Source organism: Colius striatus, chromosome 3, assembly GCF_028858725.1.
Source record: "Colius striatus isolate bColStr4 chromosome 3, bColStr4.1.hap1, whole genome shotgun sequence".
Classification (NCBI taxonomy): domain Eukaryota; kingdom Metazoa; phylum Chordata; class Aves; order Coliiformes; family Coliidae; genus Colius; species Colius striatus.
Genome location: NC_084761.1, coordinates 60465097 through 60537185, shown reverse-complemented (window position 1 = coordinate 60537185; position 72089 = coordinate 60465097). Strand labels below are relative to the sequence as shown.

The following is a 72089-nucleotide window of genomic DNA, read 5'->3' as shown; positions in this document are numbered from 1 at the left end:
AAAGAATATTTATAATGTTCAAAGCATTCATTAATGTAGTAATTAATTGATATTGTAGGATATATTTAATTTAGACACTATTTAAATGACAGAAGATCACAGCATTTTATGCTCAATAGGTAAACTGTATTTCCAAGACAAACGTTTTTATAGACTCACTAATATAGATTATTATTCTCATTCTTTATTCTTCTATGTATACAAATATATTTACTTATTTATCTAGCTCCTTTTAATTGCAGCTTAAAACAACACAAACAGCTGTAAATACAAAGACGAGAACAGATCAAGCAGTGGAGTTAATTCTGAATCACAATCAACATCCCTGAAACAAGTTTTCCCCTGCCCCCCCCTCCCCTACTCATCCCCTTGATGTTGAATACTGGTTACAATTTCTGCAGGTGGCCAGAAAATGTATCACACCCTAAAATTTGCACATCTGCATCCCTGAAAGAAATTACAAACATGCTCACTGTCTTACTAATGTTCTTCCTTTGAGGAAAAAGGGTACTCTCCTGCAAGAGTGGTAGATACATCAAAGAGATTTTTTTTTTTTTTTTAAAAAAAAAAAGCTCTTGTCTGTTAACTTTGACTGTGTAAGAGCTCCAAACTTTAAAGAAAAATCCAACAAGCCATTTCCTCAAATAAAGGAGCTTTTAATTAATATACTCTTAGACACCATTAACTTATTGAGCAATGAATGTCACACCATAGACTTCTTTACACATCATAAAAGGAGTTAAACTTGTGAGTATCAGTATTTAACCTTAAAAAATTGTGCAAGACTGACATGGCCATAAAAACTCCGTTCATCACTAATAAGTCAGTTCCTTTATTTTAGTAGCACTAGCATAAATCTAAATTATAACAGTTACTGTATAGATTTACAGCGACGCAACTGAGATCAACACTTGGATTCATATGTTTTACTAAAAGGTTATTTCTAGGCATATTTAACCATACAGAACTAATGAGGCTGCAAACGAAGACTAAAGCTCTACTTATAATTTGTCTATATACTCAATACAGAACACCTGTGCACAAACAAGTCTATCTATAGCAGAACTAGTTTGAACCTTACATTTAAAGGCACATATTCACTAGAGAGAAAGGAAGTGCACAGTATAACAAGAACAGCAGTTTCACAATCCATCACCAAATTGGCTTTTGCTACTGTCTTTCTCTGTCTTTCTATGGTCAAGTGATTGCATGACAAAAAGATCTGTGGTTTCAAGAGCTCTGTGGAATAGAAGGTAGAGGACTCTGTAGCTCAGTTCCAGAATCAAAATGAAACAGTCGTATTGAACACAGATAGATCAATTAAATTGACACCATAAACTACAAAACAACTTTGAACACACACCAATCGATTGCAGAAATGCTGTTGTTTCATTTAGCTGGAAAAAAACCCAAACTGTGACTATTTGAGGGATTACTGCATTTCACTTATTGTGGACGGAGGAAAGGGGATAAAGAAGGGGAAGCAGACCAAAGTACTTTTTTTCTGCCTGTACTCTTTGGTAGGGAACTGGAGATGTCTTCCCTTGCTGATGGAGACAGATTATATGTCCTTGAAAAAGATGTTTATGTCTATAACTTATCTCACTGCCAGGCATTATACTGGAAAGCACTATAGGACATGTAGGCAGAACTTAAAAGGGATTTGCAAATTTGGTTTTAAGTGTTTTCAACTTAATAAAATCATGCTGGTGGGCCACTGGGATGGTCCTTCTACTATGAGTTTATTGTCCAACAACACTATTGCAACCAACAAACAGAAATAAAGATCACAATGAAGAATGTAACTGATTTTATTCTCTTGAAACACTTGTTAGATTGTGAGCTTGTTTTGATAGCATCTACTTTATCTTTTGTATCCACAAAGTGCATAAGGCAACAAAGCCTGGTGCATTTAACAGGACCTGACAACACTCCTGGAAACACAATGGTACACATAAATTATGATTTTTTAAATTTTTGTAACCAAATCAAAACTTCTCTGCACCCTGTTTAAAGTCATCTTGTCCAGAAGTTTCTCTACACATCTAGAAAAATCTCTGTAAACACAACTGTCACATGTGGAATGTCTCAGAGAACAGCAAGCATTAATTTCTTCCAAAGACATTTTTTTAAGAAAGATAAATGCCTTTTTTTTTTTTTTTGCTTTCAAGTTTACACATAGAATCATCGTATTTTTAACAGGTATAAGTCTCAGAGTACCACACTTCAGACTCAAAACACTGGATAAAATACCTTTTCCAAACGGCATTTTCCATCTTTCTTCCCAATTTTGTTTATATAGGAAAACAACTCTCAAACTCCTAGCCCTTCAGTGCTCTCCTCACCAAGCTGACACGCAGTCTTCCACACCAGATTCTCACAAGCTGCAAGGATTCCAGAGAGTCTCCAAGGAAAAACTTTAGAAGGAGGCCCTAGTTAAAATATTGGCAGCACATAAATTTGTCTTTTTAATGGCAACCACTTTACATTGTTTAGCACATTTAGCAGGATTTAAAGATGAATCTAATATAGTCACAAACTCAGGAAAACACTGTGAGGTTGGGGGAAAAAATGGTGAGAAATGAAATACATAGTCACTGCCAACAGGTCTTGAGCAAACACTTCATGAGCAGGTGAAAAAAAATCTAGTGACCATGAAGAGCTTGATGACAGCTCTGGGTCTGCTTCCCTAATTCAACTGTTTCCACTTATATTTGCTTCTGCATCTGTTATATATTTAGGAGTGTTTTTATTATTGAAGTAGGTAAGCCTGTGTTCAAAAGACAACTAAAAAAATTAGAAGTTAAAAAAGAAAATATTAAATGGTTCAGAGAAAAGTAAATTAACAAAGAACGCTCTTTGCAAACAAAGGCATCCACATTTTAATTTGGTCTATGTCATTTGCATGGAGACAAAATGAATACAACGGTTTCATTTTAAACTAAATCAAGGGAAAGTGATGCAAATAATTTCTTTCAGCAAGGACTGCCTAAGATGGATAACAGCAAATATACACACATGCCACATGCAAGTATCTATAATGCAACGTTCCTTAAGCAGCTTTACCCCATTTTCCCACTCTTTGAGATATTATTTAAAAATCACTTTATAATCTTACTTGGTTTCCTCTGTATTTATATGTTGACAGAGGTCCCAAATCAGGAAAGAAGGATTCAAGTGCATAGTGGCAGAGACACAAGTTAATTCCCCACAAAACGCATTTCCTGAATAGGAATTCTTTGGCTAAGGGTGATGAATTTATGCTTTTGTTTTCAAGCAATTTTTGGAAGGAAGAAGAAGAAAAAAATAACAGACCTATCTCAAAAGTACTTCTTCTCTTCTGTGTTATATGTATATGGTTTGGGACTTTTTTTTTAAATATATAACCTTATTTTAATACCTTAATTGCTGGTTAGGCTAACATGCAGCCTTGGGCTACATGGAAAAGTATTAAAATAAATATAACAATTTCCTTTGTCCTGCTGTATTGAATCCTGACAGGAACTGTGAAGGACTCCACAGTCCAATAAATCATAATTTCACATTAAAAAGGTTTAGAGGTGTTGCAGAACTGCTGAAACACTTGACCAGCTCCTCCCTCAAAAGAATACAAAGGAACACAACCATCTGTATTAAGGCATAGCTACATATGTTATCTTGTCTTTGGGTCAGCAAAGCCAGTTTAAGATTTTCCCATGTCTTTCCTCCCTGTTCCCAGACACTCCTTCCTTCCTCTGCTGGTCCTTGAAATAAGCCAATTATAGAAAACTCTTTAAAAAAAAATCTTTAGGGCATAGGTGATTTACACACCTCTCTCTATTGGGAATCACGGATGAAAACAAGTACCTACATGTAACTGAAAGGGAGATGTTTTTCTCTTTTAAAACATGCATGATGACGATGCTTATAAAGTAATCCAAAGGAAATTATCTGGGCCACAACGGCATAGAAACCATGGTCAATTCATCGAAGAGCTCACAGACAGTACACATTCTGCTTAATTTTCCCAAGACTGCTTACCTTATATGTATAACGTAATAACAAGTGAAAATTCTTATGAAGCAGGGAAAAAAAACCATACTCCTTAAGTGAACTATTCTATGGATTGGTGGTTAGGACAATTCCTGAAATTGGTGACACATATTTGCATTCCCATTGCTGAGGAAACTACTACATGTCCTAAGCTATAATACAGAGGGCAGGTCCTGCCACTGGAAGCAGATCAGTGCAGTATGTGGGCTCTGAGGACATCTATCAAAAAATTAGCATAAACAAGCTAGTTGGGTTTGGATATTGACCGGGTGAAAAGCTCCTCAGAACTGGTTAGGGCTGAACACAAACAGATGCACAATTCAGCGGAGCTTCGGACTATCTGAATTTTTTTGTTTCAATGATAGTTTTGACTTCTGGTGGCCTTTGGAAGTCAGCTTTATACTTCAACATCCTAATTCAAGTTGATACCAGCTTTCTTCAAATTTAGTTTAATAGCTCATTTGAATCCACTTGGTATTCTAATTTATAAAGCAACATCTTTGTTCATATCCCAAAAGGGAGATAAGACACATCAGATGACAGAATCTTAAAGGTTTGGAAGAGACCTCAAAAGATCCTCTAGCCCAACCCCCCTGCCAGAACAGGACCACCTAGAGTAGGTCACACAGGAATGAGTATACATATGAAATTCATTTGCTGCTAACTGCATGCTAGACTCACAAGAAGAACTAGATTTGTTTTAATTTTTTGTCACATATTTGGCAAATTCACAGATACCTCTGGAATGTTAAATCAATCAGATTTAACAAAAACAACTGTTTGTCAAGTACTGGGGCCGCAAGCAGCTAAAACATTTAAACTACTCATACATATTCAGTCTATGGGGGCAGATTGGGTCTAACTTAAATCCAAACATACAAAGTGTTCACCTCAGGGGACACTGAGTCCACATTACCAACCAGTTCACCTTAAAGATCTAGTCTTACAGGGCTGCAATGCTTACAGTTGTCTCTCCTTACAAAAATTGCCTTTCCTCTCATCACAAGACTTCACTTCTGCTGTAATATACTTTACAAAATCCATTCACTTTTAATTTCTCAGCAATTACTCTACCCAGTACATCTATACTTGCATGTTCCAATTCTTGGTCAAAAGAACAGCTAAAAGTCACAACAAAAAAAAAAAATCCTTACATTAATTACATCACCATGCACTCCAGTATTTGATATTTACACAAAATTTAGTGTGAAATCATCCATAAACATTATAAAGTAATCTTCAAATAGTACTACTGTGTGACAATTGCACATTAGGAAAAGAACAATAGGAAAAGGCTTATTAGGGGGGAAAAAAAAAATAATTGTGTCATGGTTTAGGCCCATCAGGGAACAAAAGACCACAACTAGCCTCAAGTACCAAAGAGGGTGAGAATTGCCAAAGGGCAGGGAGAGCTTAATTGCCTCATAAGGTTCAGGACAAAACAGACCAGGCTGCTCAGCTTGGGGAAGAAAACAGAAAATAATTGAATGCATCATCAACTAAAACATGACCTTAAAACCCCAAAACATAACCAAAATAAAACAACACCGAGTAGTACAACAATAAAGAGTACGACCAGCCCTTTAAGAACACCTTCTTGCCACACCTCCCCGGGCTCAGAGCCCTGATCCCGGCGTTTTTACCTCCTTCCCTCCTGAACGGTTCAGGGAGGCAGGGAGTGTGGGTTTCAGTCACTCTATTCCTGATAGCTTCTGCCATTTGTCCCTCCTCAGGACAGGTGGACTCCACACCAGTCCTCCCTGCAAGTCCATGGGGTACCTCACACAAACGGCAGCCCTGCAAGGGCTGCTCTGATGCACGTTTATCCCAAAGGCTGCAGCTCCTCTCTGCCTCTCGTGTGGGGCTGCTCTGCGGCACACAGGCTCTCCAGCACAGCCTGTGCCATAGCCGTCTCCCCCAAACAGTCCGTCACCCATCCGGGCTCACTCACATGGAGCTGCTGGTAACTCTCAGTCCTGCCATGGCCTTCCATGGGTTGCTGGGGTACAGCCTGCATTCCCACCACAGCTTGCAGAGGGGTCTCTGGTCCAGTGCTTTTCCTTCCTTCCTCATTCTGTAGGAGGCTGTAGGGTCCACGTGGTCGCCTCCATCTTGTATCATTCTTACACCTCCTGCCAGCACTTCAAATTCCTGTCCCTAAATAGTGATCACAGAGGCACCAGATTGGCCCAGCCAGGTTGGAGGTGGGTGTGAACCCAAGAGCCAGGGGATAGTCCAAAAACTCTTTATGGGGTCTTCACTGCAACCTGCTCCCCCTGTTAACAAGCAAAAGCTGCTCCTTGCTAAACCATGACAAACTGTGACCAAATACAGCTTTTCAACAGGTTTTGAATCACAGAATAGTAGGGGTTGGAAGGGACCTCTAGAGATCATCCAGTCCAATACCCCTGCTAAAGCAGCTTCATCTAGATCAGGTCACACAGGAACACATCCAGGCGGGTTTTGAAAATCTTCAGAGGAGACTCCACACTCTCCCTAGGCAGCCTGTGGCAGGGCTTCCTCACCCTCACTGTAAAACAGTTTTTCCTCACGGTCAAGTGGAACATCCTCCTGTGCTCTACCTTGTGACTGTTACACCTTGTCCTGTCACTGGGCATTACAGAAAAAAAAGACTTGCCTAATCACCTCATCATCCACCAATCACATATTTAGAAGTATTGATGTGGTCCCCTTCTCAGTCTTCTGCAGCCTAAAAAGCCCCAATGCTCCAGTCCTCTGATCATCTTGCTGGCCATCACCTTCACCAGACTTTCTCCAGAAGTTCCCCGTCCCTCTTGAGCTGGGGAGCCCAGAACTGGATGAGGCCAGTACAGGGCAGATCTGTACTCCAGATGAGGCCTCAACAGGGCAGAGTAGAGAGGGAGAAGAACCTCCCTTGACCTGCTGGCCACACTCTTCTTGATGCATCCCAGAATGTTATTGGCCTTCTTGACCATGAGGGCACAAGGCTGGCTCATGGTTAGTTTGCTGTCCACCAGAACTCCCAGGTCTCTCTCTGCAGAGCTGCTCTCCAGCAGGTCAATCCCCAGCCTGTACTGGTGCTTGAGGTTGTTTCTTCCCAGATGCAGGACTCTGCACTTGTCCTTGTTGAACCTCATGAGTTCTCTGAACCTCTCTGCTCAGTTCTCAAGCAGGTCAAGATCCCACTGAATGGCAGCACAGCCTTCTGGGGAATCAGCCAGTCCTCCCAGTTTGGTGTCATCAGCCAACTTGTTGAGGGTACACTCTATCCCCTCATCCAAGTCACTGATGTAGATGTTGAATCAAACTGGGCCCACAACTAATCCTTGTGGAACTCCACTGGCCACAGGCCTCCAACTCAACTCAGTGCCATTGACCACCACCTTCTGGATTTTGTCGTTCAGCCAGTTCTTGATCCACCTCACTGTCCACTCATCCAAGGCACACTGTCCGAGCTTTTTGTCAAAAGCCTTGCTGAAGTCATGGTAGATGACATCCACTGCTTTCTCCTTACCTACCCAACCAGTTATGCCATCATAGAAGGCTATTAGAATGGTCAAGCAGGATTTCTCCTCGGTGAATCTATGTTGACTCAAAGAGGGTAAAAATGAGCACTGAGGGTATTTTTAACAATACCTAAGGGCTTCCATGTTGCAAAGTGTATGTAACAATAAAAATATTTCTTCAGTGAATAAGATTTTAAATAAATAGCAGCTCTTTAAGCTGGAAGGAAAACTACTGTCACATCAGCTGCAAAGAAATAAGACTTCATAGTGCAAACCAGACTGAGTGGAAATGGATGGGAGACAACAAAATGTATAGATTAATCCTGGGGATTTATGCTGAAGAAAATACGACAGTATGGTCTATTTAGAGACAGATTTGTCAACCTTTGTCAGTTCCCTTCAATACTTCAAGACATTTGGTTTTCTCCAGAACATATTTTGGGAGGCAGACAAAAATAATGCATCATAATGTCATTATAAAATGAATGTAAAATCCAATACACAATTTTCATTTATTTTGCAGAGCAAAACTTTTTTTCTGTTAAAAATCACTACATAAAAGTTACAAAATCCACTTTTGCTGACAGTTTTAATAGAATTTGCTTGCCTCTTTTGTGAAACTATAATTGGTCACTCTCATTTTTATGTGCAAAACATTTAACACAACTGTAGAAATACTGGAAACACTTGTTGCTTTCAATTTTCTGGAGGTATTTTAAACAAGTATATCTCAAAATCTCGTTTCATAAAGAAAATAGCTCAGATAGAAGAGATTATGCCCTGACATATTTGTTTCTCATTGAGGAAGCAACCCATCTATCTTCGTTAAAATATCCAAAAACATAAGTAGACACGTCTAAATGGTGCTGTTATGATTAAATCATCCAAATTTTGCTGCATTAAAAGACTAGGATTATATTCCTAACAGATGTAGTGTTGGAATGGTTTTATAGTCTTCAGAGAAATTGTATAGTATGATTTATGACCCTAACTCAGGTGAAACAATAGCACTCCATTCAGTGTCAGTGATGAATGACAATTCCCGCTGATTGAAATTTACTAAAGAAAGCAAAAGATGGCATGATTGCCTTATTTTAAAGCTTGGAAAAGAAGTCTGGAGTGCTGAAACCTGCCAGAATTTACATAACTAGTGACTTTCTACTATCTGCTTTAACCAAGGGAATTACATAGTGTAGATTACGAGGCCTGAGGCCACACACAGTGTAATTTTCATCATCTCTGGATAAGGTTTTAAATATCAGTACAGATTTATGCAGATACAAATTTTCTGATTGATATAGTATTACTATACAAAATGTTTTAAAATCCTTGCAACTCGAAACCTTGATTTCCAGCACATTGAAACTGATTTTCTCTGTTGCAAGGAAAAAGCTAAGCAAAAAGTAACTTTCAATATGAATGTGTTAGTTCCATTCTTTGAGAAATAAATCAGTTTCCAAGTCTCTGAGTGGTGTACATAATCTGTGAGAATTTAAAATCTGCACATACTTATTCCAGTGAAATAGTTTTGAGGAGCACTTGAGATCCTCCTGAAAGAGAAGCAAACTATGTTCACTTTATTATCACGTCCCCCAAATGCCTTAACATTTAACTTTTTTTCCTTTTTGCAAAAGGAGAAAAAGTAATTTCCTTCATTAAAGACCAAATATTATTGTTGCACCCACACACCTCACCCGTCTTTTTTTTTATAACATTAGTATTTGTGGTTTTGAAGTTCTCGTCAGCATTGCATTAACTGTTGCTCTAACAAGTGTTAATGCAGTTCCTGTCTTTTCTCTAAAGAGCTGTAAAAACACAGTGCTTTCAGATTTTAGGTAAGGATATAAATCTTGGCTCCAGGTGTTTCTGAATCTCTTTCCATAATCTGAAATGAAACTAAGTCTTGTCCAAATCTAAATAAAGTTTGAATGCAGTATAGGTTTGTACTAAGTTAAACTATCTTAAGAATGAGTATGTAAAATAAACCAAAACTTACTGAGATATTTCCTCTATGGAAGGCATGTTAAATGAACTTTAAAACCAGATTTGAAAACTGAGCTGTAAAAGGGGTATGCAAAAGTGATAAACGAGGGCTGAACACCATTCAAATCACATATTTAGTTGTAAGAACTACAGTAAGTGAATAAAAATTCCCCCCAGAAGTAACAATTCCATTTAAATTACAAATTGCAGTTACTCTTTCAGTTTAAGTCAATAGCTGTTCTGTGGTTGCCATATATCAGAAAAGCATGATTATTGAGAGTATAAAACAGCTCAGTATAACAATATAAACAATGAACTTTTCAAACATTGGTCCTAAGTGCAAAACTTCTTCACTGCGAACCCTAAAATAAATCCTCTCATGCCTGTACTCACTAATCATGTTTCTATTTTCAATCAGGTTCTGAACGTCTCCCCTGCACTCACCCCTCCAGCCCTACTCACTAGAAAATCCTCCCTCATTATCTTGACTGATTGCTTCGATTAGCAGGCAACTCAGTCACTCACATTATGTTCTGTTTCAGTTCCAGGAAGGTAAAGGTTCAGTGATATACTTAGGTTTACTTAATTAGAAGGAAAGGCAATTTAAATGGTCTGTATACACAGTGCTGGTGTAGACTGAGTAACACTCACAGTGTTTGTATCAGCCAAGATTTTCCTTCATCTGAGATTGCTTTCATTATATATTTAGATAAATTTATTTCTCCTCATATTTACCTCAGAACAATAGATGGATAATGGAGATTTCCACTACAAATGCCAGGAGTTTGAAATTTGGGGTAAAGCAGTAAAACATCCACTATTAGTTAACTTTGTATTAGTTTTTACTTTGAGAAGTGACATTTCTTCCATTGCTTAAACTATCATTTTATTAACATGTGTGACTAAGATGATAAAACTTACATGTTACTAAACTTAGTTATTTTGCATCAGCAAATATAGAACTGCACCATCTACAGCAACAGACATGAAAAAGAAATTTGCCAGACACACAGTTACAAACTATTTTCTGAATATAAAAGAGACTTGCAGTTGCTCTTATATCATTGGAAGGTAAGCCAGCAAATGATAGCAAATTCTGAATAACAACCAAGTCTAAGAGGTCACTGTTAAAGTAAGGGTTGGCATATTTAGAGCTACTTGATCAATAGCAGAATACTGCAAAGCCCCTCAGCAAACAGCAGTACAATTCGTACATAGTTTAAATCTTTTGTAGCTTTCAAGTGTGAAAGCCATACAGAAAACCTAATTAAAATTACAGTAAAGTCAAAATCTGCATAAAATTCATAAAGGTTTGTAAAATACTTATAGAGTTTGCTAAAAATATATTTTTTTTAAAAAAAAAGCAAAGCTCAGACATGTCTTACGGTGTACCTCAGGTTTTCACCAGAAGTCATATTCACACATGCTAATAAGGGTCAAGATAACCTAAAACAATACCTGGAGATTTGAAAAAGGAATGTAAGGTTAAAGGCATTGAAAAAAAATGGTTAAAAAACCCCATCTATTCAGAGTCAGTCAACAATTCTTAGAATCATCTCTCCATCGGGGTTTCAGAACAAAAAGCATGGTCCTGCTAAAGTCAACTCACCTTCAAACATGGAAGAAACACCTTTGTGAATACACAATAAAATAATCCGGGAATGGCCAGGTATTACTCAGCATTATACAGGATTTTCCACAACTAACCACTGTCCACCTAAAAAACCTTCTACACCTTCTTAAGCAAGGTGACTGTTTTATGTAAGATGGCTAACTCTGATTATACTTTCATCAAGATTTCTAACTACAAAATTAGGAAATGAAAGGATTCTGGTTATATATACTCACTTTCCGAAAATACATAATACCAAAGGAGAGATTCACTCCTTAAGCAACTGGCAATTTGAACTGTTCTCAACAGTTTCTAGATAGTATTTGAAACAAAGAATCGGGGATCCTTACAAGAAGGTTACAAAGGAAAAAACAGGGCTTTTGCCATGTAAGAAGTCCATAAAAGTCAATTTTGAACAGTAAAATTAATATCAGTGTAAAAAAAAACCCAACAATCTGCATGTTTAGCAACAGCTTTAACTATTAGGTATTTATTTTTAAGCTTCTTAACAGTAATACCATTAAAAAAAAAAGAGGAGACAAAGACACTGTTTCCTGTGGGAATCATCCTTTTTTTTTTCCTACCAAAGACAATACTAAGCTTCAGGTTATTACTAGTAGAATTGTAGTAATTATAAGATGTTGTCATGCACTACAAACAATTGTTAATTGCCTTTTTTATGGGTTTTTTCCAAGTAATTAACTATCCTATCTCTATTCAACAGCAGTAGTTAAAGTCTGTACTGAAGTGACAATTATCCACTGTTCTGTCAAAAACAGTCTTTCACCTTCCTCCTTTTACCCCCATTAGTAAATACAATGTGAAATTTCAGTTTTTCTTAGCTCTCAACTTTTAGATCACTTTTATATCTGAGTACCTAAAAAAAAAAAAGTGAACAAACCCAGCCCTTTGACAAGAGGTTAGAATAGCAACTACACATATTTAAGTAAAGCAGAGAAAGACGTTGTAGTATTATGGCTAAATAATAGAATATGTACCATTTTAGAAAGGGAAGTGAGTTCTGCTGTCTTGCTACAGGACAGGAACATGGAAAGGTGATCGGAAAGTTTCATCTTATCTCAAATTATGACATAATTGATTTACAGTGAAATCTAGCACAGCAAGTTTGAGCACTTTTAAAGAAAGACACAATGCATTCAGATGCAAAGCATTTTAAGGATCTGAAGATAAATATCAAAGCAGCCTAATGAATAAAAGTTAAACAGACTGCATGAATTGTTGGACAGATTATTTCTATAAAATGATGTTGTCACAAATGTGACCTACCTATACATCAAAGAAGTGCTGAAGCCTCACGTAAGCAGAAGCAGTTTGGACCAGCTGTCCCTCACTATGGGTTTCTAGCTTAGCTAAGTTAGATCCTCATCTCTGATTGCAGACATTAACTTTATCTGGTTGCTTTTGCAAGAAAGGGATGAAATGATTGCCTTTGCTGACAAGAATCTTAACAGTAACTTGAATTGCAATAGTACCTGTTTCTCATAGGTCCTCTGATGCAATTTTAGCTATGTAAGTCAGTAGCTTTGAATCTTCCTCAATTTCATAAAGTCTCTGACAGGCAAGTTATGACAGTTCAGTACAAGACAGAGGCCCTCAGAAACCCAAAAGAGGAAAAAAATGTATAATGTTTTTCATGCTAAACAGACACCACGGTTAAGTGAGTTGAGTGGTCAGTTTAAAAGTATTTATCTTTTTAATGGGAGTTTAAATGTAAAATCATTACCCCTAAGGTAAAGTTGTTATTAAGTACCAGGCAATAAGTTATGTTATAACCACTGACAGTACGAAATTAAGTTCCCTTTGAAGGGCGCTGCACTCAGTTAAAGCTGCAGTTTCTGCAATTATGTGAGAGCTATGCCCATTCCTAAGAATCCATCAAGCTTATCTATATTGTCTTTTTGCACTTTGCCATGACAAATGTCCAATTTGCTTCACGTCATATAAACATTAGATATGCAATACTCTCAAAGGACTCAAAAGGAGAAGCAGAAGCCTTCTTCAGCATCTTCATTTCATTGGGATATTTAGGTGAGAATTTCTGTTTAATACTACACTTCCAGTATTCTCCATTAGGGATCACAGTTAATATAGCTAACATTCCAAAAAGAACCCAATGTTTGACCTAAGAAAGGGAGAAAGGAAGTGAAAAGATTTTTTTTTTCCCGGATAAATTAGGGGGAATAGGCAAAGAAATAGAAATTTATGGACATACAAAGCAGTTACTTGGAAAAGGTTCTGAAGATAACAGACATTCCTGAATTTTTTTATTTTTTTCCATTTTGATAAGCGTCAGACAATAAAAAGCTGAAGTAAACTTACAAGAAATCTGTTAGGACAAAGATTTAAAATATACTATCCCCTCCACAGATTCAATGTTCTGGAAGAAGTGATTAACTTGCAATATAAACAATCTTTGCTGATACTATCCAGGCTGTTAAAATTAGAAATAATGAAAACCAAATATTTAGTGAAAATAATTGAAAAGAATTGCTGACAAAGTTCAATGCTGTCAAACATAAAACTATAAGACAACTCTAACTTTGCACTGATGGGTTCCGAGTTGATTCTCCCTACCCAAAAAGGAGATACTGGATGCCCAGACAAGTCTAATAGACCTTTTTGAAAATCTCATTACATTTTGCCATGAAGAATCCAGGTCTCAAACAGAAAATAGAACATGGAAGATGAGAATATTACTTATACAGAATTCCACTTACCTCTTCAGATCTCACTGGAAATACTCATGCCAGTTTCTTACTCATCTGTTTATTTTCTGCAAGCATTGTTTACTGTCTATGTATTTTGTCTCTACTGTTTCTCTCCAGTCATACTAATATATACATAAATATACAAATGTAAAGTCAATATTTTACTAGTATGCTTAACTACAGCTTCCCTGGGATATTTCCCAGCTTTACCCTTTTCTAGACTGTCAGCTCTCTCATGGTTCACATTCTGCAAGAGCCTGCAAAAAGTACACAGTGCTTTCCCTTTTCTGAAAAATATCCAAAGTGATGTATAATCTCTTTTATTTGTTCTATTTCTTGTGGATTCACTGGAACACAGAATCCACCACAGTAACAGTTGTCTCTTTCTGGCATGCAAGGCATAAGAGAAAGTATTGAAAAGCAAAATACATATTAACATAAAAAATACACATTCATCTGATACAGTAATCAACAACATAAATAATTTCTTCCTTACCAAAGGAGATAAAAAGGGATCAGCTTCAGTGCAATGTTTTTCAAAGAAGACAATGTAAGGACTTAAAGTAGTAACAACAGCATCCTCATCAGAAAGCTCAGGCAGTGTGGCTTGGATGAGTGGACAGTGAGGTGGATCAAGAACTGGATGAATGACAGAGCCCAGAGGGTGGTGATCAATGGCACAGAGTTGAGTTGGAGGCCTGTTGCCAGTGGAGTTCCACAGGGATCGATTCTGGGGCCAGTCTTGTTCAACATCTTCATCAACGATTTGGATGAGGGGACAGGGTGTACCCTCAGGAAGTTTACTGATGACACCAAACTGGGAGGACTGACTGATTCCCCAGAAGGCTGTGCTGCCATTTAGCGGGATCTCGACCAGCTTCAGAGTTGGGCAGAGAGGAACCTCATACGATTCAACATGGACAAGTGCAGAGTCCTGCATCTGGGAAGGAACAACCCCATGCACCAGTACAGGCTGGGGGTCGAACTGCTGAAGAGCAGCTCTGCAGAGAGACCTGGGAGTCCTGATTGATAATAAGCTAAATATGAGCCAGCAATATGCCATTGTGGCCAAGAAGGCCAATGGCATTCTGGGATGCATCAAGAAGAGTGTGGCCAGCAGGTCAAGGGAGGTTCTTCTTCCCCTCTACTCTGCCCTGGTGAGGCCTCATCTAGAGTACTGTGTCCAGTTCTGGGCTCCTCAGCTCAAGAGGGACAGGGAACTTCTGGAAAGAGTCCAGCGCAGAGCGACCAAGATGATCAAGGGTGATCAACAAGATGATCAACATCTTTCATACTAGGAAAGACTGCAGGAGCTGGGGCTGTTCAGTCTGGAGGAGATTGAGGGGTGATCTTATTAACATTTATAAATATCTAAAGGGTGGGTGTCAGGAGATTGGGCCATGCCTCTTTTCTATAGTAGATAGTAACAGGACAAGGGGTAATGGGATGAAGATGGAACACAAAAAGTTCCACTTAAACATAAGAAAAAACTATTTCACTGCAAGAGTGAGGGAGCAGTGGCACAGGCTGCCCAGAGGGGTTGTGGAGTCTCCTTCCTTGGAGGTCTTCAAGAGCTGCCTGGACATGTTCCTATGCAACCTGATCTAGGTGAACCTGCATCTGCAGGGGTATTGGAAAGGTCCCTTCCAACCCTTACCACTCTATGATTCTAAGTGTGCTCAAAGCCATATTAGAATATGTCTGGAAAAAGTACTTCTGGCATCTCTTAAAGCCCTTGGTTTTTGGATTCTTTTTATTTCAAATAATCACAGAGTAAATTCCATCTATCCTAAAGTATGGGCAGTTTACCTTTTTCTTCTTTCATTTTCAACAACAGGAAATATGATGTGACAACTAGAAAGAAAAATTAGCTTTAGTACTGGTAGCAGAAACAATGAGCTCGTTCTTCTCTCTTCTTCCAGATACATACTCTAGTTATTAAATGCAAGCAGCACTCTCTGAAACAGAAAAGCACAGCTTCAATTTGTAAAGCAGCAAAACGCGAGCAGGTCGGGTATGAAGAAAGTATGAGAGAAGTATCGGGAGTAAAACTGTCAGCTACAAAAATGGTTCTAACTGAATTTAAGATACAGACTATGGAATATACCTGCTAATAAGAGCAGTGCTGGAACTAACTAGGCCTACCCACCATTATGTGCAATAACATATTCATCATTAATATCAGGAAAATCTTAGAGAGAGTAGATATGCATTTAGAGATGTGAGAAACGTAAAACGGCAATTTCTATAGTGATTTTAAGAAAATATTCTTGGGTATCTTGGAAGTTAGAAAAAAAAAATACAGTGATTCTATCTGCAACACAAGATCAGTGGGCACAAATAAGGGTCCACATGAAGTACAAGAAAGTAATATCAAATCAAATTTCTCTTTAAAAAAAATCCATAATTTTGAAATATTCTCTACACCACAGCTTTATCATTTTAAAGTTTAAGAAATTAAGCTTTTTCTTATAATCCATATAATTTAACACGTTTATCTGAAGTTCATATTTCTAGCTTAGTGTGATTTTTTTTTTATGCCGAAGGATTTATTTTGTCACTTTATTGGAAAAGTCTTTAGTCTTTAACCTTTTCCCAGATACAAAGGCCTTGATGCACTCAGACCATTGCTCCATTATTCAAAGCTGTTCTTATCTTCTCTATGACTTACAGAACTGCAGCTAATCTTTTTCCTGATAAGACAACATTGGCTACTGTTATCTGGAAAAAGTAGCAAATGTCAATCTTTTATGAAAAAAACATAGCTTAAAGACTAAACTGTTTACATTATAGTAGACAAGTCTGTCTACATTTACCAATAAACTACACTGAAATAGAACATGCTATAGGTTCTATTTGCAGTTAAGAGTCAACTTGTTATTTTGTGTAAAGGCTAACACTGGAGGAATAAAGAATGATCCTCTAGTAAATTATCTGACTAAATTAGCTGATTTTAAAGCATTATTTTTTTATGAACAGCCAGCTTACTTTACATGGAACAGGATATTATTACTTCCACGGTTCAGACTACAACTTCCATTCTTAATAGGAAAGTGCTGAGCCTATTTTACAATGGAAATCCTGAGTTAAGGTTAAGCTTAGCAAAACCTTGTTAGTTTTACAGTGTTCTGAAAGAACTTACAGGAAGCAAGGATTATTCCTTACATGACTTTACCATTTATGTTAAAAACTAATACTAAACAAGTTATGTTTTGAATATTTTGTTCATACATTTATTTTTCCCTTCAGTTCCCACACAGAAACATATAAGAATATACATATTATTGTGGGATATGTGAGATTTCACAATTACAGAACATGAACTACTAAGAACATTACTTACCCCTAGATCCCACATTCTGTTAATGATGTATATGCTGCTGTCCAAAATGTTAAGACTAGAGTAATCACAGTAGTCTGGTTATCAGCAAGCACACAGTTACAGCAACACAGATTGGCATGTGTTGGCCAACAGACTTCCTGGGTCTTGTAGCCTGTGCTGACCTCAACATCACAATCCTGGTAACAAGTCAGGGTCTCAGCTACTCAATTTACTGATAACTTAAGTATGCTTACATAGGTTGCAGTTACAATTTTGTTCAAATGGACTTAAAGACCAAAGATACTTGAGCTAGCTTAATGCTGCTGAGTACATCTAGGGTTTACGTGTCCATGTTAAAGCTCACGCAGGCAAACAACAAAAACAAACATTCAGTCCTTCTTCGCCCTCCCAGATATCAAATACATAACAGAAATAAGTACAGTTAGCATACCCAAGGGGACTCACTGTGAGAAAAATGCAGAGGCCACCACAGATCAAACAAAAAAGTTAAATGAGTAACCACAACAACTTAACTGAGGGGGATTTCTTTAAAGTTAGGTACATGCTAACACATGCTGCTGAGTGTCAGCACAGGTCTGAAAGGTCTGTTACCCAAAGCCTGAAAACTCTGACGTCTATGCAATTTTAAATAACCTGTCAATTTATCTCCTCTTATTTATGTGTCTGTGACAAGATTAACATACCAGCTGTTACATTCTGTCCTCACATTGACTAAAGGTCTATGAAACCATTTGCTGAAACAATATTACTGTCCTAGTACTGAAACAGTACATATAACCCATATAAATAATCTGCAGCACTTTAAAAGCCTGCAAGAAAATACAGAACAGACTTCCACGGTAGATAAGGTTAGAATAAAGTATACAAATAATGATATCTGATAGTGAGAAGACACACAGCAGGTTCACTGAGAAGCTGCAGCAACGTAGTTTGACTATCTGGTAAGCCAACCTAGTCCTGGTCCTGCTGCTTTTCTCAGAGAACTCCTGCAATTCCCACCTGGGTGCTTGGCTGGAATGGTTCCCTGTAGGGGCAAAACACTCAGTTTGAAGATGAAACATGAAAATCTGGAACAGGCCTTGAGGTGAGAAAAGTCTTCAGAGAGTGAGTAAAAGCTTGCAGTCAGCTGTAGGGAAAGGACTGGGATCTTTAAGCAGTAGGCATCTCTTCTATCAGTTCAACCACACAGTCACAAGCACCAAGATAAAGAATGGCTGGAACTCCTTTTGCTGTATTTCAGAGGTTTGAAAATAACTAACTTTCTGTACTAATCACTGGTTCAGCAGTAAGCTTCTTACTGTACCAGTGTTTGTTTTCATTAATCTGTTTATTTCTCCCTTTTCACACCATTACAGAATGAAACAGTTTAGAAAGCATTGGTATTGGAAAGTATGTAAAGATTATTGAAAGTGACTGAATGCTACCAATGCACTATAAAAAAGAGTTTTGTGTGCTTTATGAATCTAGGAACAATGACAGTATTTATTAATTCCTACATTTGCTATTACAATGTTTTATTATTACACAGCCATGTGGTCACAGCTGTCTTAAGACAGACATATACTGGAACATAAAACTCTGTCTGGCCAGCAATACCACAAAAAAACAAACAAACCAAAACCAATGATTCGGTTTTCCTTGTATTCAAGGTGATTGTAATAACTGTGATACTAGCCCTGACCTCACACATATCCTAAAACTTTACAGCACTCAAAAATCACACGAGCAGACCTAAAGAAGGCTGGGAACAGTCTCTCTGAGGAGGTACTACGCAAAGAGACTAGAGTACCAAAGTAGTCATTCACATCATAGAAGAGGCAAATTAACCTGTGCAGGCAATCTAATAACAAGAAAGTCCTTACTAGTGAAGAGATTTTTAGTGCTCAGAAAACCAAGGGTGATGTGCAACAATATCATAGCCTGTTACTGCCAAAGTGGACACCCACTCCAAGCTTATTTCTGAGTATCACTCAACTGCTTATTCCGAGATGCAATCAAATACAGCTAGAAAGCAAAAATTGACTTCATGCAGCAGAGAAAGTGAAACATCTGAGATCTCTGACACTCCACCCATGAGTCAGAGGGAACCCTGTCCCTGAAACAGTTGTCCCTATGGCTGGCAGTCAAGGAGGAAAAGCATACCAATAAAGAATTTAAATTAAAATTTCCAATAAATTTGTATTGAAATATTAGCCTAGATTAACATCAGCAATGAACACTGGACCATATATTTTTTCTGATAATCAAAAATCCCATTTCATCCCCCACAAGCCCTTGATACACCTCACCCATCATGCATGCATGGGACACTAATTTCTCTTTGATCTTAATGACTATGTTTTGAAGCATGAGATTTTGACATTTTTGTTTTAACAGAAAGTCAAAAGTGTTCCAATGAAAACTTGGAGAATGCAAAAGGAATTGCCCAAATCCTGGAAGTGCAACAACAACAAAGAGACTTTGAAGAGAAACACCAATTCAGATTCCAAGAGATACAGGCTCATTTTTTTTTTTCTCTCAAATACAAAACAGAATTATGTAAAATATTTTCATTTTTACAGCCCTTCTTAACACTGTCCCAGCTTCAGAGGGGTTTCTGGTGGAAAGTGATCTTCTGAGAAGTCTAGGAGTCTGAAGCACCTCCTTTCTTTTCACAGATCATCTTTGAAGATTAAGTTGTAATCATCACGTTGCCTTGGTCACAAAAAGAGCTATTCCATTGCATTATCAGTATGACTGCCAATATAGCTTATTTTCCTTCCTTACTTGAGCTGTTTTAATTTTAAATGGTTCTCAATATTAGTACACTTTTAATTAAATGCACGTTCTCTGTATTTCATGTTGTCTGATTGTCAGACATTACATTAGAACCTAAATTTTTCAGCATTATCTATGTCCTGCTGACATCTACTTTTGGTTCACCTTGAGTCATTTTGCTGCTTTCCTTGTAGTTTCATTTTTATCTCATTCAGAAGAATCTCTTGCTATGTGGACCTTATTTCAACAACAAGGAAAGACCTCTATATTCTGGGCATATATTTTTCAATGCCACAAACATCTCTACTAGGACATCAGTTTGTTCTTTACTCAAGAGAGCTTCCCTCCTTAAGCAAGAAGTGATTCATGAGTCATGATGACTTACCTAATTGGCTGATAAGGTGAAACTGTACCTGTACAGCAAAGCTCACAAGCCTTTCCAGAACATCTACAGATCATTATAGCTTCGTGAAGTTCTAGATTAATATTAGCATATATTTATGTCAGTCTTTTTTAAGTTGGGGGCAAGATCATCAGAAAGCTATCTTAAATTAAAAATCATAGCAAAATCATACCTGTATAGCCCATTGCCTTTCACTCAAGGCCAGTTGTGAAATCAGCTATGAAATAACCAAAGACATTAATCTCTTTCAGTGATCTCCCAATTACTAGAACAATTGCTTTCATTCCATGCTAAAAAAATGTAACAATTGTATCCTTTCCCTCTGTAAAGGTAAGAGGATATTTTATACTTGAGATAATTTTTGATCAGTGCATCAATCCAGTATTATGCAAGTCAAAGTCAGCTTCAAATAAAAAGTTTTAACAGCTTTTGTGATTGAATGTCATAATAAAATACTTAAAGCAATAAATTGTTTGCTGGTACATCTTTATGAAAAAAGCTACATGTAACAGAGATTATAGAAGTGTTCCAAAAGAGATGCATGAAAAACCTAGAGAAAACTTGAGTCACTGGTCCAAAATTGTTATATTGCAGCTTAAAAATGAACTTGATAAAGAATTCAGGCTAGCAATCTCCCATCATATCAGTATCAATTTTTCTCGTAGTTCACAAGAAAAGCACAACTGTTTTATCTGAAATTATCACAGCTGTCAACTACTTTTATAACTACAAGAAGCTGGAGCTTAAGTTACTACTAATACATAAGCTCAAGTAAGTTCATGAACTTACCCTTTGGTTCCTTCCATAGGTTGCAGCGGAATGGTTTCAATTAAGAGAACTCTTAAAACCAGACTACATATTTTTCCATTAGCTTTTTTACTAAGCAATTCTTAAAGTGGGCAAAAACAATGAATTGTACACATAATACCATCTGGAGTAAAACAAGGGGAATCAATGCTACAGTTGGAGAAAGCAGACATAGTTACTATAAATGACTTAGGCAAAAACACGGGGAGGTAAAGACACTAATAACAGATCATAAGTCAGTATGATAGGAAAGGTATAGAGCATTCAGCTTTATCACCTATGAAAAAAATGAACATGCACTGCTAAAAGTCACTGCAGAGTCTTCACGTGTATTAGAAATCACATTGATAGTAATGAAATGTTTTAAACTATGTTATTTATATTGTCTAGCTTATTACTTTACAGTTGAGAGAAGTATTTGTTTCATATTTTCACAATACAGTGTGATCACCAACATGGAGTATTATTTTAAATGCCTAACATACGCATACATGGTAACACAATACAAAAGCTTTCTAAACATACCTTCTAAGGATTGGTGTTGCATTTACCTGTACATTTTATGGTCATATTTTACACAATGGGAGAATTTTTTTTTCTTATTTTTTAAAACCCATGAAGAATATGCCTCTAAATCTACAAAAACTAGCCAAGGAGTAGGTGGGGAATAAAAGAAAAAAAATAAAAATCACATGTAATCAACAGGGATATTTCAACATTTGAAAACTGATCAATTCTAAAATGTAATTCCTCTTAATCTTACATATTTTTCCAGACACACATTTGCCCTTTCATTCAGTCAATTCAAACACAAACAAAGCAAACATGTAATAAACAAGTTTCCATTAATAGGTATGTTGGGACTTTGCCCAGGAACTTCATATCTAGCTCACTACAGGCTCAGAAAAAAAAAGTCCTTCAACAGCAAAACACTAATTTGACACATTCTCTGCGCAGCTACTTGTTGACACAACAGCATGCTGCTCCAACTGAAAGTTCAGACACAAATGTTTGTGTGCAATGTCATAAGCCAGCTCACAGAGCCCATGTGGATTGAAAAAAAGAAAAAAACACCACAAAAACCAAACCACAAACACCAAAGCCAATACACATCACAAAGTCATTTCAGAAAACTTAAGTCACATCAGTTACAAAATGCAGTTCATAGATTAGTCAGATGTGAATGAGCAGTCATGGGAGGAAATCCCTTAAGCTGCCAAAAACCCCAGCTTTGTGAAACCATTCTCAGCATTCATGGAAAGTATTCAAGGCTCTCTAACTCCAGTTCTCTTAATCCCTGTTCATACTTCGACATGCACTCAATGAAGTGCAGCAACACCAGGTAAGGTGAGAACAGACAAGTGTGAAAGTTTATGAAGACCTTGCACTATGTTTTCAAAACACAATTGTGTCTCTCATTAAAATACCTTCAGGCATAATATTCTCTGATATCGTCTATGCTAAAAATTAATCATCGTAAACCCGACACTGGAAAAATTGTATTTCTGCTGATTCCAGAGCCTATCATCAAAAGTTATTTGTCGTTTCAGCATATGAAGTTCCCTTTGTGATATCAGGAAGCATAAACAGGAGGAGAAAACCAACACATATCACTGTAGAGAACACCAGTTCTCCACACTGCTGCTTACTGTCATTAACCTACAATTAGAGGAGTTTTCTCCTAGATACTAAAAAAGCCTCACTGCTTCAAAATCAAGCATCTATTCTGTACAGTCTAAACAGGATGAGTTTTGTAACCAGATATATCTTAGACAAGGACATATTGCATCAACAGAGCTACTCATGAAACATGCAGTAAGACCTCCAAGTGAAGGAATATCACAGTGTGAATTCTTTTCCCTATTGAGAGCACTCAATTCACAAGTGTTTTAACTAGTACCCTTGAACTGATTACTCATCTGACATAGCTGATGGACATACTATCACCAAACAATCTTTGTAGATTTAATATCTTTCCTGTCTGATGATTAGTAAGTGATTAGTAAGTGAACTACTTAGACTGTCACCACAGAGTTAAAATAAGGATCCTAGAAAGAAACTGAAACCATAGATGGCATAAAGTTTTTGGAAAGATAATGCAAAATAAATAACTTTAAGGTGGAACACATTACAACTTCAACTGTTCAAAATGATGGCTAACTTCCCATGTCAAGACAATCAGCTGACAGAAAAAGCTGATTTCATTGCTGTTCACTGATGATTAATAAAGTATTTTAAGCATCGCTAATAAAAGTAACTAAGTAAATTCCACTAATATAAGTAGTTTCTCACACATTTTGATCACCTTATCTGGAGAAAAAGAAAAGTAACCTTTTCAAAACAATAATGCACTTTTCAAACCTCAGTGTGTCCATATTCTTGATTTTAGTTTTTCATTTCTATAATAAAATAAAAATAGATACAATAGATCAAACAAAAAAAGCCAATGTAGAACAGAAGGGGGGCCAAAAAAAAAAAAAAAAAAGAACAAAACAACCATTAGGAAAAAAATGGTTACAGTATGAGCATTAAGCTTACAGGCTAGTTCTATTGCCGGCTGTAGCAGCAACTTTAGCAACACATAAAATTTGCTGTGAAGCTATAAGGGCACCAGACAGCTATCCCCACAATTCAAAACATACTTTTAAAAATTTTGTAACAGTATCCTTTTTGAAAGAATTATCATCTATTTGATCTTCCACAGGGAGAGAAGGAAACTGTCACTCTCATCAGGTACAGCCAAATTGAAGTCACAACACTATTTCCTACTACCAACCGCTTAAGCTAAAAAAAACCAAACACAAAAACCCCCCAATTTTTAACATTAATATATATGCAGTACTTTTCACATTGGAATATTTCTACAAAACTATATAATAAACATACCAAATGACCAGGAAAAAAAATTATAATTCATACAATGTGGCTCTACTCATCACTGTTAGACTGACAAAAGAAAAATACCAGTACTCTACTTCCCCTCAGTCTAGATTTCAGTTCTGCCAACTGCATGAGAGATTTTCTCCTAAACAAAGTGATTTCAAGATAAAAAGTATTTTCTATCAGGCAAATTTAAAAGAAAATAAAGCTTTAAAAAAAAAAATTCAGTTCAGGTTTCTTCTGCACTATTTTTGCTGTTGGACTAGAAATTGAATTGAGTCTTACATGAGATACAAGGATAAATCAGGATATAAACACAAAAAAACCCTCCACCAATATGCACAAGCAAATTGGATATACTTACAAAAAATATGTCACACACAGTAATTAAAGGTTTGAGCTTTGAATATTCTTCTAACGATGCAAAACAATTCCAAGTTAAGCACAAGCAAGAAATAACTGAACTGAGTGTGCCTCATACTTAGGTACAGTCAAACTTTAGTGACCCACAATACATTCTAATGTCATAACTGCAATAATTTTCTTAGTGTTTATGACTCAAGAGCATTAGAATTCAACAACATGCAGCATATACACATAAACCAGAAGAAGTTATCAGGCTGCTTTTCAATATTACAGATTTGAGGTGAAAGGATTCTTATGTTTTCTATAGCATGTTTTCATTTCAGTGAACAAATAAAAGTGAATAGTGATGTTAGACAAGACAGTAAAAAAGTCTCTTGTTGAGAATCCTGTATATTTTAACACATTTAGAATCTTGCTAAAAAAATTATGTATATTTTTGTAGAAGCTTCAGTTTTATCATTCTCATGCAATTATGTTGTATTATCTCACACCGTGCATACATACTTTCAGTTACACAAGGTGGAATTATTCCTTTGAAGATTAACAAAATATCATTTCCAATTATAAAATTATTAATAGTTAAACTATTATGTAAAGTCATCAACTTTAAGGAACAGTACTTCAATAAATGATTTATAATAATAGAACATATATCTTTAACAAGAAGAATTTTTCCCAAGTCATTGGACAGAGCTAGGCACGATAGAAACTATAGTTAGGAATACTCTCTGGATTCATTTAACTTGTGTTTTGGAAGGTATCTAACATTTCCTGTCACTCAGTAAGATCCATGCATGCAAGCATTTGCACATGTAGAGTGTCAACTCTTAACTGTTGTGACAATGCTTGAAGTAGCATTGCAGCAATAATTATTCAAAAACTATTTTTGGTCAGGACACGTGTTTCTCAGCTTTGATGGTTTCACTGAGACTTACTGTTACTAGAACTGAATAGAACTGAATAAAAAAAAAAAGAGTAGATCAACCACGTAAGGAGGATTTGAGTGTACTATGAGTATTTCTATTTCAAAGGATGGTATTATTTTTGAAATCAAATTCCACTTAAAAAAAGAAAGCAAATATGAGAGAAAGATCTTCAGAAAACCAGTCTCGCTTCCTTAACAGTAAAACACTCTTCACTTCAGTTTGATCACAGTGAGCTCCTGCTTGGTCCTGAAAACAGAAGTAAAGCCTTTAACTACAAAAGTTGACTCCAGTTGTGCAGAGAAAAGTACTATATTTAGGCTTTGGGAAGATGGAAATACTTGAAAGACTCTGGATTTTCATTTTTGCAGTATTAGAAAGAGATTAAATTACAAGGTTACAGAAAAACCTTTTTATAACACTTAAATGCATCTGATTGATGACAATGAAAAATCCTTGTGACTTGAATAATTTATATTGACTAACACGTCTCATATTTGCCATAACATTAACAAAGAACAGATTCATTGTTCTGGTTCCTGACATAAACATTATCAAGCATCTACAAAGAATAATTATCTCAACATAAAAGCATCTCAGATTCCAAGGCAAAGATGAAAAAATTAAAGAGAAGTAATATTTCAAAATATTTGATCATTACCAGTTGAAAGAAATAGCTAACTGTAGAGGAATACTGTCTTCCTTTTTTGGTAATTACATTGTATAAAGATCTCCACAAGGTGGTGCTGTAATATTATTTTAGAAAATATCACCTACTTTTCTTTTGAATGGTTCTAATGTTTAGAAGAAAATTTCACTTCATTTCATTGTCAAGATAATAAAGAGTGATTTGCAAGGGCTATTTTCAATTAAGGAACAAAAATATGTTCACAACATCTGACTTTTCCAACTGTTAAAAAACAAAAAAATTAAAAGCTTTACTGCACAAGTCCAAAAACCTTCAACTAAAGTTTACAAAACATAATAGATCACGGTATGTGTGTATGTGAAAATCAATTTATAATCCATATGGTTATAGGAAAAAAAAAGAAATCATAATTATTGTTAACATATATAAATAACTTTTTACAGCATTATGTCAAACAGCTGCTTTCATCTTTATTTGCAAATTCTGCCCCAAAAAATCCACTGGTTTTGAAATATCAAACTCCAAAAATCTTTTTAAGAGAAGTCAGTACTACACCACAAAGAAACCTTAATATGATAAGCTACTAATTTACAAAGAGCCCTAAATAAATTAGTCTTATCAAACCTCACTTTTAGGTTTGACTGTATAACGTGTGTTGAAGACTGACCTCTACTTATGTCTAAAGAGAAATTTTAAGGCGGCTTCAAATCATAAAAATGTTCTGTGTCTTTGTATACTGGATGGCCTCCATCTGTGCTGCTGGTCTTAAAATACACTGGGTAAGAGTACTAAAACACTCAACACATCTCTTGCAGTCAAAGTCTGTGGACTTAGTCACACATTTTAGTGTTTAGGATTAAACTGCCCCTCACTTTGTCAGTGTTAATGGAAGTCATAATGTGTCAGTGCTCTATGGCTCTGCAAGAAAATTTATATTTAAAAAACAAACCCACAGCAAAAAAGGTACCTATTTGAAATTGTATATTTAAGTTTTCATTAAGACTTATTCAACAGTACAGATGGTAAGATGGTATGTAAGAAAGCCTCTTGGGCGTAGTATGCAAGTCCCAGCTGGAATGTTTCTAACAGGATGTAAACCACAGTCCTCAAGCCTGCACTTTAAAAAACATATTACTTAGCACGTTGCTAACAAACGTCACCACAGAAATACACCGCTGTAATGACTTCATTTCACAAAAGCAGTGAGTGGGGGGACGGGGAAGTTATTTGGACAGTCTTTAAAACCAAAAACTGAGGCCAGGAGGAGGGAAATCACGAGACAGATGCATTAGAAAATATTAATTCAAAAGGAATAAAAGTGATGATTCTTTATTAGATATATTAAAAAATATAATGCTGTACAAATATATAAGTTCTGATATCTCTAAGTCTACAACAGATCTGGTCTGAAGGCCTCTGCTTTCAGGTGGTCTCAGAAGTGTTGCTTGATGTTTTCAATAATTCTGCAGTTGCTTCAATTCTGTAAATAATTTTTTTTTTTTTTACACACACATTAAAATACAGTAAGAAATAACTGACTTGCCTTTAACTTTCTAATGAATCCAAAATACTAGCAAGCAGGATCAAACCTTAAGTTACCTTTCACTGCTTTTTCCTCTGAAATTGGTTGTATTTTAAATGCCTACCCACATATAAATAAACCTTAACTATATACAAAGAAATAAGTAACCCACACAATAAAATTAAACCACAGAAAAGGCTATGAGGATTTTTTGTGGCCAGGCACCTACAGAACAGAAATCTATTATTGCTAAAGAAACGTTATACAGCAATGCATTTCTCTTCAAGTGTAATAAAAATATTTCTTACAAAGAATAATTTAATGAAAGATCTTAGCAGTAGTACCAAATACACTTTAAGTCAATTATCAGAATGCTTAGGCTGAAATTGGTTTTACTTTTCCATAAATAATAAAACACAAAGTTAAGATATCGTAGTTATGTTTCGTGAAAAAAAGTTGCAAGTACCAGGGAATTCCTATCAGAAGATAAATACTACTCCTATTTCTTGTCAACCAGATTCTAAACACTCCTTAATCACTAGTTAGTACTATTAAGAATGCTTTCTATGGCTTTTTAGAAGCCAAAACAGTGACTCATCTCACAAATACAGAACTGTAAGCTGATTTACTATCCAGTGGAGTCATAAGGAAATGCCACACCTGATGTAGAGACCTTTGAGGTTTGGAATACATATGTATATTCCCTGTACGCCTTAGTCCAGTACAGCTCCCTGCTGGGAAATGAATTCCTGATGCCCTTTCCTATTACTTACATTTTATTTATCCTTTCCATTCTTTGTCTTGTCTCCTGCAATTTAAAAGCAACAAAGTTAGTGAACTCTTCAAAGTTAACATTCTTCAGAAGGACTTACAACCTGAAAAATTCATAAAGAAAATGCAACTTTAAGCACTGTTTACGTATCAAAAGCATTTTTATGAGACAGACCTAGATGTAGTTTTGCAGCTTCCTTGTTTTTTACTAGAAGTATATACAACTAAAACTAGTGCTTACTTGTTCTCTTGACCTCAGAAAGGAAATCAACTAAGCATTTGCCAGTTTAACTTACCTTTGAAATGTCTGTCAGATCATGAGAATTAATGGTCGTGGCTTTGGGAAATGGGTCTGTGGATAACAGTGAACTGTATCCAGACAACCGATGAAGACTCTCTGGCATCTCCTCCTTCCTCTCTGTATCTGTGGAGAAATATTCGGGTTTGTGTCACCTTTGCCTTTTGCAAGGTCAACTATCAAATAGCTTGATTTACAGCATATAATAACAGAAAAGAATGCATTGTTTAGAGAGGGAAAAAGAAAAGCCACTGGTAAGCGTCCAAAATAGGTTTCTCCTTTTCTCAAAGTAAAGTGCAGTGTGCTATGTCTAATACAAACAAGACAAACTCCAAAACATTACTAGGAATGATATCTTTATACCAATTACAGCAAAAACAACACCTAAAAGTCTAATTGCTGGGTCAAATACCTAACTAATTTCAAAGAGTTTACGTTATTTTTATGATAAAATGCCAGTTCAAACGTATCACAAATTAAAGACAAATAACCTATCTTATAAGCAGAAGAAATATAAACAAAATCATCAACCTCTTGCTTAGCTTAAAAGTTGTATCAAGCTCTTGCTGTTTCTCTAGCTCTTCCTCCCACTGGGATGGGTCTAGCAATCATTCAGCAGAAACAAACTTTTCTTTTACACTGGAGACGCTTTCACACTTCACAATTTTAGAATACTATTGTCAGGAAAGAAAATGTAGCATTCTGAGAAAAAATGTTCCCATATCCTTACTTTTATTTATGGATCATTCCTTTGGAATGTGTTTAGTTACACTAGTCTGTATTTAGAATCATATTCTTTTTAATCAATTAAAAATTTTCTACTTCTGTACAGCTGTTATTCCTGAAAAGCACTACAACCAAAAATAGCATCAAAGCATTCGGAATACTATGTATCTCAGAAGTGTTAAGACTGGCCACATAAGTTAATTGCCTAAAATTTCCTGAGGCATAGTTTAGGAAAATAGGAATAATAAATACAGAAGAATTCTATAAGTCTGAAAACATGAACGTTCCCTTTTAAAGACCATTGGCCTGCTTGCTGACTAAAAAGTCCTCAAGTGTCAGTAACACACCACTAAACTTATGAAAGGAAGCAAATAGGTTACAAGCTTTCTAAGGTCTGCAAAAAGAAAGTCCTATTTCTGAGACTTCAAAATTAAAGCAAACTTTGCTATAACCAAGAAACTGCCTTCCTAATTTCCATGGAAACTGGATTACTGAGATTCCCTTTTCATTTCAATGCAACAGCTCAAAAAACACTGGAGAAAAATGTCTAATGGGAAATAGAACATCTTCCTTACTACTTACTAGCAGTAGGAATAACAGCTGCCATAGGGGAAACAGGCCAAATTAATAATGATGCAAGGTAATGGTTAAAGAGCTACCCTTGAGGAAGAGAGAATTACTTGTAGCCTGAGGAATGTTTAAAATTTCTTTCCCACTTAAGGCTGTTTCATTTACTTCTTGTATATTATCAAAATTAAGCCAGAAATGGAAGAGAAAGATTTTCTCTTGCTCTTCAAAATAAGAAAGTTTAGCTGAAATGCTAGTTGGATAGCTACTAACTGCTTCAAGAGGGATGAAGCGATACAGAATGTTCAGCAGTGACTTGAAAAACAATACAAGTCTCATTATCAAAAAGATATCCTAAATGTGATATCATTTTTATATGATATGATGTGATATGACAGATGATGTGATATGACAGATGATGTGATATGACAGATGATGTGATATGACAGATGATGTGATATGACAGATGATGTGATATGACAGATGATGTGATATGACATTATATTATATGATATGATAGATGATGAGATGATAGATGATATGATATGAGATGATAGATGATATGATATGAGATGATAAATGATGAGATATGAGATGATAAATGATATGAGATATGAGATGATAAATGATATGAGATGATAAATGATATGAGATATGAGATAATATACTATAATATATTTCCTTTTGTGCTTATCTTTAAAACATTATGATGACTGCTTGAAAGTGCAGAGAGCATTCTTTTTCACAGCTTTAGCTACAGCACCTAAATTTGAGATTATCAGTAGTTCTTTGTAACTGCTAATTATTATGCTATATATTTGCATTAATATTTTTTAAATTATTTCAGTAAATAAAGCATCTAAAGATTATAAACATGAAACAACTAGATTACTTTCTAATTCAGAGGTCACTAAATTGCAGTTGTCCTAAAAAACTTAAAAAACACTATTTTAGTCAAGGTCAGTAAGAAGTGTTTAGCATTTGATATTAATAAAAATCATTAATACTCACCAGAGGAAACTGGAATCCTATTGGAAGTACATTCATGACTCGTATTGCTGAACTCTGGTGTTAAGTCTCTCTGAAATAAAAGTTTACTGTGTTTTCACCATACACTCTGCTTAAATCATCTTTTGACTAAATAAAAGCATATTTAAGTACTAATTATGTATGCACTTGCTAAACCATCCCAATATGTTGGCAGTGCACATGCATCTTTACAGAACCAAAAAATCCAAAATTTCCCTAAATATATTGCATTAAAAAAAACAGTCTGTCTCATCAAGGCTTTTTTTAATGTCAATATTGCTGTTCGCTCAGTTCAAAACATAGTACTTGTAACTTGCATGAATAGAATGAAGAATCAGTTTGTAACTGTTTGCACAGACCAAGAACATCTTAACATTGGCTATTGTTACATTAATAAAATAAATGTATCTTCTACTTCTGGTTGATATTCAGAAATTCAGCTCTTCAGTCCTAAAAAATCAGACGATGATTTCAGAGGAACTGAAATTTATTCCATTTAAACGCTTAGAAGTCAAAATTTATTTTAAGCTTAGTTTTCCAAGCTCTTTTAAGAAAGGTTCTCAGTATAACTCAATCTAGCTTAGAAAAGGTTGTTCATATAGAAGAAAATAAAATTAAATGTTGCAGTAATAATAAATGCTTTTGAGTGCATTTTTCCAATTCAAGATTAAACACTCGAGTAACATTTAGACTTACATTATGATTTGAAATCTGAACCTTTGGTAGTATATCACTTTAGGTATTGGATTATCAGCAGGGGAATATTATACTCAAATAAGTGAACAAGGGAGAAATAGCACTTTGTAAAAAACACACTGCTGGAAAAAAAGTAATACTGAATACATCTTAGATATAGATATAGACGTAGAGATATAGATGTAGAGATATAGACGTAGAGATATAGACAATTGCACTGTCTATTTCTGCTCAATTCCTTTCATTGAAATAGATTTAGTAGCTTTCAGACTTTCTCAGAGCTCAATGCACAGCTGCTGCTACTTTGGCAGCAGTGCAAGACAGATCTAAGTGTTCTTGCTATGCTGGCTAGATGCCAAAAGTTCCCTGAAAAATGTAAGAATAAGAAGAAAGAAGTCATTCTGAATCAGTTCTATATCTGTGAAGCACAACTTGGATGGAATTTCATGAAACAAAGCAGCAGCACTTCCCTGACCCAAAGGATTATTTCTTGGCAGTTTTCAAATGCCTATTGCAAAAAAAAAAAAAAAAGATAGGGTTTTGAAGACTTTAAAATATAAAACCCATCTTATTTTGCTTTGAAAAAAGACGAGAAATAATACCACACGCAAATTGCATCCAAACTTGTTTCTGCAGATGACTTTTTCCAGTAATATGCAGTACAGAAATATCACTATCTTCCTGGAAATTTTTTAGTGTTTTTAATGTTAATTATTTCCCAAATACTATTTCAAACCTTTGAAGAAGTATAATAAATATGTTACTGAAGTAACAATAAATCCAGTTCAGAGAAATAAAAGTACAAGTCTAGTCTGAAACACAATGCTACCATCGTAAATGTAATAATTATCTCGAAAAAAATACACTTGAAAGAGAAGCAAAACTGTTTATGGCTTCTCAGCTGAGGCCTCTTGAGACTGATAACAGAACAAAACAGTGTGATTGATGGTGTTATTTGGACGTGTGTCCACTGATAAATATTTTCAAATTTGCTGGGTCAGCAACATTACATAAAGCTCCTGGTCAAAAGTAAATTCAACATTTTCACAACTACAGAGAAAAATGCAACACTGATCAACTATTTCCCATAAAGGTTTTCAATTTCTCGAAAGCATTTGACAGCATCTGAAGGATACACAAAATATATATGCAAATACACTTTAAGCATATGATCACGAAATTGATGATATAGTTCACTGCACTTCAAAATACTTAGATGTGCACATACATGAAATACAAGGACCTTTCAACATCACAAAGAATAGTCTTCGTGCAACAGAGTCTTAATGCAACAAAATACTTGGTTTGTTCTGACAAATATGCCAATGAAGCCACATCAGTACTGCAGCACTTTCACACATTTTAAAATGTGATGAACATCAACAAGAAATAGGAAGGGGGATGTAAAAAGGAGAAAGATCATTCATTAGGTTAGAAATTTCTAAGAGCCACAAACTATGAATAGGACTAAACTAAGAACTACCTTTCCCATTAATCCTGTGACCATGCCATCTATTATTGTCAGTGTTAGTTAAATGGAAGATTTAATCTACCAAAGGGAACATCTGTATCTGATTAAACTTTGGGCAATTAAAAAACAGATATTCAACTGTACCAACAGCAACAACATTTGCAGGCCAGTATAGGAAATTCAGAATAATACAGAACAGAACAAAATAAAAACCTCATAGTCACTACTAATGAAAGTACGTTTAGCTATGCCTGCTGTTCCTGCAAAGAAACTATTTCCAATGGAGAGCTTTGCTTCATACAGTATGAGAAAACAACAGAACTTAACTGTTAAAAAAAATCCACCAACATACACTGTGAGGCAGGAAGACCAGAAATGGGCTGACAACATTGTGTTTGGTCAACTTTTCTCATAGAAGAAAAACAGAAGCTAACATACCTTTCTGGATTGCAACAACAGCTCTGTTTCAAGAAGCAAAACTCGACTTGCCAAATTATTCCAGTCTTTCTCATCTATGATCACCTTTCCTTTCAGTTTCTCTTCTAAAACTTGTAGTTTATCTTCAATCCAATCTAATTTATGAAGCTTTTCCTGGCAATCAGCAAGTTGACTCTTTAGGAACTCAATCTGAGAATTATCCTCTATGACCTGAAAATATATATAAGAACACATCCTCTAGTTTTAAAACAGATATAATTCATTATTTGATCAATAAAATGTAGTAGAATCTCTAGTAAGTGCATTCTGTTTCATTATAAAATTGGTTTTCTTTAGGAATTGCTGTAATATGCCTACTCATGAAACTCAGAGTTTAAAAGAAACTTTTGACAGAACTGGCTCTTAAAAGGACAGTACCATTTAACTGACTTATTTCAACATTTTCAATCTATTTATTACATATCTACTTGTTATATGTAAGGAACATGCAGCTATCTTGTTAAAACCCTTATCTCCTGTAAGAAAAGTTAAGAATACATGCAGATAGCATCTTAAAATAAAAGTTCTTACTTGTTCACATTTAACTTCTACAACATCATGATCTAGGTATGATTCTTCTTCATTATCTCCCTGTACTGGAAGGGGCAGTGGATGAAGGTCACCACTAATCTCATTTCCCAAGTGACGTTCTACTTGAGGCTTCTTTTCAGCATGTTTAAAAAAAAAAAAAAAAAAATCACTGGTTTTATTCATTACAAGAATATTTCAATTCATCAGCCAAGTAACTGACACAAAACATAATTTTAGTATTTATTTACATCTTCCAGAAAGAGTCTGGCTTCTAGTAAATGAGATTAAGCTTTAGACATATGACATAAAAACGATTTTCATACCTGTTTGGAATTCAGAACACTGCCAGTAGGATCAGCAAGGACAAGATCACAATTTGACCACACCTCACATTTAAAAGATCTGAGTTTTTTCCTCGTTTCATATTTAACCTTCAAGTAAAGAGGAGAAAATATTGTGCTCCTAACATAGGAATATTTTGGAGGGCTTTATTCATATACTCATTAATGCTTACACAAGGCTGTATCAAATCTAGTCATAAATAGGAAAATAACTTGCACCAGAGTTTAAAGGTAAATACAAAAAACACATAAGTCCTGAGGACTTATAAACTACAATGAAAAAATTCTGTAAAAAATGAAGACTGAAGATTTAATTTTATTACAACATAATTGATACACAGTATATACCAATAAAAAAAAATGCCTTAGCAATGTAAAACAAATATGACTAATGAAGATAATCACATTTGAGATATATGCCACTGAAACACAAATACAAGTGGCATACTTAAATTAAGCATTACCAGAACTTCATCAGTAAGTTTTGCTTTGTTTTTAAATCTACTTGCAAGTTACACAAGCATTATATTCAGAGTGTAAAAACATATATTCCCTGCTGTAAAGACATCAAGTACAAGACTTATCTTCATTCTATTTTTTGTTTATACTACAAAGTGTTGGCAGCTTCATATCTTTTGTCTACTTGATACAACTCAGGCATTTTACAGTGGATCTTCATACTAATTTTCACCCTGTTTTGACCATACTGCGATACTGCATCTTCAAATAATTTAGTCTTCAGCTTCTACCTGAAGCATCAAGCACGTCTAAAGAAACTTATTATAAAGTTACCGTTTAATCAGTACCTTATTTGAGTTACTTAATTCTTTATGTTTCTTCAAAACACAGTTGATAATGTCACAAACAAGCTGCATTTTTCTTTCTGCAAAGCCAAACTGAAGAAACTGCTGTTTTGTTAATACTGGTTTATATTGAAATTGATCTCGAAGAAGCTGTAACAAAAAAAAAAAAAAGAAGAGTTTACTTCACTTTCAAAATCACTGTACAACGTCTTGCAGAAATAGCATGCCGAGGTTCTTATTCTTGTACAATCTTTTCTTTCAATCTGCACTTCAACAGTTAAGCCTTTTCTCAATTTGGTTATTTATATATTCTCAGCTGTTTCTTCAAACTAGACTTTCAACATATATCTTCAAGAAACATTTCATTCACATTGCTCTCAAAGTTTAACTCACAGTCTTAAGATTGATGAATTTAAATATTAATGTCTACAATAATTTAGAAGTTAAACAAAAACTTTCCAAGGCAAATGAACAATAAAAAGTTGTATTAATCTCAGCAAATGCGTCAGAGGGCTAAGTAAGGCTCCTACAGGGGCTCTCTGTAAAGGAGTCTCTGTCCTCTTCAGATGGAAAACTAGTCTGAATAAGCCAGTATTTGTTCATACGTCAAGCCAACTTTTGTAAAAATGTGCGTATGGTATTTTTCAGGACAGCTGAAAATTATTTTTGTTCGGTTAAGAATTTGATTCCAACTTATAAACTCTTAAATATTGGACTTTATATATTAATATGGCATAGTGGTTTAAGATATTTTGCTTTCATTACAATTACTGAAGTTTTCTGGGATTTTTTGATGGTTATCATTTCTTCTAACTTCACGTCTTTAAAATTTATTGTGTAATAAATATTCCAGTGTTCACCAAAACTAACAGAAAGCAATAATATTAATGTTTCTGTAATTGTCTCAAAATTCAGGTTTGGCTAACAACATTTATGCTTCTTTTCATCAAAATTTAAATAAAGATATTTGCCACACTGTGATATTCATCTGAATTCTTAAGGGAATTACAATTTGGGTTCATTACCAAAAATTTTCACTTTATAGTAAAACTCAGATGTTTTATTTTTATGAGGTCATACTCGAAACTCTGTGTCTTCTATAAAGAACATGAAGATAGATACCTTATAAATAGCTTCAACAAAACGCAAGTCACTCTTTGCTGTGAGCTCCACACCACACTTTACCAAAAGTTCTGCTATATAAGTTGAAAAAGATGTAAAAGAATAGCTGATAATAGGTAAAAATGCAGCTGGATCACCCTTTGCTAACCTATTGAGAAACAAAATTATTTTACACAGCAGAAGACAACAAAAGCCTTTAAGTACATAAATTCAAACATTTAACTTAAGGTGTTTTAATATACACAGCACTTTATATCCAAATATATCTTTCATTTCAAGAGATATTTACCAGGCATATCTCATTCAGTAGGCTTTCCTGTTTTATGTAAAATAATCAGAACAATGTTTTGGTGACCCTCATGTAATTTTAACATGGTCAGGTCTAAAGCCCACCAACATTTCCATCTCAACATTCAACACCTTTTTTTTACTCTTCACAGGATAAAATTTCCTTAAGGTTTTGCTAGCACTTAGAAACTATAAAAGTGAGAGATTAAGGAAAGAGGGGAGAAAAAAAAGAAAAAATAAAAGCAAGATAATGATAAACTTAAAGACAGAGTGTACCCTCAGCAAGTTCCCTGATGACACCAAACTGGGAGGACTGGTTGATTCCCCAGAAGGCTGTGCTGCCATTCAGTGGGATCTCAACCGGCTTGAGAGTTGGGTAGACAAGGCTCTCACAAGATTCCAGGACAAGTTCAAAGTCTTGCATCTGGGAAGAAACAACCCCATGCACCAGTACAGGCTGGGGGTTGACGTGCTGGAGAGCAGCTCTGCAGAGAGACCTGGCCTGTTTGATAATTAACTAACCATGAGCCAGCAATGTGCCCTCATGGTCAAGAAGGCCAATGGCATCTCGGGATGCATCAAGAAGAGTGTGGCCAGCAGGTCAAGGGTGGTTGTCCTCCCCTCTACTCTGCCCTGGTGCAGCCTCATCTGCAGTAGTGTGTCCAGTTCTAGGCTCTCCAGCTCAAGAGGGACAGAGAACTTCTAGAGACAGTCCAGCACAGGGCCACAAAGGGAACACCAGGGCCACCACTGGAACATCTTCCTTATGAGAAAGGCTGTGGGAACTGGGGCTGTTTAGTCTGGATAAGAGGAGACTGAGAGGGGAATTTCATTAATATTTCCAAATATCTAAATGGTGGGTGTCAGGAGGTTGGAGCATCACTTTTCTCTGTTCTATCTAGTGATAGGACAAGAGGCAATGGGAAGAAGCTGAAACACAAAAAGTTTAATTTAAACATAAGGGAAAACTCTTTTACTGGTACAGGCTGCCTAGGGAGGTTGTGGAGTCTCCTTCCTTGGAGATCTTCAAGACCCACCTGGATGTGTTCCTGTGCAACCTGACCTAGGTGGACCTGCTTTGGCAGGAGCATTGGACTACCCCTACCATTCTATGATTCTGTTATTTTAAGGATTGTTCAGAACAGCAAAACTGTGTTCTTTTATCTTCCAGTTCATAACCCCAACCTCCCACAGACATATGCTCTGTTTACTCATCACTGGATGCAATGCTAACATTTATACATATCTTGTTTATGTATCTTGGTCTTATGTATTATAATAAATTTATTCACACTATTGCTTACACTGTATAATCCACATCTCTTGGATAATTTAACAAGCGAAGTCCTTGTTCAATTTTTCTTAAAGTTCCTTTTAGGTCTCTTGTTGCCATTATTCCAAATGCTATTATTCTTTCAGATTATTAAATAAATGCAATATAGTACATTCTCCTTTAAAAACAAACAAAAAAATACAACACAAACAAAAAAATTACATACAAAAAAATAAACTGCAATACAATTATCACTGAAATTCAGAAGTTTTTGCTCTGCTTTCCTAGACACTACTATTGCCAAAATGTTACAATATACAAATCAAGTAGTAATCCTCAATCCAATCAATATCAATGATCTTTAAAGATAAAGATATATGAAAGCATATTAGGAATTTAGAGCTGGCTAAATCCACAAAGAATGAAAACAAGTTTCTTCATTGTTTCAAAGGAACAGAAGCTCCATACGCAGTGAAAAACTTTTGTATTCTTCGGTTTATAATGCTTCTTACTCTTTTCTTCACATGGTCCCAGGTTCACTGCCCAAAAAAAACCATCAGAAGGCAGGACTAGCAACTCATCACAAACAATGCTTCTCTATTTAGATGATCCACTTAAAATTGTTCAGGTTAAGTTGGGGATAGGCTGCCTAGGTATTTCAAAATAGGTGCAAGTTTATTGGGATGATAACCAAAAGGTCTCTGTTTAACTTCCACATTCTAAAACACAAGTTGAGAACCCATGTTTGATTTATTGTGGTCTTTTCTTCATAGAAGAAACTCACCTAAGGATTTGGGTGAAAACTACAAAAAGGTGTCTTTCCAACTGCAGATCTATCCTACAAAGAAACAGCAGAAAAAGGAAAGAACAAATAAAAAAAAAAGAGGCAGAGGAAGACAACAAAAGAGACTCAAAAAAGTGTGAAATCATCATGCAAAACAGTTTTTAGATCTATCAAAGTGATAAATAAGTAGAGGAAGCTCACACTTCTGATCTGTTTGGTAAAATGGAACAATTAGTAAAATTTCAGAGAAAGGAAACTTGGAAGAAAAATAAAATAAAATTATAGAACAGATCTAAAATCTTGAAGAACTTTGTCCCTCACTCCATTGCTTCAAAACACATTTATGTTTAGAAATAGCCTACTCTTGCAACCTGTGTTTATAGGCAACCAATATTAGCTCTTCTCCAACACAAGACTTTACAAGCACAGACTGGACTGCCCAGCTCAAGTCATAATTGAAAACAAATGGCCTGCATCTTAGCAATCTGGATAGACTGATGAGAAAATCTTGAGATTTTCACATGAGCAAGTCTACTAGCAAACTGACAAATTCAGAGTTTACTGAATGGTTTGGAGAAAAAAGCAAGGTAGAGAGAAAAAAAAAAAAAGTTAAAGTGTAGAAAATTGACACCTCACAAAAATAGTTCTCCTTTTGCTCATCCTTTAAAGTGCTTGTGACTGGCTTAATCCTCAACAGTACTTATCCCAAAAGCCTCAGTAATAGCAATGATTTCCACTATAAAGCCTTAGAACAGAAGTTCACTGCTCAACTTTCTGCTAGAATCTAGGAGATAGTTGTTTGCCACTGTCTTGATGAAATTTCATTTCTTGATAGAAAACAAATACTTAGAAGCCTACCAATCCAAGCAGTGAAGAAGCACTGCCAGACAGCCTATACAATAAGATAGTCTCAAAATACAGAATTTTAGGTCATTTCTCTTGCTGACACAGACCAAAAGAGTAAATGGTCCAAAGATATTATATCTAGCCTTGTCAGAAATCAACTCCAATGGGTATGTTGCAGCTTTGTTATTTGCTCCTAGTCATTAATGCAATGAGTCTTCTTGAAAGAAACTTTTAGACCATATATTTCACTTAATGGTTTAAAAAACAAACAAACAAACAAACACAACTCCTAAAAAACATCCTACAGTTAAAGCTTGCACTTTCAATGGTCTGGGTTTGTTAGGTTTTGTTTGTTTGTTTTTTTCTTCTTGTCTCTCTGTAGTGTTTAAGTCAGTAACCTTAAAAAAGATGAAGAATCTCAAGTGTGTTCTGCTTTTGTTAAAGTATTTTCTTCCTATTCAATTATCCTTTGTTTTTCTTCTTCACTCGTTAAGTTCTGGCTATTAGTCATGCTAAATATAGGTACACAACACTACTTAAATAGGCTAGGGACAATTTAACTTCAAGTATTTGAAAACTGGGGCAGCTCTTCTTCCTGCATTACAGTTTTGGCAATTTAACCAGATCTCAAGTCTTAAAGTCTCTGACATGAAACTGAAGTTCTAATCTCCAATACAGATGCTCACAGAAGCCACTCTCACTGGAAATAATCTAATCATATAGGCTGTTTCCCAAAAGTATCAACAATCATCTCTACACCACATCTCTGGAAATGAAAACTGGCAACTACCATCACTACAAACTGAATAGCTCAAGAGATGGTAAAAAGTTACATTGGTAGAAAGTACTTTAACATCTTGGGAAGGAGAACACTATAAAAAGTGGCACATCAGTTTCGTCTGTAGTACTTCATGACAGAACAGCTACAGAACATTGGCTATCCAGAATAACATCAGGTGTAAGGATGTTTTAAGAGACAATAACTTTGAACAGCAAGTGGTTTAAAGAACAACTCTCAAAATTGTATATTTTTTTAATATTGTTAACACTGTCTTTGAAATGTCTAAGAAAAATGACTTGACTTATAATTGTATTTGGATTCTTCTGTACACGGGACAGGAAGCAGAAGGGGAATTATAACACTATGCAAATACAAAAATGTCAAGGGCAAATGCCGCACTTCGCTACTGTGCCAGCTATGACAGATAAAATTCAAGCACACAGGATACTTGCAAGCGAGTGAACCACACAAGGGTGTTAGACCAGTTGCCTCAAGCGCCATCGAAACACCGGTGGACAAAAGAAAACTTGGCTTTGCCAGGGGCACCACCGGCTGCGGTTCCCGGGCCGTGCCAGTGCGCTGAGGCGAACTCGCCAAAGGGGAAGCGGTGCCGGCTCCCCATCTCACCTTCATCCCCCCTACACCAGCCGGAGACCAGGCCTCCCCCACTCCGCCCCGGGGCTCGCCGTCCCATAGGGGAGGCGGGGCTCCAACTTCGGAGCCATCCTGTGTCGCCGACCTCTAAGCGGGGGCAAACCACTGCCCCGAGAGAGATCCTGACGCTCATCCGCACCAACCGCCGCCCCCGCTGCGAAACCCTCTTCCCGCCAGGCCGCCCGCCCCGGGACGGCAGGTACCTCGCTGTCTGCCCTCAGGAACGTGCCCGCCCCGGGACAGTGGGTACCTCACTGTCTGCCCTCAGGAACGCGGCCGCCCTGGGACGGTGGGTACCTCACTGTCTGCCCTCAGGAACGCGCCGGGACGCAGCTGCTCCGGACCGGCAGCGGGCGAAGACTGAATCTGCCGCCACGGGACCCAACGGCCGCTTCCGCTTCCCGCGCGTCCCCCGCGGTGACGTCACTTCCAGCAACAACAGCAAACGTCAAACCTGCCGGGCAGGGAGGCGCAGTCGTGGTCTCTGTGTGTCGGAGGGTTCTCCCTGGCTCCTCTCGCCTCTCCCCGCCGCCCAAGGCTGCTTAGCCCCTCCTTGCCCGGCGAGGCTCACGCACGGACTCGGCCCGGGCTCGTCGCGGCGGCGGTTGGGACCCGAGCTCGCACAGGTACAGGCCCCGCAGAGTTCCCTGCGCTGGGCAGGCGGGTTGCGGATGGACGGGCGGTGCGTCCAATCGAGAGCTGGGTCCGTTGGGGCGGCTCCTGCGGGGCCAGGCTCGCCAGTGTCCGCCGAGAGCGGGGCGGCTGTGTCCCGGCCAAGGTCCCGGCTTCCCTTGGCGGGGAGAAACGCCACTCGGTGAGACGCCGGGGAGGCGGCGAGCAGGGTGGCTGCGGAGCCCCTCGGGACGCGGGGCGGCGGGGTCGCAGCCGCGGGCCTTAGCGCAGGGGGCTCCTCGGAGCGCTCCCGTCAGCCGGGGACGGCCTTGGGCGCGAGGGGCTGGTTGTGCTGATGGGACCGCCGGTGTAATGGCCTGGAGTCGGGTTTGAAAGGCTCTCACGTTAGAGAGGCCTCTGTTGCGAGTACAACTGCGATGAACGAATCTTCAGCTTCGATAATATCAAAGGGAGGAACGACGGGAGGGAGTTTATATCGAGAGTGAGTGTTATGTCTTATTTACTGAAACAGGAGCTAGTACCGACATAGCATTAATCTAGTTTGCATTTAGGTTTTAGTACCCTGTCATGCTCTTCAACGCTGCAAAGGAATTTATTATGCAGTAGCAAACTCACATGAGGAAGACATGACCAAAATTTAAATCGGACTCTTAAAGATCAGACAGAGATAGAGAAGATAAGCAACTTATAAAGGAGCTTGATGTTATTTTTACCGTGATAGTTATTACAGATAATCTATCAAGAGGTTTCAATTATTATGTAAGGTTACATATTTTGAAGTTTGGAAGTATACATTTAAGTGGTCTATTGAATCTGGAAATTGAAAATATATGTTCAAAATATTTTTAAATATTGTTCTGGACACCATTAGATAAAGGACTTTATCATAATAGTAACTCATCTTGTTTTATGATTGAATTTTCAAAGCATTCATTCTGGATTACTACAGAGCTGAAAGTAATTTTGTGATAAGGAAAATAAGATATGATCTACCAAATGAAATAGTTCAACACACATTAAAGCTTGTGCATTTCGTGCAGCTGGTTCTAGACTTGAGTTGATATTTCAAATAGAAAATATGTATTTTTGTATCACTTTCTGTGTTAAAAAAGACTTCTGAAATGGTTTTTTTCAGTAATATCTTGTGTATAAATATGTGAGTACGTTGTAATAAGGCTAGTTTCTTGAATTACCGTTCTAGAGTTAAATGATTTAACCATTTGGAGCCATTTCTAGAGTAAAATGATTTAGAAGGGATTATGTTGTTGATGATGTATTAGCTTTTGTGTGGGGAGGAAGAATCTTGTGAGTCTCAATAAGAACTGTTGATCTTGTTAGCTCAGCATTCCTTGGTAGAATGTACTTCATGAACAAAAACTTCTATCTGAATCTTCAATAATGGCATTAAACTAGCAGCTAAAATTTGGGTATTGCATTTAGGGCTAAGTAAGAGAACTTGTTCCTCTGTGACAGCTACTGAACTCTTTACAAGTAGTGCATATAGAACATAAAGATAATCTGACTTTGAAGAGGCTTGAAAGCTATTATAAAATTGCCAGATGCTTACTTCATAGCATAAAGTTCACTCGATAATAGACTGGGCACAGGTTTTCTGTGAACTGCTTATGATGATGCTGCAGGTCTTGCTGTCTTCCTGGTATATTATGGTTACAAAATTTGTCACTATATGCTTACAAATGATCTTCTGAGCTTTGAATCTCCTGTTACTTCTTATTTTTTTCTTTTATTTAAACTGTGTTAAAATAATTTGTATTTTCAGGTGATGTTTAACAGTTAAGAGTTAAGAAATGTGTATAGAACTACTGTACTTAAGTAATTCATGAGTTCATACACACTGCCTAGAAAAATGGGAACTTTCATCTTCACTGAATCCTCCAGCACTGTGATAGTAGCCCTTTTTGAAGAGTTATATTTGTTCAGAACTGTTCCTTATCTGCTCTTTTCATCCCTTAGGAAATGCTCCTCTCCTCCTTCCAGCCCTTGGCTGTTACTAAGTATTCAAATTCTTTTTTAGCTTGCTTCTTCACTGCACAGCACTGAACGCTCTGCCTGCTCAGCAGGAGAAATGGCCACAGCAGCTGGAGTTGGAGTGGCAAAAGCTTGATGGGTTTATGCTTGTAGTCCCAAATGCCAGTTCTGGCACACCTACCACTGATTTAAAAGCTCTTAATTTTATTGTCATAGCACTTGATGATCCTTCTTTGGGATGAAGGTTAGTAACTTCCTTCTCCTTGGAGAGATTTAGTTGCTCAAAACCAGAAAAAGGTGGCACTGAGCAGCTCTGGGAGTGTCTCTTTAAAAAAAAGTTCCGCTTTTTTTTTTTTTTTAATCTAGATAGGCAATGAAAAATAAAGGCAGAGTTCTTCATCTTGTGATGCAATATGTTTTATTTACAGCTAAAAGTTTCATAAGTTAAATTGCAAACCCCACCACGAATTACCAAGGCCCACTTTGATCAGCCCGCTCATCCTTCTGTTGCCACTATTTAAGTGGAAGGCTGTGGTGTATCTTCCTCTTGTGAAGCAACTTTACCAGTAGCCTTCAGGACTTTTAAAAATCTTATGTTGGTCTCAAGAAAATGAGACAACCTTCTTTATGCGTACCTTCTTCTAGCCAGTTGTATATCCTATTCACAACTCTGTAAGCCTTTTTTTTTTTTAACTTGCCTGACGTTTTTATAGCAGTTGATGATGGCTTAACCTGCCTCTGTATGATATAAAAATAAGCCAAATATGCTCTTTCTTCTGCACTTTTTCTTTATTTCTCCATTTTTCTCTCATAATCACTCATTGCATCCATGGCTCATTTCTTTCTGCTTATGTAGAACAGTTTACATGCATGTTCAACCTTTAACAGTTAGCATTAAAACCCCATTTTTAATTCCTTATCCTGATAAAAAATACATAATTTCAAATACATGTAAGACTCTACCAGAGCAGGCTACAAGTGTTTCTTTTTCTGAAAATCAGCATTGGGGACCTGTAGATTACCAGTATGATCACAACAGTCATCTGTCATCGTAGCAAAGGTTGAAAAATAAGATAGATCACCACATATACACTACTTGTGATGGGATAAAAGCAACATTCCCATACTGAGTTAGTATGATTTTCCATACTAATTTTCCTTCATGATAGATAAAGGTGGTTACTGAAATTTGAGTTGGGGCTTTCAGAAATCTTGATAACTGTCTTAACATTCAGGGTCTGTTCTCTTTATTATCATCTAAAGTAAACTTTGACAAAAAGTAGCAAACACTATGATCAGCAAGATACAGAAGTTTTATCCTTGAGTTTTTATGTTACTGTGTAAGAAAGCTAAGAGGATGCTTAGAAACAAGAAACTGAATTATCATTGAAGTTGTTAAGCTTTATCTTAATGTCATTCCTAGCCTAATGTTGTGAGCTCTCTACTAGTCAGGGCTATTATCTTTTTCCTTACGTTTTCTAGCACTTAATTGATGTTAAATAAGCTGTTCTTAAAAAGTTTTAAAGGAAGTCTGAAGATAATAATTCCAAATGTTCTAATTTTATTTCCTACAATTTTATTTTTCCAATGTGTGTTGAGTCTGTCTTGCAAATATTTTTAAATAGCTGTCAACATTTTATTTGGGTTTTGTGTCCAGCAGGCTCGCAGATGGGTCAGGGACTCTGGAGAGTTGCTAGGAACCAGCAACTGCAACACCAAGGATACAGTGGACAAGGCTATCTCACCAGAGAACATGGTAGAAGAATAGCTGCTAACAATGTTTCCAATACAAGCCACCGCAAACAAGCCCAAGGAGGCATTGACATCTACCACCTGCTGAAGACAAGAAAATCTAAAGAACAGGAAGGGTTCATTAACCTGGAAATGCTGCCACCAGAGCTTAGTTTTACCATTTTGTCATACTTGAATGCAACTGATCTCTGTCTGGCTTCATGCGTCTGGCACGATCTTGCTAATGATGAGCTGCTCTGGCAAGGGTAAGAAAAAGAAAACCCAGTAAGATCACCTGGACATAATAAAAATAATTATTAGATTTAAAATTTGTCTCAATGCATCCTTCTTGTCATTCTAACCTTGAGGAGATTTGACATAGGGGAAACATGAACATAGTTTAAAAATGTTTTATTCTGGATTTCTAATTACTAGCAGGTATTACTGGGGATTGCTACATACACAGGTGTGCTTGATACAAGTATACAAGCATATTACTACACACCTCTTGTTTGATGTATTGTGGGGAAAAGAACAAGGATTTATCTTCACTTTTGCATTAACTCAAAGCACATCTCAAATATGTGTATTATTTATGAATTTCAAACCAATATCTACCTTCAGCAAGCAACCTTATTCATCTGAAGGTCCAGGTAGAAAGAGGTGAGAACTCATCTACTGTACTTGTCTTAGAGCAACTTACAGATCGCTTCTGCACGTGTCAGGTGGAATTTCTGCAGTCTAACAGTTGAAACACATTTATGTAGCATTTGCAGAGGTTTTCTGTATAAGATAAAAATCTAATTTAAAATATTTTCCTTGATGTTTGATGGTTTACAACACTAGGAAAGGCTCACAACATCATACATTATAATAGAGTAGATGGTCCTTAGAAATTGTATCTTTTTTCACAATATGTTCACAACAGACAGTAAGTACTATTACTTCCTTTGTAGTACTACAGTTGGGTTGTTTCTTTTCCTTTCATTGTGCTCTCCATCTCTTCACTCCACCACCTACTTCTTTGCCCCTCTGCATTTCAATTAAGCAGCTTCCCTTCCTGTCCTTCTTTATGAACTAAGCAATTGGATAACGCAATTGTAGTCACAACTGATCTGCTGTCGGAGACTGTGGTCTTGGCAGGAAATAGGAATTCTTGATTTATGTATATCAGTATGCGTTGTATTTTGCTCAGTTCTTGGTATCAAAATCACACTAAATACAAATAAATTCCTTGGACAAAAGCTTGAAGATATGAGACCTTTTTGGTTGCATGCAGTACATATTCTTAACATACTTGGGGTTGGAAATTTGTATTTTCCACAGTTTATCCTGGGAAATACCTCAAAGATTGTTTGTGAAATCTTCCCAAACAATGCTCAGTTCAAAATATACACTCAAGTAGTAAAAATGTGTCGTGATGTAGCAGATTATTAATAATCTCAATTTGCATAATTTCTGTGGATATTGTAGTCTTCACTATTCCACATGTATTGGATGTGTTTGGATTCAGGCTTTGTCAAATCCTGTGGCTGTAGTTCTAAACTCAGTCCAAGTAAGACCTGGATTCCCGACCTGAAAACAAAGTTTTTCCCATCTCCTCAGCCTGCTGACTCCTGAGCATTGTGCCTAGTTATTTGCAAAACAGATGTGTTGAAGCAGAACTGTAAATTTAATGAGGAATCTAGATACCAAATGGAGTTCCTAGAAAGTGAAGGGCATTTCAGATGGCATCATCAAGGAGACTGCGATGAGAGACAGAAAACAATGATAATGAGATATGTTCAAGGTTGGGTAGAAGAGACAGAAACTGAGGGCTAATGGAAGATATAGAGGTAGGGATGAGGCCAGGTCAGATAATTATGACTGGCCAAGACTGGAAAAAGGACAGGTGGAAAAGGACAGACAGAGAAAGCATTGAGTTAATGGCATAATTTTGTGCAGATGTGGTATCCCACTTACTGCACAGCTCCAGCACAGGAAAGGAAATATAATTTCTTAACCTGTCCCGCTGCTGCAGGAGAACAACTTGACACAGCTATGGAGTGTTCAAGTATGCCACAGGTCTCAACTGTGTGTCAGTACGATGCCACCTACTGGGATATATTCTGAGGTTGCACTAAAATACACTAAAACCCGTGTGAGAAAAAACCATAATCACATAATTGAAGATTTCAGCAACACCTATGCAAAAAGGTCAATAACTATGCGTTACAAACAGCCTATTTCTAACTTTTTATCTGCTTTGAGTATTTAGCTTTGCAAATTTATTACATTTTGCTTTGTAAAATACATGAAATAGAGAAAGGAATTTTGATACTAGATTAATTCTGTTTTCATAGGTTGTGCAAATCCACTTGGGGTCACTGTTCTATATACAATAAGAGTCCACCTCTAGGATTTTCTTTTAGAAAATTGTATATGCAGCTAGATGAGGGCAGTCTCACCTTTAATGCCAACCCTGATGAGGTAAGTGAACTGTTGCTGATATGAATAAAGAGTTAAAATAATTGTGATTGTTTTATAATGATAGCTGTATTAAAAGGCAGGTTTTAATGGATGCCTGTTTTACTGTAGGAATGGTTAATACTAAGTTGCAGCCCTATCCTGATTTTCTTTTTTCCTTTGTGTATGGTACCTGTGCACATTGTTTACATGGCTTGCCTCTGAAGCGCTCTGTACAGCAGTCTGACCTATGGATGCCAGAAACTCATAACCACCTATTGACTTAGGAGCAATACAGTAGTGAATTTTAGAAGGATAATACTACACTTCTGTAAATTAAAATGCTAAAATTCTTTTGCAAAGTATGAATTTGATCCTACTTCAGTTAAAGCAGGTTTAAAGTAACACCAATTACTTCTATGAAAATTATGGTTTCTTGTAAGGGATTTTTAAATATTTCCACTGTTAAGGAGCAAATCTTGAAATGTTATGAAAAAGATGTACTGCTCAACTATTCTAAAGATCAGTTTATTTCTGTGGGTGGTTTTTATGCATATATGTAATTTTTCTTCATAGTATATACCAACATATATTTGTTTTTAGAAAATATCCCATGTCAAACTAAAAGGTTTCCATGTAACTAACTGGAAAAGTCAGTTTCTGCTTTCACTCTGTCACCTTTCAAAGAAGAAAAGAGTTTGAGAGTAGACAGCTTTTGCCTTCGAGACAGGCAATTAACACCCAAGTGAGAAACAGTCTTTTGTGTACAAAACCAGTCTCAGGCTTCACATTTCCTAGAAAAAAGAGGTACACAGTACTGAAGAAAAAGTAGTATTTAACTTCCTGCATATATTTGTATGTACACAAGGAGGTGGTAATTGAATAAATCCAAAGTAGGGAAAGGATTAAGAGACATGAAAAGATAAATGTTTAGGAGCCAATAGTTCACTCTGCTGATACGATACAGAAAACATGAACTTGTGACCATGGAGTGAAATAAATGAAGGAGTAATATGAATCATTACAGTAATGTGTTTTGTTTAAATTCTTGGTTTATCTAATATTTTGCTTGATAAAGAAACCAAATACTCTTATTAGTCACAAATTACAGTATTTTGTAATTTTCCTGACAGAGCTCTGCCTTAAGCTACAGTTCAAGATAGGCAGTGCTGAGATGTCTTATCAACACCTGGCTGCTTGGATGATTAGCAATGATTTTCAGCAGGATTTTAGTTAACTTAAATGTGTTTGCAAGAATATAACAAGTTTTAATTAGTAACAGCTTTGTCCACCCAAATTTTGTCTTTCAATTTGTTTAAACTTATTTTTTCACTTGCTACCATAAACTGCTGTTATATTCCAACCTAAGTTAAAGAAACCTTGGTAGGTTTAAATCGTTTGGAGCCTTCACAAAAAGCATTTAATTAAAAATTTGTTATTTTTAAAGGAAATTAGGATCTGCAGAGTTACCTTACAGTATACCTAAATTAGATATTAAATTTATTATGCTACACTTACTGCTTCTGGGTTCATTATGGTTATATTGCACAGTAGTAGTAGTATGAACAGTCTGCTTCAGGCCTAGTGAGAGATGAGAACCTCAGGGTATCTCCTAAGGGCTTCTGTTCCTCTCTCCCTGTGAAGCACCATAGCCTGGTAGGAACCATTCAGGGCCTGAGTTTCAGGAGAATTCACAAATACTATTGCTTTTATTGTTTACAACAGTAATATTGGCAGAATTATTATTATAAGGACACTGTCACTGGAATATATGATATGACATTCCACTATTACAAATTGTGTCTCCGAATTTCCTGCCAAACTCTGCTTTACATTTGATAACAGACCTGATCAAATTACTATAAAAATAGGAATACTTACAGCCACAGGAGCAAGATTCTCCAAAGGACACCGCCCATGTCATGAAAATGGGTAACCAGGCTCCACAGCAACAGCTCCAGAGCTAGCGGTGGCTCACGGGGTAGGGAAGAGCATCTACACACTTTGTGGTAGGATTCTCTGGTTAGCCATTGTTGTGTGCATGGTGTTGTGATATTTGCTGTAATTTAATGTACTGACTGTGTGCATGAGCTTGCATAATTCATAGCAGGGTCTCACATTCTGATGAAAGGATGTGCCTAATCAGATTACACATAATCTAAAAAAAAACCCCAAACCAAAAAAAAAAAAACCAGTGCATGTTTGATTTCTCTTTTTTGTTTGTTTGTTTGTTTGTTGGCTTTGAATTTTTTTCATATGGAAGCACCATTGTAGCCAAGATTTTGGAACTGGTTTTTTGTTTCTTTGGGGAGAAGGGGTGGTTTAGTGTTAGTGAATATGAATATTATATTTCTTAACCTGCCTACATGGTCTCTGCTGTATTTTATTCTAAAGACTGTATGGTGTATGTGAAATGTTTCTCATGCAGTGCTCGTTTCATACCTCATATGCTTATGACCCAGAATTTGTAGCAATCAGAACTTATTTCCCACTGTTTTGTATACTGTTTCTAACTCCCTGCAAAATATTTTGTCAAATTTATTACATGGAGCTATGCTATGTAATTAAAATTGGCACTGAAGGTGCAAAAGAAGAAACAACTGATTTTTGTTTCGTTTGTAATGATAATGATTCTAAATCATTCTGTGTAATGTATTTCTTTTTATGTATCTATTGGAATCTGGACTGTACCGAAACTCTCAGACTTATATTGAGGTCAAGATTTCCTTTATGTAGCATAATAACAATAAAGTACAGTAAGACAGTGCCTATACTAAGCCTGGCTTTTCATTTTTCTGAATATCTCATTCATTACCAACTGCCCATAGTTTTTGGCAGGGAGGTTAGTTTTCTAAACTTTTCTTGATTATAACCAAATTGTTAGCCACTTGCATAAAGCTACTAGACCTGACTTTTAATTATAGTCTGTAGATGATGGACTGTTAGCTGTACTGTATTTTTCTATATGCATTTTTTTAAAAAAACTTATCCTATTCCATAGGGATCTACTAAGCAAGGCAATTTTGAGATGTGTTGATTTACCTGTCCAAAGAATATTAAAATTATGTGTCATTTAAGGGAAAAAATTCTTTTATGTGATTTATCTAAGAAGTTGGTATGGACCAGACAGATTGAATCTTAAAACTCTACATTAAATTCAGAGAACTTTAGTCTTGTAAATTATTAATTATGGATTCTGTGTAACGTGAAAAATATTTCTGCATTCTACTTGTGATTTCTCTTATTTTAAGGGTGTATCACTGAGGCTGTATTTTAAAGACATACAGTGAGACACTGTTTGAAGTGTATGTTCTATATTGTGTCAATGTTTGTGACCAAATGGCTTGATTCATAACTTAGGAAAAGACACTTTAAAATTTCTATTTCTCTTTAAAAAACATAGAATCAGCACTGTGCATTTTGTTCCAGAAGATGCACCATGAAATATACTGAGACTGCATTTTCCTAGAAAAATTGGAATAATAATACCATACATGTCTAATTATTAATAAATTATGTTAGTGTCACCTAGAAGCCCCAAATAAAAATTGAGGCCGTATGTGCCAGATACTGTATATACAGAATAAGAGTCACTGCTCCCAAAGAATTAGTCTAAATAATTAAACTAGTATTTAAACTTGAATTCTTAAATTTCCTTGGCTATTTAAGAATGTGTTAATTTGGTTGGTGATAGAAATAATTTTTTTTTTATCAGTATAGAGAAGAAAAAAAAAATTCAAGTGTTTTACATAATCCTACCACAATGTAAAAGCATATAACTCACAGAATAACAAATCATCTGAAAATGTTAATATGCTACTAATGATTTGCTTAATCACCTTTGAAAACTATTTGAGCTAAAGAAATAGACTATGTGTACAGCTGTTTATGTGAAATTTGTCTTCATTGACAAATGTATTGTCATATATTTCCCTACACTACTTTTAAATATGCATTTGATTAAAAGGTTCATTGTGTCCCAACTCTGACTTTGCAAACAATTCCATTTAAATATTTAAAAGATTAATTGTGTATAGAAAAATACTGGTACCAAAATTTTGTGCCATTTACTTAGAATATGTCTAGTTTGTTTTGTGTGCACATCTAAACAGAGATTTCAGAGGCTGCTAGAAAAGTTCAGCGCAGCAGTCAGTATTAAAAATGTTCTGAGAGTACCCTTAGCAGAGAATAAAATCCATGCAGAAATGAAACCAATACCAAAAATAAAAAAGAAAACTTTGCTGTTTTAGATATCCTGAATGGGTATAAATTAATTAATAGACTCTTGAGAACAGATAGAAAGCAAGCAAGGAGTGTCACTGCCATAATAAGAGAGATTGATAAAACAAGTGTCCTGTGACTTGGAGAAAAGAAAAAGGAGCAACTGTAAGAAATAACATTTAAATACAACAAATGGCTTTTGCTGTTACTGTTGGTCTATAGTTGAGATTGTTATTTGCATCTATAAGTTAAATCAACACTCTGATATATTAAGATTTTATCCAGAGCTGCCTGAAATTCAGTGGTAATATTCTTGCCACAAAGGCAAGGTATCCTTAAGACATCTTCCCTAATTCTCTAATGCCAAGAACATTATAGTGACAAGCAGGATCCTCATATAAGTTAGGCAGACACAGTTACTGGGAATGCTGGATGTTGTGCTGTTCACCTAACTACTCTTCCACTGAATAAGAATTAGAATAATAAACTGTGTATGCTCATCCTGCAGTGTACCGTGTTACAAAGATGTCTTCAGGCCTGGTGGATAGTGGCACAGGTCTACCTACCTGACTTCCGTCAAATGTTTTCTAAGTGAATCACCAGATGACTGATAAATAATCTTAGCATAAATTTTAATAGTGTGTAGAACTTCTTATTTCAGCTAATATAGCTGCCATAAGTGACTATTTTAGCTACCAAAAGTGTCAGTTCTGAGAGGAATTCAAGGCAGTGTTTACAGTGTTACAAAACGCAGATTCAATGACATGTCATGAATCTAGTAAATAAATTCCATTTGCTGTGAGACAAAATTTAAGAACTTTAAGAGAATTCAGGTTTCTGTTGTTGCAAAGTATCTGTGGTTGCTTGGGAAGAAATAAAAAGCAACTGAAAATGGCATGTTATGAAGTAGATTTTACTGATAATCTTTATTTGTGAAGGAGGTAAGGAAAATGAGTAGTGAGGCTGCATTCACAGAGAAAGATGCTGTCAAGCATTATGTGGGAATTAGAGACAGAGAATAAAGATGCTTTGCAAGGACTTAGTAGCCTAGTAGGTGAAGGTCCTACAGTTGAAATCTAGTTAATGAAAGAAATTACTTACACTGCTTTGTCTGTGACAGTAAACAACACATCGTCTTTCTTAGAGGTGATGTTATTTTCATCCTGCCTCATTTATGACATGACAGGTATTTTCTGGATATATTGGCAGAAATGTTTGTTAAATAATTTCAGCAGGAATAAGTAGCTTCTGAGACTTCCTCACCAGGTTTCAATTTGTGCTGCCTTAAGCAGATACTCATTACTGAGGCAAATGCATAAGTCTCATTAGGTCAGGATATATGTAAAAGACATGCTCTGCTGCAGTCTTGCGTAAGTTCCCAAAATACTTGAGGAATTAATATATAGTTGATGTTCATTTTGGTCTCCCATTTTTAGTTTCCTATTTAGCTCTTAACTCAAGAAAGTACATATTATGGACAAACTTAAGTACGATCTAACTTGGACTTAAATGCAAGTATATAGTGACATACAAGCTTATAGTTTCATTACAGTCCTAAAGATTCTCCTTAAAACTTGGACCTTAAATTCCTAGTGGTTTTTTTGTTTGTTTGTTTGGTTTGGCTTTCCTGAATAAAACCTTTATAGTTTTTATTTTATAAAACATTATTTTAAAAAATATATATTTATGCTTATTAACTGCTATTTTCTATTAAAATATAAGAAAAAAATTATGGACTGGTAAAAACCAGCTAGATAACATTACAGATGTTTATTGTCTTTTCACATGTGTTATTGATGTCTTAATCATATATTCTAATTTCTTTTTTTCTTGATGTAACTTATTAATCCACTTCATAAAACAATTTTCCAACCAGAACTTAGTCTTTTATTTCTTTTTTAAGCCAAACTGAAGAGCACCAGGAAGTTAGTTTACCCAGTGAATGACAAGTTGCCCGTCTTTATAGATGCAATGTAAACTGAAAGGGCAGACTTGCACTCTTGTGAAGTCTGATATCAGAAGACTTACGAACAAAAATCAGAAGTATTTTAAAGGTAATTTAGGTTGTGGCCTTGGTACATTATCCTGTGCAGAAATGCACTATCCTACACATTTTACATTATTTCCACATAATGGTACAGTCAAGAGATACTGTACTTAAATATCGTAACATTTCTTTGTAACAAATGCTCAGAACCACTCACAGCCCCTGCCAAATTGAATAGAAACTAGTTATCAGGTTTAGGTTTTTGTTGTTGGTGTTGAAAAAAATTAACATTTTAAAATCTATTAGGTTGGGTTTGATTTCTGAGATCATACGGAAAATAGTTTTATACTTTGAGATATTTCACTGAAAAGAAAGAGTGCACAATAGCACTGAATTATTTTAAATAAAATTTTGCATGTGTGTTTTGTAAGAAATATGATCTTGGCAAAGTGTTGAAAATTCTGGAAATCATTATATGACTAAAATATACACAATTGTTCTATCTTTTTAAACTTTTTTTTTAAGTTTTAGGCACAGTTTTTGTATATGTATGCTTATTTATATACGTTGATACTTACCTATGCTTTGAAATCAGTGTGCTTGTGTTTATTTGCATTATAACACATTTAAACAAATGCATTTATTGCATCTGTTTGAATGTGATACATCATATACATGTGAGAACATTGATGTACTAATGAAAGATATTAAAGACTAACCACATTATGGCTAAGATTTTCTTATTTACAAAACTTACAAAATTAAAAGTTATCATACCTGCAGTATTTTAAGTACAATTACAAAAGCATTAAAACCAAAATACTGGTATAAACACTGTAAAGAAATTACTGACTAGTTATTGAACAATCATGCTTTCTATGGGGTTCATAATTTTAAATTTCCTACTGTGAGTATATAAAATCTCAACCATAACAATAAGTTGTTTCTTTGCATTTGATTTGTAATTTTAGAGTGTATTGTGCATGTTGAAATGTGATTTAGAGGAAGAGGAATCATTCTGAAAAAAAACTAATTAGTAAGATTATGTTCCTACATTGCCAAGTACAATACTTCTTCCTAAACACATTATGAAGATTAAACGTATTTATACGTACATGTGTTTTATCTCAGGGAGTCAACTATTTCATGTCCAAGGGCATATTAGATGATTCGCCGAAAGAAATAGCTAAGTTTATCTTTTGCACAAGAACACTGAATTGGAAGAAGCTGAGAATCTACCTTGATGAAAGGTAATTTGAATTTCTCTTGAGACATTTCCTATTCACTTTCAATGTTGCAGTTCTGGGCATAAATTGTTTTGAAGTTAGAGTGTACATTTAAACAGTATAATCTTTGTACTGTACAGCATTCGGCTTTTATTGATATTTTGCTGCTTTTTTTCAACTTGAGGTTTCTTTTTTTTCCTATCTATTTTGGGTGTTAATCAGCAAAAGCAGTTATTGCTTTATCAAGGGATTAACTAGTGTTGACTCATCCACCCATTATTTTGTTGTCTGATATTTCTTGAATGGAAGTCACACTCGCCTCCAAAGATGCAATAGAGCATCCTCTTGGAGACAGCACAAACTGAAGTAGGGAACAGTCTCTCTGATCCCTAACAGACTCTTCTGCTTCCACAATGCTTTCTCTTGCCCTCCAGGATTCTCTCAGGTTGAGGTAGTGCAGTATCAGGAAAAAGGAGCACCAACACATTCAAGCAAAGTTGAAAGGAGAGAATAGTAACTGGACCTGAGTAGGTAGAGGGACAGCAGCACTTCTAGCAGGAGTCATCTCCTGCTTCTCATCCTCCTCAGTCTGTACCACTAAAGGAATTAAAGGAGTCACTGACAGTCCTGTGCTGTAAAACTTCAGATTATCATTTTTGTCAGTACGAGAAATACAAAACCACTTAACAAATGAGTTTGCAAGTTAATATTAGCAATGCGTACTGCTATTTATCTTCCCTTCATAAACAGAGTGTAATCAGACACTAAAAACTAGGCTTGTAAGTGTTTAAACTCCCTTCAGTAATTAAATGTTCCCTAGAAAGGGTAAACATGAGAATACTCTTTGATTCATTTCAAATCTATTTCCAAATTCCCTTTAGATGTCTTTTGCATATGTGTTCAAGTAGACTCGTTCGAATCATTTACATGTTTCTGTGTTCAGTGAAAATGCTTGAGTGTGTTGCACCCTAAAAAATATAGCTTAAGCCTGGTTTAAACAAAGATATTTCTGTAGCAACTTCTAATTAAACACCAAAATGTGTGACAGACTTGAGTCTGTTCCTTCTACTGTCTTTTCTAATGGCTTCATCAGACATTTTAAAGGAAGCAAAGCCTGTATGTAGACTGACTGAATATACATATGAAGAAACTTAGAATTGTGATTAATGTATATTATTTAAGCCTTTGACTACTATTATAAGTGAAGAACGTGTTGATATTATCTTTGTGCTGTTAGTGATTATCACATTTGTCTTTCAAAAGAAATGAAACCTTCAATTTTTATTTTTAAAGCCTGTGTTTCTGCATTTGAACGTTTAAAAGAAGCTTCTCTAATAATGTGGTATTTTATTTTACCAGGCGAGATGTTTTGGATGACCTCGTGACACTGCACAACTTCAGAAATCAGTTCTTGCCAAATGCACTGAGAGAGTTCTTCAGACACATTCATGCTCCCGAGGAGCGTGGGGAGTACCTTGAGACTCTCATAACAAAGTTCTCTCACAGATTCTGTGCTTGTAACCCGGATTTAATGAGAGAGCTTGGCCTTAGCCCTGGTAAGCAAAAAAGAGTTTCGATTTCATGGATCAGTCTTTGTATCTCTGGGTGGTGCTACTGTTCATGATAGTTTTAAAATCAGCACCTGAACAAGTATGTCAGAAAGTACAAACGTGGCTGGAGGCGTTTCAGTATACAGGCATCATCCCACTCGGGCTGAAAAAAAATCAAAACTAACATATAGATTCTTTTCTTATGATAAGTGTGGTTTATTTTCAAGCCATCTTTCCTTCACTTTTGTCTGTGCTTAACCTCTGTACTATCTCGAATTTCCTTCTTGTAGAGACTTAACATTTTACATTGTGGATAGTCACAGAACTGAGGGAATTTTGGGCCTCACTCAACAGGCCCTATTTGGTTGGAGAAGAGCCAGTTTTCAGCAGTGGGACTGCTTACATATTTAAAGATAAGCTTTAGCAGGCCTTAGTTTACAAAAGCTTCAAGAATCTGTTCAAATTAATATGCATAAAGCCCTTAGTGACTTTCGGATAATGTAGAAATATTAAGAGATTTGTAAATGTTCATTTGGTAAAGTGCTGACATTACTTTGAAAATTGCTGTGTTAAATTTTATTTCTCTGGGATACCGTTTTCAGTTGGTATATGTGTCGATATATATAACTGTAAGCCCAGATGATGAATACTTTCAGGTTTCTGGTCAGGGAACAATATTTTTAACAATCGCAGTTTCCTTTTTAATTTGTTTTTTATTTATTCTCTCTCATCTAGATGCAGTTTATGTACTGTGTTACTCTTTGATTCTACTTTCCATTGATCTAACGAGCCCTCACGTGAAGAACAAAATGTCAAAGAGGGAATTCATCCGAAATACACGACGAGCTGCACAGAATATTAGTGAAGATTTTGTAGGGCACCTTTATGACAACATCTACCTTATTGGCCATGTGGCTGCCTAAAAGCACAATTTGCTAGCACTTAAAATTTGTAGTTTTCCAAAACTACATCTTTCAAGAAATTAATTATTTTGTAGAGATGGGGGTTATTTTAGTGCTGGTCATTCTAACCTCTGTATGCAATCAAAGTTTGTGTGTAAGTGTGTGTATGTGTTAACTACCTTTTTCTATTTACCATGGGAATGGAATTTGGAGATTTGTTTTTCATCATTGTTTTCGTTTTGCACAAAACAATGCCATTAGTCTGACACGGCCATTTACGGATGTTAAACTGGCATTCCAGTCTAAACTGACAAAGTGGTGAATTTGTGCATTAGATCTGCTTGAAACTTTAATAAGTTCATTTCTTTTTAGAATACCATGTAATGTGTATATATTTAACTAAAGAGATTTATAATCCTAATTATTTTATTGTAAAATATTTTAACTAAAATTTCTCCTTTTACCTCTTAAAATAGTCTTGTACTTCTTTCTTTTGCATTTTATTACAATGTGCACTACCTCAGATACATAAGTTAAAGAAACATTGGTCGAAATACCACACTAAAGTTTGTTCTAGGAAATAACAGAACACTTGTAAAGTATCTAAGCTGATATTTAATACTGTATTGACTAACTCGAATTAGCCTATTTCCAATCTGCAGTTCACTGAGTTTTAAAGATTACAGCCTCTATTGTAGCCGAACGCTGATGTCATGCACGGATAGCCTAGGGAAATCATGCAGTTTACATAGAAAGAGCTAATCTGTACTGCAGACACTAATTATTTGGGACATAGGACAAATAAAAACATCTATTCAGCATGGTAAGAAAGGAAAAAAAAATCTCAACAGGGAAAGCAGTAGGGGTAGCTAACGTGTTGCTGCTTTCTGCTGCTTCCCTCAGTCTAGAAGTGTCAATGATGGCAATGCCTAGGAAAATTGCTAAAACTTAAAAACTGTGCAAGAGCACAGCAGTGATTGTGCAGGACTGGAGAGCTGTTTCAGACTCAATGTTGAAATACTCTTTCTAAATCTGAATCTGGCTTAAAAATCTGTTTTTAAGTGTGTAGAATATTGGTAGTGCAACTGCCATGCATATGCAGGAGCTGAAAGAGGATTGGTGTAGATTTTGTTCAGATATCTCATAGAGCAGTGCTTTTCTTAAATTGATATAATATGTAGTTGAAATCAGAGCTTTTCCTGATTAGGTTTGTTTACATTTTATTCACCTATTGGTAGCATCTGTATTCATCAAGGTAACAAGTAGGTTTATCCTTTTTTCATGCTACACCATGAGGTGAGGTAGAAAGATATTCTTAGTTCTGATTTACAGAGTTAATTGGATTTTTTTGTGTAGGAAGCCTATGGCAGAGCCAAAAATTGAGTGCAAGTCACACTCCTCATAAATAACACACTTTCTCCGCACTGATATTTTACATTTGGCACCTAAGGTGAGTTACATTTGTCTTGGATGTGAGAAAAGTGATGACAATGACGGTACATGTAAGGGCTGCATGAACGACAGGGGGTAAAAAAAAAATTGAGTACTGCTGCAATTTCAACATTTTGTTGAAATTTATTATATTTTTGTTGAAGTTTATTACATTTTGTTGTAGCCCTGGTCCACATGCAAAAATGCACCCAGAAAAACTGCATTTTTTTCTGTTACTTTACACAAGAAAGCCCAAGGATGCATTCCAGAGAGGTCAGTTATTCTCAAAAACAAATAAAGAATCTTTGTTAAAGGCACAGGTATCCGGTCCTAGGGAAGGGAAAAAAAACACCAAAACAAAACAAAACAAACAAAAAAAACCCCCCGAAAGGTTGGAAAAACTTCTAATATAATCTGTCAGATAAAGGATGAGTGTCTGTGTGCTCTTCAAAGTGACCTTACACAAAGACTGCACATAGATGGCTTTCTAGAAAACACACACCAGAAATTATATGCTTAAAATGAAGAATTCAGTGAATGTTGAAATTGCAGCTAGTCTTACCAGGCAAATGTTTTCTTCTCAAACCACAAATAAAGAGCAAGACCTGATTCTACTTGACTGTTATTTAGATGGTGTTAGTGATACTGCTTCTGATGTTACACTGATACAAGAGTACAAATTGTTAATCAGTATTTCTCTTTAATTTCCACTTGCCCTCAGTTCTCATCCTCAAACAGATACAGAACAAATACATAAAGCCTCCAGGCAGACAGAAGGTGCTTTTTTCTAGAATAGATCAGTACATCTAATAACAAGGTTTAGAAAGCTTCAAGGCCACCATAAGAAGGTAAATTTAAAATAGAATGATAAGAGTTGAAGTTTTCTAAAGACACAAGTCCAAGGGAAAAAGAAAGAAAAAAAAACCCAAACCCACAAGACATCTAATCACATAGAGGTACAATAGGGTTTTGCACAATAGGGTTTTGAACAGTGTTGGTTAGCACGCAACTCAGGCTGTGCATTATGTTACTAACTCAGAGTGGAACAGAAAACAGCAAACACAACGTGCAAAGTGTGAATTCCTATGGAGGTAACAAAAAACCTAAAAATGAGACAGTTGATATTTCCACTAGGTTTTTTTTAAAATTTGAGTCTTTTTCCTGAGTGTCAATAAAAATAATTTCTTGCACTTTAAGAATGTAGACTTTTCATGAAGCAATTTTCTGTTTTAAAAGAAATTCTTAAGCACATGTATAATAATTTTACAAAATGAGGAAGATAAAATTTTAATCCTTAGTCATCTTCCAAAACCCCTGCTGCAACTAAGTTTTGGGCAGTGTCTTCTTCAATGCACTGTTGGTGTCTCCACATTCACTGTAAAAGAAAACAGTGATAGATACATCATTTGATCCAGGTGTCACTAAGTGATGTGCTGTGGAGATAGTTACTTGATCAAGCACTTCAGTAGAGGAACCCAAGCCTAATTAGATGAGCATCATCATACTCATAACTGCAAAATTATTCCCAAACTGTTGTGGCTGGGTGTCCTTTAACTTTGGCCATACAATGTTGCCTTCATGCTAACTACACAGCACTGAAGGAAGAAATGAGCCTGCAGCCCATCGCCATGTACATGGTGGTTATTCTGGATCTAAAAGACACCAAAGTTGTGTTCTGAATGACCATTTCTGATTTTTTTTTTTTTTTAACTTCAGCATACACAGATGTGACAGAAGGGCAACTGTTCTTTGTTCATGTAGGGTAAATGAGTGTACTTGTGTCCATCTAAAGTGTCACATAATACAGCTCATTTTTGCCCTTAGTTCTGAGGCTCTCATTGCATTTATTCCAGGAATATGACCTACATAACATATTCACATGGTTTAGTTACGGACAGTGTCTGATATTATACATTTTCTCAAAACTCTATTTCTGTCTTGAGTACTTTCCACAAACTACGGATTTGTACAGATTTGGATTTTTAAAATAAAACTGCTTCCGTATTCAAAAGACCAAACAATTATAAGTCAGCGACATGTTTGTCATTTTTGAAGTGAGCAAGAAATTTACATTAAGAAAAAAGAGTTTGTTCTCTTCAACCTTTCCCTCCCACCTCCCACACTGGAAAAAGAAAAATTATAAACAGTTTCAAAATACAGATTTAGAAAAACAAGTTGTCTAGCTGGACAAATAAATGTTACTATTTCCTCTTCAGTATACTGCAGTGCATTAATGTTCTTTACATAAACAAATTTATCAACAAGAGTTGCTCATTTTACAGTCGGTAATAGTAGTGCACTCTGTGTGAGGTTGTCATGGTGCAAGCTGATTTTTTTTATAGCTCTTTTTAGAAAACAAGTATTGAATTATTTTAAGTACTTAATAAAACTGAAGTGTATGTACTTGATAATGTTAAAATGTACTTTAGAAAAGTCAGATTTACTTTCCTTATATTGGATTGGGATTTTTTTTTTTTGTTTCACATATTTCATCTAAGTATCAGAACTAACAAACATTAAGGTTGACAACTTGTTCTCTGCCGTTGTAAAATCTACCACTCTAATCTCAAAAGCACTATTAAATGGACAAAGGACAGACTTCAAGGATTTCCCGTGTCTCCCATAGGCACGTTATGGTTTCAATTTCCCTTAAAGAGAAATAATGCACAAACTTTTATTATCTACACATAATAGTTATTTCGATAAGGTAAAATTTTATGTCAACTTCTAAGATTATTTATCAGATAGTAAAAGTTAAGACTTGCTATATGATTTGTGTAATTAAATCATAACCAAATAGCTAGGATTAGTTACAGAAAGGAATATGTGTGTAGAAAGTTTCAAAGAAATTACATTTCTCCTTCATCACTTCAGTTATTTTACTGATGGTGAGATCAATAAATTTGCGGTTTTGCTCTTTTACTGATACAGACAAGCTTAGAGAAGAGATGGAACAGAAAGTATTTACACAGACTACTTCCATTCCCCATGTGAAGTTTTCTCACACTAAAAAGGAACTTGGTGTGTTTGCTTCATAATTTTAAAAAGGAAAAAACCTACAATTAGAAATATAAAAAAGGAGCAAAAAGCACCTCTCAGAATTCCAGCAATATAACAAATGCAATATTTTTTAGCTTAAAAATACTGCTTATTGAGTATGTGTACGTGACAGAAATAAGCATATTTATGTGAAAGCAACATGGTTAGGATACCACTTCTTTTCAGAAAGAGTATTCATTTGTAAAAGTTAGCTTTTTTTCTCAGCAATGTTAGAGAGGAATGTTGGATTTAATTTAAAATGATTAATGAGATTTTGTCAGGCTCCCTGCCTTTACCACCGCTGCAGTTTGTCAGCACAACAACCTGGGAAACCCGGACGCCACTCTGTCGCCCAAAACAGTTTTCCAGGAAAAAAATAAACTAGAGTAACTAGTGCCAGGTACATGTCAATGGTATTGTCTTTCAGCTGTTGAAACTTTAACTCTAACTTGGGACATTTACACATTCTGAAGAAGTGAACCTCATTCATTATTTCAATAGCCTGGTTTTGACAGTGGATACCAGCATAAACTTCAAGTTTCAGAGCAGCCTTTATTATTAACCTTATGGAAAATCCTATAATCCATGCAGACAAGAGATTCTTTAAAAGAAGAAAAAAAGTAATAAAAATCACAGCTTGTTCAGGTAAGTTTTTCTAGAGAAAGACCATCTAGGTAACTTGTCTCCTTTTGTGGCTGTATTCTGCTAGGAGAATCTCATCCTGTGAGACCCATGCATGCAAACAGGCTGCCAAATGGCAAGGAATGCTCTGTTGGACTTGAGGTGGATGAGTCTGTGCACTCATATACTAATAGCCAAAACCTAACAAGTTTGCCATCTTTTTCATGTGTAACCGTAACACAAGGAAGTGAGCAATCCTTTTGAAATATAGATATTGAAAATTATTTGTGATTTGTATTTTTCTCTTTCCTTGTGGAGTTTTATTCTGATGAGCTACAGCTTGAGCATTGTGTTCTGCTTACACCTGAAATACGTAAAAACTGAAAAGATGACTTGAATTTCAAAAGCAACATTCCCCTTCCAAGAAAACATATGTCTACCTGTGCTGCACATGTCTTTCTGCAGTCTCGTAGAGCTGTATCAACAAGCTGACCTTCCATTCACTCTCATTTTAGACATTCAATTCCATGCACCAGCCCAAAACTCCTGTGGGGTTTCGCAGAGATGTAGATGGTCAAAAAGACTGAGTTTGGCCCTGCTACACCAGACAGAACATACTTCTTAATGGGGGATGATGTCACAAGTATTCTTTGCATGAATTTTATCTTGATTATTTCGCATATTCACAACTGCCATTTCCATCTCTTCACATCCAGAATTCAGCTAATTGTTGTGATTATGTATAGCTGAATGGAAATATATTTCTACAGCTGGAGAACTTCTTAAGCTCACTTGCTTTCTGCAGCCTTAATCACCTACATGACAGGACAAGCAAGGAAAGCACAGAACGTCTTTGGAAGGGCTAGAGAAGTACATCTCTGTGTGCTGCTCGGAGACAATCAAGATCCTGTATTTTTTCATGTTAAATTTACCTTATTTCTATATTCCACTTACAAATTTCTATCAATAAATGTATTTGTTACTGTTCCATGCTGTCTAAATACTGACGGTACCATTTCTGATTTGTACTAGGAAAAGCTAGGGGTTTTGGTTGTGCTTTTTCCCCAGCATAGCAGTCAAATTTAGAATAGAGACAACATTCATCCATCACAGAAAAAATATTATTAAAAATGCTTGAATCTCTTTTTCTTTATAATAAAAGTACCGAAGTCACATCATTAGTAATCAGCTTTTGTTAAAACTTTTTTCAGCTTTTTACAAATAAATTTATTTATACATTATTTCCTTTTCTTGATATTAACTGTTCACAATGTGCTGCATTAACATATAAATATGAAAACCATACACTTAAAGGCCTAATTTGATGATTTAAGTGGTACATAGATAGACACTGGGCTGACTTTCTGTATAAAGTAGATTTTATTTAAAATTGATGATGCTGAAATGTGTTGAGAATTCTTTTAAATGGGTAATATTTAGTAATATTAAATTGTTAAATTGAGATTTATATTCTGGTTCCAAAAACACAAATTAGTAAAAGGGGAGAAAAGACATTTTCTTCGCTAAGACTTTTCATTAAAGGTTTCATTTAAAGTAAGCTCTTGTTAGGTTTTATGCAAATTGAGGCAAGTTTTAAATATGAGATTAGTGGTTTCTGTAAGGAGATAATCTAGTCTCAGCCATTTTCATACCTCATCCTCCCTCTTTCCTGTGGTCACATAGTAGCCTCCCTGCCCTGTCCAACGTCTGCTCCTCTCCACAGCCATCTGCAGTGAGGCTGAGCAGTCTTCCTTTGCAGCCCACACTTCTCTTGCCCCCAAATTAGTAAATGGACTGTGTGTAAACTTTTTATTTTTGAAATATAGAGTGTTGTCTGTAACGTATTGACAGTGGTTAAATAACAGAAATTAAACATATTAGCAGTTAAGATGTACTGTCAGTGTTTGTCGATGTTTTTAAGTACAGCTGTTAGACAGAGAAGCCCATGGCAGCAACTTCCATTTAATAATTATTCCCAAATTCCACAGATGCTGATTAACAATCTTTAGCCTATTTTAGCAGTTGTTCACTACATACTTGAACTAAGCACAATTTTACATAGAATATGACATAACACTTGGAGAGTCTTACCTGCGTCATCCTTACAACACAACTAACAAGATACACCTTAGTAAAAATTTGGCTCCACCACTGTCAAAAGCAAGTCAGTAAAATCACAGGAGAATACTCAGGATGTTATTACAGTTTGGAAGAAGCCAAGATTTAGAAATATTTTTAATGCCTCACCTTCTGACACACCCATGTCTCAGCTGATAAATGTCAATTATCAATTATCACATCATCACAGTATTCTCAAATCTTTTTGGATAACCTCAATAAAGAAGAGAAATAAAAATAGCTTGTCTCTCTGGAGATATCATGCTCACTACAAGTAGTGCCAGTAATACTGCTACTTCATACAATAATGCTTTAGTCAAAAAAATAATTTAGCCTCAGAGAAAGAGAAATAATAAAATTCAATGCCCATGATGCACAGGAGAGCCGTAAAATAAATGGCAGAGTCTCACCTATACAGGCATAGCAAAATATTGTTCTAAAAGAAAATATGTCTCAATTTTAGTTAACTAAAATCAAATTTTCTCAAGCAATAATTAAAGTGCCCTTTTGGTTTCCCCCCTTTTGTAGCAAATTCTCAGGCTACAGGTGTACCACATAGTCTAGCAAACAATTTGTGTGTCCATAGACTGATGAACAGCAATCTGTCTGCTCTGGCAGGCACTTCTCACAGGCTTTGGTGAGTCAACAGCATTGTCTTCAGAAGTGAGATCTTCCTGATTTGTCACCTGCCATATGACAAAGTTTAGAATGTATGCTCAAAGGATAGAGATGCCAGCAGGAGTGCGCAGGTGAGGTTTTTTTACTGTCATATATATCTATTGTATACTCTCTCTTCATCCTTTTTTAACTTTCTTCATTAAAATATATATATATAATTCTTAACAATCCTTTATCTTGGGGAGAGAAAAAAAAAGGGGAAAGAAAGACTGTTAATCTTTGAAGGTAAAAAAATGTGAGCTCTCACAGTTTTTCCATAACATTAAAATGCCATTCCTGCAGTTGCAAAAAAAATTATATGAACAAAGATTATGAACTTCATGTGAGCCCAAACTGATCCACTGATATCTGAGAACAGAAGAGTCACATTGGAATTAGCATCCCAGAAAGTCAGAACATTAAATTGGTGTTTCCAATTTATTAAATATGTACAGTCTTTACATACTATTTTAATTATTATTTCATGTACTATTTTAACTGGAAACTGTCAGTATTTTTATCTCATTGTTTTAATCTTACATACCACAGATCAAGACAAGTTTCTGTGAAAGGACTCCATAATATGTTACTATGGAAAACAATACATCAGGTTCACAAGAATAAAGCTTTGACTGTTGAAGCTCTCACATGACAATAAGTATAAATTGTTATATAAAATGAAAATGGCCTTTAAGCAAGAGAGTGATCCAATCCATTTTAAACACAAGGGCTTACAGGGAGAGTCTTAGATGTCAGCAGATGAATAACTCAATCCATGTTCTGATGATGATGCACATCTTTAAACACATGATTTTAGGTTTCCGAGAAGCCAATGAAATAAACTACTTATGTCTGTAAGATACAACCAGCTTGGAAGGGCAGCATCAAAACCCTCTTCTCTGACATGAGTAGTATTTGACTCAGGGTTTTTATATGATTTAACAGATGACAACAATGGAGTGAGTGACTTCAATATTAAGTTTATTCTTGGCAGGAAAACTTGTACAACAAATGCAGTACTTGCAGCAAAAGAAAAATACACTTGACCATAGCTCCCCATTGTAGTCACTGTGGTCCCCAATTACACAAGCTTGTTGGGCAGCTTTCACCAGTTGGGAAAAGCTCTCCTTGATACTCTCTTCCAAAGCACAGTTTTTGCTCTCTGAGCATCAGCCCCCTATCACGCTGAAGCAGACCAGGTCTTTCTTTGATGCTCACTGTCCAGAGGAAGGAGACATGGTTTTGGATCATGGCAACGTAAGAACAGCAACTCCCTTTTTCTGCAGCACCGGCCACTTCTCTGTTTCAGTGAAATGCCTGTTTACACCAGAATCCAGCCTTCTCTTTTAAGTCCTGAAATTTGATTTTCTCCTACTTTGATATGTAACTAGTCTCTCTGCATTACTGGGATACTTAAGATCTGTTGTGTGCTTTGTGCAATGGATTCTTTGTTCATATGTCCTTCTGCAAGCAAAAATCTTGGTGTCAGAGGGCACAAATTCTGTGTTGTGCATAGCTCTTATTAACTAAAGATCATTAAAAAAAATACAGTGCACTTCCAAGGACATATCCCTGAACAGAAATATGTTTCAAATTAAAGACTAGAAATTACTGAAATGTAAAGAATACTTGATTGACTAGAAAATCTGACAAACTGATGTCTTTTCCAGATTTATCTGTTGTACCCTATTTTAAAATGACCAAATTTTGTGGTTTTTTCAGACATATATTCTTGAAATTGTGTCCTTGACTGAAAGTATAATTGGAATTTTAAGTCTTCAGTTTACTTAGACACTTTTTTTCTCTTTTCTGTCATTTCCCTTGCTGGTATTAAAGCAAATAATGCAACACAACTTCCTAACAATATCTCCTACTCTTTCACTGGGATTTCCTAATTTTCTTGGGGTCTTCATAGATAGTTTCTCTTAGAATGGCTTCTAGAAAAAAAAAGAAAGAAAGAAAAAAGAAAAAAATGCAAGAGACATAAATACTACAAAGTTGACAGGGTTTATGTGTATATATTTATGCCTTGCATATATCCTAGGCTCCTGCTTTGCCTGCTTGCCAGTAAGATTGATTGACTGCGTCTCGGAAGATGTTTATAGAAACCGGCAGGTCCCATACTCGTACAGATATCTGTGAACACCCAAAGAAAAGCAAGATCCCGGTGATCTCGCTGTTTTCTCTATGTCTGCAGCCCCAGACAGCAGTGTGATTACGGCGGCGGTTACAACTAATACCCCCGACGAGCTACCCTTCTTCTTCCTCCTCCCGCCCCTCCTCCCCGGGCTTCAGCGGAGCCCCTGCAGGAGGGATTTGGGGAAACGCCGGCTGTGGATCGCGGCAGAGAGAAGCTGCCCTCGGGGATTGCGAAGGCGACCCGAGAAAATTAATCAGCTTGTCCTCGCTCCGGCTCCGCCAAGGCGGGAGCTGAGAGAGCGGAGCTTTGTTTTTTCCTCTGCTGTTTCAGGAGGGTACCCTGTCACCACAGGGTGACAATCGGGTTACTTTACAGTCGAGTTACTTGGAGCAAAAATAAAACAATAAAAAGCGCCGAGCCGAGCCGAGCCGAGCCGAGCCGAGCCGAGCCGAGCCGAGCCGAGCCGAGCCGAGCCGAGCCGAGCCGAGCCCCACCCCACCCCACCCCACCCCACCCCACCCCACCCCGCCGAGCTCCACCTGCCAGAGCACAGGGCCGGGACGATCCTCCTGCCCTAACACCACCATCAACCCCCGCCCCCCCCCGCGGGGAGGTCTTTTCCATGTGGATCGCATTATCATCATTTGCTCCTAGTATAAAGGGGATTAAAGTGATTAGAATGAAAAGAATTGAATGATCCTTCAATTTACTTCTTCTTGCTGGCTGCAAGTGGAAGGGAAGAGGGTACTCTAACTTGAGTAACTGAGATAGGGGATTTCATTTCTTTCTGAAGGAGTTTATTTTTAAAAGAATTTAAAAGAATTTAAGAAGCGAACGGGGAGAATCCTCACAACTGCCAACTGTTTTCCAAACGCTATATTAATGCTGGCCAGACCTTTGTCGTACTGTGACGCTATTGTTTTCAAATGTGCTTTCCAACTTGCAGTGGTCTGAGATGTCTCAACGTTGAATAGTGAAAGCAAAATAAAACTCAAAAATGCTGATGTGCTCTGGGTTTTTTTTAATTTCAGAAGTAGGAAACTGGAGAACAACTTTTAGGGGTTTGTTTAGGTTTTGGGTTGTTTTTTGGTTTTTTTTCACCATCGACAAGCAAAATCTCTATATTTCATCATTAAGAATAAAACCACAATCCTGACAAAAGGATTTAAATATTTAAAAATAGCAGGCAGGTTTTACTCTGATGAATCTGGTAACCACTTCTTCAGCCTCTTTTTTCAAGGAAAGTGCTGTTTTTAATTATTCCGCTCATGCTATAATTGTGTGTTCATTTATGTATCTTTACGGTGTCATACCTCAATCTTTGCTGTTCGTTTGCACGTATAAAGTTAACAACCATGTCGGCGAAAAAAGCAAAAAGTTCATAAATGACAGGCGTCTTCGCTTTCTTCATTTTTTTTTCGTAATGGAAACATTTAAGAGAGTATTAATATCCAGGGGCCCACCTGGTGAACTCTGCGCAGTCCATGTTCACTGACAAGAAAGGAGCCTTCCCAAAACCGGGGCAGGTGCTTTTACTGCCGTCTCTGGCGGTGTTCCCCCATGCATCTAGCTCCCACCGTGGAGGGGAATGGACACGCAGATAGGGAGGGCGTGTGGGGGCCGCCGGTAGCCACCGCCGCTCTGCCCCTGCCTGCAGGCGCTAAGTCACTGGAACCAACCGTTCAACGGACAAAAACGACGACATAACCCTCCCGCCCCCCCTCCACCTCCACTTCACAACTGAAGAACATCGAACTCAACTTTTAACCTCCCTGGAAGGCCCAGTACAGATGGAGGAGGAAGATCAGTTGGAGACTTTCTGAAAATGCCAAGGTTACAGCCGAGGTGCCTCTGCTACCTGAAGGCACAGAGCCAGAGAGTGTTATTACTTTTACTAATTACTTCGTTTGACAACAAACAGATCAAAAAGAAAATCTTGGAGGAAGAACTTCAGCATCTGCAGGGCAGAATAAGCTTTCTGTGCTCCTTTTCAAAAATAACGTGGATGCTCAGCTCTCAATGGCTCCGAGCCGCGCACGTCTGCCCACTGGCAACACTTCGGGTTGATTTGGTTTAAATGGTTCTTCTACAGCTGGAAAATTGCCCTGCGGGGTGCTGTTATTTTTAAAAGAGTGGATCTTTCAGAGTAAAATTTAAGTATAGAAGTTTCTTTGATTCAACGGGGAGAGAAAATCCCGTTTGTTGTCAGAAGTTAATTTTCAGCTACTAGAGAAGTTAGCAACTTTAAATATTTTTCTTTCCCCTATAAAAATTATTGGTCTGCCTTCGTAGTTACTAAAAAGTTCATCCGGCAAATCGAAGCCTAAATCCCGGCATTCATTTGGCAGTAATTCCTTCAGTAAATACTCGTTATTACCGCGCAGCACCCTTTGCCCCGTGGGTCCCGTCCACAAGCCAGGCACTGTAATTTCTGCTCGCTGAAGCGGTCATTAATGCCAAACCCGCGGCTGCGAGTCGGGTCGCTTCTCAATTACCAATAAAACCTTTACTACGGCTCGACCGGAGTGTCTTTGCCAGCAAGCTTTTACGCCTGCGGTGCCCCAGCGCTGGTTTGTCTAATATCTCCTTTCCTGATCTTATTACCTGCCGCTCCTGTTTCACTGTTTATGGACAATAAAAGCTCCTCCATTGCCCCGCTCGGGGCCGCAGGGGCGGGCGGCCGCCCGGGACTGGGCATGGAGCAGGTGGCAGCTCCACGCGTTTTTGTTGTTTTTAGTTTTGGCGGGTTTTTTTCCCGTTTTCTTGCAAAATAGACGACACGCCGGCTTCACTCACACCTCCACCAACCCTTCCATTTCCTTACGGAAGAAACACAGGGGCTTCGGAGGAGAAGTGCCTTCTCCGGTGGCATCGCCGCGGCCCGTGATGTCGTTGACAGCGGCCGGCGGCAAAGGGTTTGGTCGGGCAGCGCGCCCGCCCGCCCGCAGGTTCGGCGGCCTCCGGCCAATCCCTGCCGTTCAGAAAGGCCGATAGGACGCAAGAAAAGAGATGAAAAGGAAAAAAAAAAAAAAAGAAAAAAGAAAACCCTCCTTAACCAAATAAAGAACTTTAAACCAACCCAAACAAACAAATAAAAACCAGCTCAAAACAACAACAAATCTTCCAACCTATAATGGCCAAATCGGATTTACCTTTCGTGGCCGGGAGGGATGCCATTACTCTCCCTTCTGGCGGGACGGGCTCTCTTCAGAGACGCCCCGTTTCCTCCGGCAGCAGCTCCCTCTGTCACCTAGAATGACACAACCGCGTGTAACACGCAGCAGCTTCCTGCACGCACACACTCCCTCACGGCTTGGGCTTGGCGCCTCGCAGTCCTGCCCGGGGCTCATCACCCCCCCTGCACACACTTACACCCTCCGCCATATAAGGCTCTTCGAGGAAGCGCCGCAGGACCCACCGCCTCACCCTGCCTCAGTCCGTTAAACACAGGGAAACCCTTCTTTTCCAACAATACCCTGGTGGTTTTAGGGTTTGTTTTGGTTTGTTTTGTTTTGTTTCCTGAGGCGATGTACTGATGCTCAGCGTGCCGCCTCCGATGTGCTGGGAAGAAGCCGCCCACCCAACTGCGGCTCCTGGCCACCCTCCAGAGGCGCCAGTAGCCCTATCCCTGCCGGGGAGAGGGCCGGGCGCTCGGCCGGAGCCCCCGTCTGCACGACGTCTCCTCGACACCCGCCCCGCTACTCATAGCCCGAGAGCCGTCTGCCGATGTGAGGGGTCAGGCTGGATGATGTCCTCCCTGACACCGACGTTTGATTTAAAACTGCCTCCGGAGAAACGCAAATAAACAGCTTCTTCGGGAGGAGAAAAAAAACAAAACAAAACAAAACCCAAAAAAACCTCACAAAAGTAATCCCAAAGCTGACAGGAGCTACAAACACTAAATACGTGTAGGAACGAGAGAAAGAGCAAAAGTAAATAAATCTCGGTTACCTAATTGAAAGGCAGAAGCGAGCCCTTTGTGTACACAGCACTTCAGGGAGAGGAAAGCCAGAGCTCGGAGGGCAATGGGAGAGCGGTGGGCGCTCAGGGACTCCCTTTGCCCTTGCCATAGGGCGGAGATTTACCTTTGCCTCCAGCTCCAGCACAGCCGTCTCTCTCTCACCCGAAGAAGGGGGAAAAAAGGTTAAAAAAATAAATAAAAATAAGTAAAAAAGAGTAAGAAGGGAGAAAAGCTGGGAGGCACAGCAAGCTGCCCCAGCTGCCGGGAACCGGGGCGGGGGGGGGGATGTTCTGTGAGGGTTGAAGCGGCTGGCGGTGGGGACACGAAGAGGAGGGAGTCAACCTCTCAGAAACGCGGGACAGAAACATGAAATAGGGCCCCAAAGGTGCAGCTATCAGCTGAGGAAAGGAAATATCACTTGTTTGTTGTTTTTTGTGGGTTTTATTTTCATTTGCAAATAGCCTGTGCTTCTCGAGTGGTACAGCT

General features: G+C 36.8%; 2 protein-coding genes across 17 annotated transcripts; one reads left to right on the top strand and one right to left on the bottom strand.

The window, feature by feature from the left end:
* Positions 1-27274: 27274 nt before the first annotated feature.
* Positions 27275-41604, bottom strand: CEP44 (centrosomal protein 44). Of its 10 annotated transcripts, none has more exons than XM_061992768.1 (12): positions 41156-41604; positions 38672-38725; positions 37919-38065; positions 36327-36474; positions 35208-35354; positions 34384-34491; positions 34061-34189; positions 33491-33700; positions 30868-30937; positions 28562-28689; positions 28268-28302; positions 27275-27452 (listed from the first exon to the last, which is right to left on the bottom strand). In XM_061992768.1, exons 3-12 carry the CDS (start codon positions 38005-38007, stop codon positions 27395-27397), a joined length of 1122 nt encoding a protein of 373 aa, XP_061848752.1. In that variant the 5' UTR covers positions 38008-38065; positions 38672-38725; positions 41156-41604; the 3' UTR covers positions 27275-27394. The 10 variants fall into 10 exon arrangements, with proteins under 10 accessions (XP_061848752.1, XP_061848745.1, XP_061848748.1 ...); XM_061992761.1 differs by having other exon boundaries at positions 34061-34192; positions 41156-41603; XM_061992764.1 differs by having other exon boundaries at positions 34061-34192; positions 41203-41603.
* Positions 41380-58109, top strand: FBXO8 (F-box protein 8). Of its 7 annotated transcripts, none has more exons than XM_061992774.1 (7): positions 41380-41578; positions 43621-43818; positions 45235-45571; positions 47648-47774; positions 55090-55208; positions 56544-56740; positions 57470-58109. In XM_061992774.1, the coding sequence occupies exons 2-7, from the start codon at positions 43797-43799 to the stop codon at positions 57655-57657; spliced, it is 990 nt and encodes a 329-aa protein (XP_061848758.1). In that variant the 5' UTR covers positions 41380-41578; positions 43621-43796; the 3' UTR covers positions 57658-58109. The 7 variants fall into 7 exon arrangements, with proteins under 7 accessions (XP_061848758.1, XP_061848756.1, XP_061848760.1 ...); XM_061992772.1 differs by having other exon boundaries at positions 45232-45571; XM_061992773.1 differs by lacking the exon at positions 41380-41578 and adding an exon at positions 41602-42066 and having other exon boundaries at positions 45232-45571.
* The last annotated feature ends 13980 nt before the right edge of the window (positions 58110-72089 follow it).

Bases quoted from the DNA above. Each gene is read 5' to 3' on its own strand.
- CEP44 (XM_061992766.1), bottom strand. From the start codon at position 38,007: ATGGCAACAAGAGACCTAAAAGGAACTTTAAGAAAAATTGAACAAGGA. The intron at 34,193-34,383 runs GTATGAAAATCG...CATGCTGAAAAG, and splicing joins GTGTTCTGAATTCCAAACAG to AAGCCTCAAGTAGAACGTCA. The intron at 28,690-30,867 runs GTGAGTATTAAT...ATTTCTCCACAG, and splicing joins TAGGATTCCAGTTTCCTCTG to ATACAGAGAGGAAGGAGGAG.
- FBXO8 (XM_061992772.1), top strand. From the start codon at position 43,797: ATGATCCTTCTTTGGGATGAAG. The intron at 45,572-47,647 runs GTAAGAAAAAGA...CTGTTTTCATAG, and splicing joins GATGAGCTGCTCTGGCAAGG to GTTGTGCAAATCCACTTGGG. The intron at 55,209-56,543 runs GTAATTTGAATT...TTATTTTACCAG, and splicing joins AGAATCTACCTTGATGAAAG to GCGAGATGTTTTGGATGACC.